At 44.3% G+C, this 72,089-nt stretch overlaps 2 protein-coding genes across 2 annotated transcripts in view; one reads left to right on the forward strand and one right to left on the reverse strand.

Annotated features, from left to right (window-relative positions):
* Positions 1–1,853: 1,853 nt before the first annotated feature.
* GPR173 (G protein-coupled receptor 173) lies at positions 1,854–39,191 on the reverse strand. The gene is made up of 2 exons (XM_075322884.1): positions 38,841–39,191; positions 1,854–3,757 (listed from the first exon to the last, which is right to left on the reverse strand). The coding sequence occupies exon 2, from the start codon at positions 3,568–3,570 to the stop codon at positions 2,452–2,454; it is 1,119 nt and encodes a 372-aa protein (XP_075178999.1). The 5' UTR covers positions 3,571–3,757; positions 38,841–39,191; the 3' UTR covers positions 1,854–2,451.
* A 21,580-nt stretch (positions 39,192–60,771) lies between these two features.
* FOXP3 (forkhead box P3) overlaps positions 60,772–72,089 on the forward strand; it is an 84,766-nt gene continuing 73,448 nt past the window's right edge. The window contains exon 1 of the mRNA XM_075324281.1: positions 60,772–60,892. The gene's annotated coding sequence lies outside the window, so the exon portion shown is untranslated. The remainder of the gene's footprint in view (positions 60,893–72,089) is intronic.

Consider the following 72,089-nt stretch of genomic DNA (forward strand, 5'->3'; position numbering starts at 1 on the left):
GTATGTATATATATATATATATATACAGTGCCTACAAGTAGTATTCAACCCCCTGCAGATTTAGCAGGTTTACACATTCGGAATTAACTTGGCATTGTGACATTTGGACTGTAGATCAGCCTGGAAGTGTGAAATGCAGCAAAAAAGAATGTTATTTCTTTTTTTATTTTTTTTTTAAATTGTGAAAAGTTTATTCAGAGGGTCATTTATTATTCAACCCCTCAAACCACAAGAATTCTGTTTGGTTCCCCTAAAGTATTAAGAAGTATTTCAGGCACAAAGAACAATGAGCTTCACATGTTTGGATTAATTATCTCTTTTTCCAGCCTTTTCTGACTAATTAAGACCCTCCCCAAACTTGTGAACAGCACTCATACTTGGTCAACATGGGAAAGACAAAGGAGCATTCCAAGGCCATCAGAGACAAGATCGTGGAGGGTCATAAGGCTGGCAAGGGGTACAAAACCCTTTCCAAGGAGTTGGGCCTACCTGTCTCCACTGTTGGGAGCATCATCCGGAAGTGGAAGGCTTATGGAACTACTGTTAGCCTTCCACGGCCTGGACAGCCTTTGAAAGTTTCCACCCGTGCCGAGGCCAGGCTTGTCCGAAGAGTCAAGGCTAACCCAAGGACAACAAGGAAGGAGCTCCGGGAAGATCTCATGGCAGTGGGGACATTGGTTTCAGTCAATACCATAAGTAACGTACTCCACCGAAATGGTCTCCGTTCCAGACGAGCCCGTAAGGTACCTTTACTTTCAAACCGTCATGTCAAGGCTCGTCTACAGTTTGCTCATGATCACTTGGAGGACTCTGAGACAGACTGGTTCAAGGTTCTCTGGTCTGATGAGACCAAGATCGAGATCTTTGGTGCCAACCACACACGTGACGTTTGGAGACTGGATGGCACTGCATACGACCCCAAGAATACCATCCCTACAGTCAAGCATGGTGGTGGCAGCATCATGCTGTGGGGCTGTTTCTCAGCCAAGGGGCCTGGCCATCTGGTCCGCATCCATGGGAAGATGGATAGCACGGCCTACCTGGAGATTTTGGCCAAGAACCTCCGCTCCTCCATCAAGGATCTTAAGATGGGTCGTTATTTCATCTTCCAACAAGACAACGACCCAAAGCACACAGCCAAAAAAACCAAGGCCTGGTTCAAGAGGGAAAAAATCAAGGTGTTGCAGTGGCCTAGTCAGTCTCCTGACCTTAACCCAATTGAAAACTTGTGCAAGGAGCTCAAGATTAAAGTCCACATGAGACACCCAAAGAACCTAGATAACTTGGAGAAGATCTGCATGGAGGAGTGGGCCAAGATAACTCCAGAGACCTGTGCCGGCCTGATCAGGTCTTATAAAAGACGATTATTAGCTGTAATTGCAAACAAGGGTTATTCCACAAAATATTAAACCTAGGGGTTGAATAATAATTGACCCACACTTTTATGTTGAAAATTTATTAAAATTTAACTGAGCAACATAACTTGTTGGTTTGTAAGATTTATGCATCTGTTAATAAATCCTGCTCTTGTTTGAAGTTTGCAGGCTCTAACTTATTTGCATCTTATCAAACCTGCTAAATCTGCAGGGGGTTGAATACTACTTGTAGGCACTTTATATATATATATCTATAATTTTTTATTTTTTTTTGTTTTTCAAAAAACCCGTTACTTTTGGATAGGTTTGTTCCCATGATATAAATGTTTCCATGACTTTGATTAATTAGTAGAAAGAAAAACAAATTCCCTTGTGATTTAGTATGATTCATAAGCTGACAGAGGCCACATCAGCAGTGCCTCGCCCTCCGATATGAAGGAGGAGGAGCTGAAAAAGACTCTCCTTGTTGATTGTGTTTACCATATAATTTTTTTTACAAAACCTGTTACCTCTTTGGATAGGTTTGTTCCCCTGATATAAATGTTTCCATGACTTCGATTAATTAGTAGAAAGAAAAACAAATTCCCTTGTGATTTTGTATCAATCAAAAGACATTAATACAAGTGATGGCATTATAACCATGTCAATAAATATGTCCATAAACAAATACATAAATTCCCATCAGCCTCCCCTTTCCCTCCCACCAAACACACATTGCATACCCTCCATTACCACCCCCGTACCCATCCTTCGCCCCTCTCCCTTTATGCACTTAGCTTGAATAAAAAAAGAGACATCCCAGAAATTCTCACGCACCCCGTTGTCCCACCCATCGCCCACCCGCCAAGTCCTTTCGTCAATGACATCTCTATAAAAGGGACATTTCTTTGTTTTTAAAAAAGAAAGCTATGGTCTTTCAATTCGATGTTGGGTTTTTTGTATTTTCACTCTTAGCATGGTCCATCAGAACAATTCCTTCATCATCGGCATGCCGAGTTGGCCTCTTGGATCCACCCCGATCTCCCAATCACTGAGGTTAATGTGAGGTTGGGAGTGCAATGGTTTCCCATTTTTTTTACATCACACAGTAAGGCTCCCTGGGTAACAAGGCTTTCGTCCTCCAGCAGGGGATGTGGAGCTGCAGACAGCTTTTCAGGTCTTTATTGAGTAGGAAACACATTATAGGGTTTACCCCAGCCTGAGTGAAAGTCATCCACACCGCGGTGGACAAGTAGCGATGAGGGATGCTACAGGTTTTGACGAACACCCTCCAGTAACAGGCCACAATATAGGGTGACCAAAGCACCAAAAAGCTCAGGGTTATTCCATAAAACATCCGACCCAACCTCTTCTCACTTTTAAACTCATCCATCCCCAGTAGACGCCTGTTGGCAGTGTGGGTGTTTTGACGTATACCCAGTAAAGTCGGTGGCATTGGCCCCCTTCCAAATCCAGCAATCCAGTTGGCGGCCGCCTGCCCTGTAGCTCCTGGCCCATGGAATGTCCAGTTTTGGCTGATGGCTGGCACCATCTGCACAGGCTTCATTTTGCGATGGCGGTACTCAAAGAGGAGTAGTTTGGCATAGACAATATGAGTGGCAACGATGAGCACCGCCAACATGAGCATAAATCCAAGGGTGTCATTGGCTTTGAAGTATCGATGCTCAAATATGCACTGGTCCTCTTCACGGATGAATTTGTAAGTGCCCACGTCAAAGACTGGTGGAAAGGCCATAGCGACTGAGAGTGTCCAGACCATGCAGATTACTGCAATGCACGTCCAAAGCGTCATTCTCTTGGAATAGAACCGGTGATGGGCAATGGCCATGTAGCGAGTAACACTGATGCAGAAAAGCATGAATGAGGCATGAAAGCAAAAAAGAACGGCCATGAACGCCACAACCTTGCAGCTTAATAGGCTGTAGGCCCAGGCTGAACCGTTGCGGATGGAAAGTAGGACAAATGGAAAACAGGCGGATGATCTGACGGCATCAGCAAGGCAGAGATCCAACAAGAAGTAGTAAGGAGCCTTGTGCAAGGAGCGGTCTTTTAGAACTAGCAGTGAAACCAGTAGGTTGCCTGCCAGACTGGCACATATAATGAAACCCAGTAACACCAGTTTGAGATGGGTAGAGATTGCTGTTGACTGGGTAAGAGAGCCAGACAGCTCCTCAGACTCACTGCCATTAGCCATGTTGGAGGCCGGCTCCAACTAGCCTTTGGTCAGCGCCTCCTTCTCCTTCTGTGCTGCTCCATTTCCAATAAGAATGATTTTTTGGGGGGCCAGGCTTGATAGGTATTTAAGTGGCAGGGTGGGAAACAGAAATGGCAGGGAGGAGGTGCGAGAAGGATTGTATGGGAAGACCGAAACGTGGATATGACTGTACAACGTATGACAGAATGATGGAGGAACAAAATTAGGAACGGGGGGGGCAAGAGAGGAGAAAACAATGGTTATTAAGATATCACAACATTCAAAAACAAAGAAAAACATTGGTTAAATACATTGGTTAGAAAAAATGAAGCAACGAGTCAAAAGTGTGCTGTGTAAGTTACACCAAGACCTACATAATTTGGGATGGTGGACCACCCTCCTCCGCAATGCAATATCTGTCTTATTTTATATTAGGGTGCACACCCTCTAATTTTTCTTTAGGGATGCCCTAGTCAGAGTGACTGTGTGCAAAGCACTACTTTCCCGGAAGTCTCGGGAGGATTTGGTGGCACCCAATAGATTTTCACACTCTTTTAGGGGTCTTCCTTTTCTTCCCGGAGCCTTCCGAATAATCCAGAAAGGTTTGCAATAAGAGTTTGCAAATTTGGATAATGTAGATTGATGCAGAGAGTAGGTTTGAGCTACCATTATTTTCTCCATATTTTATAATCGGGAAATACTTAAAGGGTTCATCCTCAACTTTCATTGATGGCCTGTCCGAGAATGGACTAATCCGGAGGAAGAAAGGCCCTCTTGGACTAGCCCAGCCTCATGTGCTTAGGTGACGATGAAGATTATAAGTACATTCTGTAGTATAGGTCATCAATGTCTTATACGGTGAGGTGCAACATCCGACACCCCCACCGATCAGCTGTTTCGGGAGTGGCCACCAGACGGAACTTCTCAGTTGCAGAACAGTGGTCACAGCTGGATACTGTATATCCGCTCCCTATTAATTCAAATAGGGGGCAAATATTTAGTACCAAACAGTGGCCACGATACAGTTGGAGAACCAGTACTGTGCAGCTCCGCAACACTCCAGAAACAGCTCATCGGCAGAGGAGCCGGGAGTCGCACCCCCACCGATCAGGCATTGATGACCTATCCTGTGGAATGTACTTAGAATCTACAGCATCCCCTAAGCAATTACGGCTGGACTAGTCCAACAGGGCGTTTCTTTCTCCGAATTAGTCCACTCTCGGATCTTCTAAGCACGTCTCCTTGGACATGATTGATAGTTGTCTTAATGATGCTACCATGCTGTGAATTGTATTAAAGGGGTTGTCCACTACTTCGGATAGGTCATCAATGTCTGATTGGCTGGGGTCCGACATGCTGCACCCCCACCGATCAGCTTTCCTCGGCCCCGGTGGTGGCAGGCGACTGGAAATGCTCAGTTCCAGAGCTGCTCCGTCTTCTGCTTCACACCCCATTCTAATCAATAGGAGGTGGATGTATTGCCGCCGCTATCAGAAGATGGAGCAGCTTCGGAACTGAGCATTTCCAGCCATCTGATGCCGCCGCTGGGAATGGGACCAGCTGATCGGCAGGGGTGCGCCATGTCGGAGCCCGGCCAATCAGACATTGAAGATCTATCCTAAGGGGTACTTTGCACGCTGCGACATCGCAAGCTGATGCTGCGATGTCGAGCGCGATAGTCCCCGCCCCCGTCGCAGCAGCGATATCTTGTGATTGCTGGCGTAGCGAACATTATCGCTACGCCAGCTTCACATGTACACACCTGTCCTGCGACGTCGCTCTGGCCGGCAACCCGCCTCCTTCCTAAGGGGCGGCGGGTCGTGCGGCGTCACAGCGACGTCACACGGCAGGCGGCCAATAGCAGCGGAGGGGCGGAGATGAGCAGGATGTAAACATCCTGCCCACCTACGTCCTTCCGCATTGCAGCCGGGACGCAGGTAGGAGATGTTCCTCGCTCCTGCGGCTTCATACACAGCGATGTGCTGCCGCAGGAACGAGGAACTACATCGTACCTGTCGCTGCACCGGCATTATGGAAATGTCGGACACTACACCGATGATACGATAACGACGCTTTTGCGCTCGTTAATCGTATCAAAAAGGATTTGCACACTACGATATCGACTGCGACGCCGGATGTGCGTCACTTTCGATTTGACCCCACCGACATCGCACCTGCGATGTCGTAGTGTGCAAAGCACGCCTAAGGATAGGCCATCAATGTCACAGTAATGGACAATCCCTTTAAGGATGTCAACTACTCCCTTGGATGGCGGTTTAAAGACTAACTAAACAATGGGGAGATTTTTTTTATGTGTTTAAAACCCTTTAATTTTGCCAGCAGCCTATGGCTTTCAGTCACAGAGGTGTGGCTAGCGCGACCTCAGTCACTGCTCAGTACATAGTGAGTGGCAGCTGTAACCGCACCCAGCACTGATTAACAGCTGACTTTGTAGTGTACAAATGATGAGCCGGCTGTTAGCGGTGACTAAAGCCGTGCTGGCCACACCTCTATGACTGAAAGCCGGAGGCTGCCTGGAGAAATAAACTTAATTTCCTCCCTGTAGCCGCCATTCAATTCGGCGGTCAGCCAGCTTTTTATTGCTATTGACCGGCAGATTAACCCCATATCTGCAGGTTAATAGTGTTTTTTTTACATGAGTGGTTCCCTTTAATAGCCGTTTTTGTGAATCACATTTTTTCACCAGCAAATCCGCAGCAGAAAATCACTGTGATTTCACAAAGTGGGAACTTAGCCTTAAGAATTTGAGCTACGACTACTCTGTGATTTCATTGAAACAATTTACGTGAAGGAAATGTGTGACGGATTTGTATCAGGCTGACCGGCTGGGTGAATAAAAGGAGCGGCTCCCCGGATATCCTCAACACTTTATTTTCAGCTCCCGGTAATCTGCTTTTCTTTAAATCCTTTCACCTTCGCTACAGCAATAAGATCACAGCACAATTACAGATATCTACGTCTTACCAGGCTGCTCGTCATGGAAGTTGAAATGCATTCATTTGATGGGTGCAATATTCGTAGACAATTTCAGCAGCATGCAGCGTTCCCAAATACAGGACAGGAGTGCGGACACCAACATGCAGGGGTGCAAAAGGGTTTAGTCTGTCTCCAAACTATGTGCCAAAATGTGCATTCCCATGGGTGCAAGGCATGACGATTGTGAGCAGTGACGTAACTAGAGTCTTATGGGCCCCGGGGCAAATCTTGAGTCTGCCCCCCCCCCCATGCATGGTGATCAGATATATATAGGCCATTGCAGCTTTCTAAATCCAATATAGACATATGAGTTGCCCCCCTCCCCCTCTCCCCCTTCATTGTGTAGTAATGACCCCCTATCCTGTACTAATGTCCCCCATCCTGGGCCACTTCCTGGTAAATATGTCCCCCATCCTGGTGTATAACCCCCATCATAGCTATATCCTGGTATATATGGCCCCAGCCTTGTATATATTTCCCCATCATAGCCCAATCCTGGTATATAGGTCCACATCCTGGCCCCATCATGGTATATAAGTCTCCATCCTGGTACACCCCACCTACTGTCTCCTCCCCAAAATCCTTTAGAATGTAAGCCCGCAAGGGCAGGGTCCTCTTCCCTCTGTACTAGTCTGTCTACTGTAACTTGTATATGTATTCTGTATGTAACCCCCTTCTCATGTACATCACCATGGAATCAATGGTGCTCTATAAATAAATAATAATAATAATAAGTATATATGTTCCCCATCCTGGTATATATGTCTCCATAATAGCCCCATCCTGGTTTATATGTCCCCATCATAGCCACTTACTGGTATATATGTTCCCATCATAGCTCCATCCGGGTATATATGTCCCCATCATAGCCACATCCTGGTGCATGACCCCATCATAGCAATATACTTGTATATATGTCCGCATCCTTGTATATGTGTCCCCATCATGACCCAATCCTGGTATATATGTCCACATCCTGGCCCCATCATGGTATATATGTCTCCATTCTGGTATATATGTCCCTATCATGGCCCCATCCTGGTATATATGTCCCCATCATAGCCCCATCCTGGTATCTATGTCTTTATCATAGCCCCATCCTGGTTTATATGTCCCCATTATAGTATATATGTACACATCGTGGCCCCATCATAGTATATATGTCTCCATCCTGGTATTTATATCCCCATCAGAGCCCCATCCTGGTAAATATGTCCCGATCATAGCCCCAATCTTGTATAAATGTTCCCATCATAGATATGTCCCCATCATAGCCCCATCCTGGTATATATTCCCTCATCATAGCCCCATCCTGGTATATATATGTGTCCATCATAGCCCCATCCTGGTTTATATGTCCCCATCATAGTATATATGTCTCCATCCTGGTATTTATGTCCCCATCACAGCCTTATTCTGGTATAAATGTCCCCATCATAGCCACATCCTGGTGTATGACCCCAACATCCCATATTCTGGGATATATGACCCCATACTAGTATATATGTCCCCTCATGGTCCCAGCCTTAACTGGTGGCCGGCACATCGCAGTGCAGGGAACCCGACAAGTCTCTGTGCCACGTTGTATTTCAGCCATCAGACACATATTCAGCTAAAACAGGAATTGGGGCGGCGGGCCCCCTGCACCAACGGGCCTGGTCGCGATCGAAATCCCTGAGATCGCGAACGTTATGCCCCTGATTTTGAGCCTGTGTTTCCATCAATCTCCATTCTATAGGAATTCCCTGGATCATTTTTTCAGTAGGAATAGAGAATTTTTCAGCATTATTCATACTTTAAAAGAATAAAAATTGAGGTAATGGAAACCTGATGGCTCATTGATAAGTAAATGAAATACATGAGGCTTCAATGGGATCTGGTTGAAAATGGATCTGTCAGAGCTGTCATGGCGCCAGTGAACAGAATCCATTATGCTAATGTGAAGGTGACATTGACTTCACCTGAGTAATTTATTAGTATTACTCCAATTACAGATTGTGAAATGTGAGGTTATGCTGTGCTGGGACGTCACAATACATTATCTGCAATAAATCCGCCAGGTGTGCAGGTAAAATCTCCTATCATATGTAGCAAATACCTGCTTTTCTCCAAATGTAACAGTGCTTAGAAAATTTGCATTGTGTCCGGTCTTAATTTTTAGTGGAGGGTACGATTCGAAATCCGCCCCCTTCATTGTCTGAGATCAGCCCACATCAGCCCTTGGCATTCTCCGTCAGTCCCATAGACAATGCATGGAGAGGAGGTGGATTGTGCTTCATTGCTGGGGGGGGGGGGGGTCCTAATCAGTAATTTCTCCCATGCCCTATCCTTTGGATGGGGTTAACTCTCAATTCCAGAGCTACCCATTTAGGAAAGATGGCCCTAATTTGAGAAATCCGTGCTAGCTCCTGGGTCTTGACTTTTTGATGTCTATGAAAAAGGCTGCTGACTTATTATAGTAGCTAAGCCAGGACTCTTCTCTGTCATGGCAGATGCTAAAATACAAAAGGAGGCTGACTTAGCTACTAGTCATCCACTGTTACGACTGCGTCATGCGCTGATGTGATCTCAGGGATAAGCTAGGATAAGAAGCTCATAGCACATTGTGGATCGCAGATCCACTTTAGGGCTTGCTTGCCATTTACCCTGAGTCGGAGCATATTTAATTCCATCCGATACTGAAGGAGTTAAAGTTCATTTCTATCCTGTGGTGATCTAGCAGGTAGTTGTAACCTTCTGCTATAAACATCTGTTCCTTACTCCTCCCTATGCCGGCTATAGCTCATACCTATGCTGTCAATTTGGAAGGAGCTAGTTTCTGGAGAGAGCTGAGTTGTTGCTTCAGTTGCAACTGAGAAGTTCCCTTCTGCTAAAAATATTTGCTCCTCACTCTTCCCTATGCCGGCTATAGCTCATACCTATGCTGAACTTGTCAAAGGAGCCCATCGTTGCATAGCTGTGGTATCTTTACTATTGCAGCTATGAAGTTTCCTACAAGAATTTTTTTGTTGTGTCCTTACCCACCCGTTTGTCTTACCTTAAAGTTGAGGTGATGAAAACCTGATGGCTCATTATAAGTAAATGAAATACGTGAGGATTCAATATGATCTGGTAGAAAAGGGATCGGCCAGAGCTCCTCACTCTTCCCTATGGCAGCTATAGCTCATACCTATGCTGAACATGTCAAAGGAGCCTGTCGCTGTATAGCTCTGGTGTCTTTACTATTGCAGCTGCGAAGTTTCCTACAGAGGAATCCAAAGATTTTTTTTTTGCTGTGTCCTTACCCACCTGTTTCTCTTACCTTAAAATTGAGGTGATGGAAACCTTATTGCTCATTATAAGTACATGAAATACATGATGTTTCAATAGGATCTGGTAGAAAAAGGATCTATCAGAGCTCCTCACTCTTCCCCATGCTGGCTATAGCTCATTTCCATGTTGACCATATTGAAGGAGCTCATCGCTGCATAGCAGTGGTGGTGTTACTATTGCAGCTGTGAAGTTTCCTATGGAGGAATCCAAGGAGTGTTTTCTGTTGTGACCTTCCCCACCTATTTGTCTTACTTTAAAATTGAAGTGATGGAAACCTGATAGCTCATTATAAATAAATATAATACATGAGGCTTTAATTGGATCTGGTTGAAAAAGGATCTGTCAGAGCTCCTCACTCCTCCCCATATTGACTATAGCTCATTCCCATGCTGACCATATTGAAGGAGCTCATCTCTGCATAGCAATGGTGTTGTTACTATTGCAGCTGTGAAGTTTCCTACAGAGGAATCCAAGGAGTGTTTTTGTTATGTTCTTCCCCACCCTTACATTCCTCGTGTTGTCTCATTGTAGTGGCGAGACTAGCATCTTGTGAGTTCAGGGTCAGCGAGGGCCTAAGCACGTGATTGGTGTACGGGGGGAAGGACCCATGTAGAGTCGTTACACAGTGCAGGGATCAGCCGCAGGTGACTATTAGGAGCTGACCCTACTTCCCTCCCCCTAGCAGAAGGACTTACCATTGTATTGTGTAGCCTTAGGGGTACTTTGCACGCTGCGACATCGCAAGCCGATGCTGCGATGCCGAGCGCGATACTCCCCGCCCCGTCGCAGCTGCGATATCCTTGTGATAGCTGCCGTAGCGAACATTATCGCTACGGCAGCTTCACATGGACTCACCTGTCCTGGGACGTCGCTCTGGCCGGCGACCCGCCTCCTTATTAAGGGGGCGGGTCGTACGGCGTCACTGCGATGTCACACGGCAGGCGGCCAATAGGAGCGGAGGGGCGGAGATGAGCGGGATGTAAACATCCCGCCCACCTTCTCCCTTCCGCATATCCTACGGGAGCCACGGTGACGCCAGTAGGAGATGTTCCTCGCTCCTGCGGCTTCACACACAGCGATGTGTGCTGCTGCTGGAGCGAGGAACAACATCGGACCATCGCGTCAGCGTAATTATGGATTACGCCGACGCTGCACCGATGATACGATTACGACGCTTTTGCGCTCGTTAATCGTATCATCTAGGCTTTACACACTACGATGTCGCCTGCGATGCCGGATGTGCGTCACTTTCAATTTGACCCCACCGACATCGCACCTGCGATGTCGTAGTGTGCAAAGTACCCCTTAGTGTTGCGTCTCTCTTCGGCGCTCCCCCCCACCTTGGCGTAACACTACCAGGTGTTCCCACTGGGTGGCGCTGTGCACTGGGAAACCTCTCATACCTGGCGTGACACCTGTAGTCATAGTGTGACATGCAGATCCCTTCAGACCCAACTCTCATGTGGATCGAAGAAAGTCTCTCCGGTGTCAAAACAAAGACAAAAGTGGAGGAGCCATGATTGGTGCTGGTGTCTTGAGATCGAGGCAACTTTCTTCATTTAAGTATATTAGTAAGATTTTCACTATATACATATTAAAGCAACTTATTTTCAGCTTGACGCTCCGTTAATGGAGTATGTACAATCTTAGAAAGATTGACCACCAAGAAGGAGCATGTTCTGGTTAACTCCAGGAGGACCAAAAGTAGCCATGAAATAATACATAGAAAGAACAGCACCAAAACTATATATACCTCTCAGTCGTTCCATGTCTTGTTCTATGTTACTGCTCATTTTCTCCTGCATTTGGTTTTTGAGAATTATCACATTCTGTATTGTGTATCTGACAATGCTGGTGTAGAAAATAATCGCTTGACCTTTCCTTCTGTACATGTCACATGTATAAGGACAGGCTCAGGATTAGCAATCTCATTTACCATGTGAGACCGTGTACATTTAAATGTGCTTTTTCCCTTTTGGCATTTAAGGGTTAATCCCCTCCCTTGTGCAGTAGCAGACTTGCTCAGCTCCCGTCAGTTCAGCACTTCTGGGCTGCATTTTATCCCTCTGCTTTCTGGAGAGGTTGCTGGTTATTCTATTCAGTTAGGAGCTAGCCAGGGAGCAGAGAGGATGTGTTCTTACTGCTTCTTCTGTCTGCTGTGTTGTTTTTAGTGATTGTTGTAAGTTGTTTATTCTACCTCCTTTTCTTTGTACCCTTACCTGTTCACCTTTTGGTTATTGTACTCATCTCTATTTTGTATACCCCTTTCACATGTAAAGCACCATGGAATAAATGGCGCTATAATAAATAATAATTCCCTGGTGCAGATTTTAGGTGTCTTGAGTTTTTGTTTACCCCTGTCTGTTGTTCTGTATTGTTGGGGTTTTTAGGGTCTCCATCCCGGTCAGTTCCGTGGGTGGTGGGACATAGTCTTCAGGGCCAGGACAAGAGAGAGGACCAAGTTGGAGGATCGAACCTGACTACCTTTAAGTCTACCGTTGGGATAAGGGAGAGCACAGGGACTCCAGTCTTAGGGTCAGTTGAGGAGCCCCTGTACCATTCTTGTCTCCCTGTCACAGTACAAGTCTTTTGAAGGTATTATTTTTGGAATAGTTTTTAGGTTTTAAAGTAGGTTGGGTGCAATTCCCATTCCTCGGCTATTTCTTTTCTGCTCTTGGATATATTTTCTTGTGTAGAATTCTAAATTTGCAATTATGTCGTCAATATACCCATATACATGTATATGAATATTTGATGGGATCTTATCTAAAAAAAATTCCATCTACACATCCAAGATTAATAGTTCATGTATGACCCGTGATTTGTAGACCAGCCACAGGTTTCCTGCCCTTAACTCCACATCTACATATATGCCTACAAGACTGTTGAATATGGGTCAGAATACCCACGGCTGGTCTGGGAGGGCCACATATGGAAGCTTGGACATGTGAAACCAACTTTACAGTCTTTACATGGTTATCCCCCCCGTTCAAAAATTTTGGAAAAATAGATTCCAGTCTCTCCAAGAAGGTAAATGCTACCGAAAAGAGGTTGTCTCATTATTACAACCCCACTCTATATGCCCTATTAGGACTTAATAAATGGGGGACTCCCATTTAAAGTCTCCTCTATGAGCCGATCTTTAAGGGACACTCCAGTTCTGGCAGCTGTTGCAAAACATAGATGGCCATTCATTCATCTGGATGACCGCCATGTAATACTCCATTTTTCCTGCAGTGGCTACTATAGGGGAAAAGCATAGCTGTCTGCAAAGTGCCCGGAACAGGATCCACAGAGATCAGCTGATCACAGCCACATTTAAAGAAGACCTGTCACCAGGTCAAAAGTGACCCGTTTTTGCTGTTAATTTATTCCCTGTTCTCCTAAATATTCTGGTTTTTGGATTTTGTTTTTTAAGATATGGTTCCATAGATATGGGTCTTTTTATTTAGTAATATATAGTAATAAGTTCTAATTGTTACCAAGGGGGCATGGCTTACAAGGGAATTTTGCAGAGCAACCTAAAGACACGCCCAAGAGGATCCTCAGAGCTCCGCCCCATTGATAAAGAGCACACAAATTAGCACTAAAAAATTCTCATATCTCTGAAAGCATATGATAGACTTCGAAAAAACTCAGACTATTAAGGGGAGTAGTGGGAATAAATTGAGGCCAAAAATTAGCCAATTTTGAATTGGATAGGTTTCCTTAAGGTACCATGCGGTTACTGGGATAAATAAAAAGATATACAAAAGGGAAAAAAGCCGTAAAATAATAAAACGGCATTACTCACAAGTTTAATCTTCTGGTTTTCCACATCTTTGTAAAATTAGCTACACTGATGATGTCCTGAATACAAACCTGACCACTGCAGCCGATCACTGGCCTTAGAACTGTGACTGCCGAGGACAACAATTGGCTGTGGCAGTCACGTGGGTCAATGTCTCGTCATGTAGCACCGGAGCGGTGGCACTGAATTGACAACAAATTGCCAAGTAATGTTCCTTTTATTGTTTTATGGCACTTTACCTACTTTTAGGATCTATCACATGGGTTGATTCATAACCAATGCCAAACCATCGCTCAGCCGATATCACGGATGTGTTACAGCCTGTCATGGAGGTGTCATGGCTGGCTGACAATCCAGTGGCAGCGATTGTTAGAAAATCCCAAAGATTGGCAAGACATGTTATTTTACAGTTCTCTGTTTCTGCAACTGCGGACTCTATGACCTGGGAAACTGTCAGTTTTTCCCCTTTGTTGCCAGCCTCTGACTTCCTTTATAAACCTCACCCTCAGGTGGTTTGGATGTGGTTTATAGTTTTTCCTGGCTGTGGTCTGCAGTAGTTGTCTCCTCCTGTTGTTCCATAAACCTCTGTGGTAGCTGCTTCTAAAATAAGTGGTTTTCACTTTTGCTATGTACCTAGGGGTCAGGTGGTAGCATTTGTGTTTCCCCTGTATTGTTTCCTTTTGTCTCCCTTAGCGTTAGTGGTGTTGACAAGTGCTCATACACTCCATTCTTACTTAGGGCCCAGATCAGGGTTTGCCTAGGGTGAGGTATCCAGCTCGGCAACAGGAGTGGAGCCTGTATAGGGTTGGTTAGGGCAGTGAGGGTGAGCGGTAGGTTGTTCTCAGGGGTCACCACTTCCCTTTTTCCCTAGCAATAGGGCATTCCTTTCCCCTTCCCTTTGTATTGTACTGTACGGCCGGTATAGCTTCTATCCCCGACCGTGACAGCCGACAGCTATTTAAAGTGTTGATACAGTCTGATGACTATTGGATCTTTCGGAAAAATTATTATTTATCAATAGGCTAAATGATCCAATCCAAAGGATGTGATCATCATTAGTGATGGGTGAAAAGTAACTTAACGTTTGAAGAATTTGTAACGAATCCCACGTTACTATTCCGGTATTCATCACGAATAACGTACCTAATGCAAGCCAATGGGGAAACCGAGCATTTTTAGGGGGCCAATTTCTACATCCAAAGTAAGTGGAATTGAGCATTTTGATGAGCCCATTTTTTTTATTTGCACAGTGGCCCTTTTCCACCTGGGTCCCCCAGTGGTGCGATTTATGTGTTTGAATAAACCAACTGGACTTTTAAATGGTTTGTGTTCCCATTGCTACGTCGCGGAGCAAAGTGGGTACCCCACCACGTTAAGTGAGTGAAATATCACAATAGTAATTAGGAGAAAAATCCCAATATGAATAATATTTATTTTTGAGACTATTGGAACAATTTTTCCCTTTGATACCCTAGTAAAATATTCATGTCGCAATGGCCAAATCAGAGAAACTTGCTTAAAATTATCAAGACGCACATCCGATGGCGGCCAAAATCGGAGTGACTAAGCCCAGGTTTACGGAGCCAATGAAAGCCTAAGTGGCTTTGCTTTCCTCATTATGTAATTATTTCTCCCGCTGGCTGTAAGTGGATTAAAAGAGCGTGCTATTGTCTCCTCCGAAATCCATGTGCATTGCTTTTATGTATACTGTATGCCTGCTGCATGTGATTTCTTCCCGAATAAATAGGTATTCACCTGCAATGATTGCTGTGGCGAGAATTACACATTTGGAAACGCGGCTTACTGGAGAGATACAATTGTACCAAGATGGGGAAACCACAGCTATGGCCTTTTCTTCTCTATTGTGTGGTCTCCTGCTTATTAAATTACACCTCAGCTCAGTATCTTGGGGCCTATATAATGACAGTAAGGCCGACCATACACATTAGGTACCTGTCAGTCAAACTCACGTTCGGCTGTTCCCGATCCCTCAAAGCACGGGCACCTATTATGCGGAATCGGATGTAAGACACCTCTAGGATTGTCTCATCTTGTTCAATGGGTAAAATTGCAAAGTATTTGTAAAATCAAGCAACTCTACAATTTTTCCCTCCCCGTACTCAAAAATGGCGGGATTTGTTACTGTATAGTTTACGGATTGGTGCTTAGGTCCATTAGGCAAGGAGCGCAGCACTTACAAGCTCTTAGATTTAGAGCCTGTACGCACTGCTCTGAAGCTAAATTCAGTCCCCCTGAGCTCATCCGTAGCTGTAGAGACAGAGCTGAATTGTCACGGGAGTGATAAGTAACTGAAACAGGGGCACCTACACTGGCCCTCAGACTAGGGACCCTGTGCTATCCCTTATCCCAAAGGTATGCTCAATGGTAGTAAGGTCTGGACCACCAGCGTGACCCTAACTCCTGTTCAAACCCTAGTTTAACACCCTTTCTCCCCCATGCCTGGGAGGGCTGGGACCGAAGTAACAAACCCCACAAATAACGCAGACAGGGGAGAACCAAAACACATACACACTGCAATCATGAATTCAGTCCCCCCTGAACTCATCCGTAGCTGTACAGACAGAACTGTATTGTCATGGGAGTGATAGGTAACTGAAGCAAGGGCACCTAGACTGGCCTTCAGACTAGGGACCCTGTGCTATCCCTTATTCCAAAGGTATGCTTAATGGTAGTGAGGTCTGGACCACCAGTGTGACCCTAACTCCTGTTGAAACCCTGGTTTAACACCCTTTCTCCCCCATGCCTGGAGAGGGCTGGGACCGAAATAACAAACCCCACAAATAACGCAGACAGGGGAGAACCAAAACACATACACACTGCAATCATACACAGGGGAGTGACTAATAAGAAAAAATAAGATACAGGGACAAAATAAACTGACAACAGGGATATTTCCACACTACACAAGATCATACAACTGATCGCCGGAAAGTGGATCACACACAAAAGACTGGAATCGCTGGAGCAAGGCTGGAGCTATAGTCAGCGATGAGGAACCGGATCCAGCACCTTATAAAGGGTGGAGGCAGCTGTGAGTGGTCATTAGCATCCTGAGCTCCCAGCAGCAGTTTACAAGCCAAAAGGGATTAACTCCTACTGGACTGATGAGCAGTGACCAAGAAACAGCCGACGTCCGGGTCTGGCTGAGCAACTAAGAGACATCAGGTTGCCTGTCACACTCTGCAGTGAACAGAGTCTGACACGGCCATGATAGCTAGCAGATGCAGAGCAGAACACCGCATGACATGTATTGGAGAACGAGGTGCAAAATACAGCCGACTCGAACTGTCAATCTTCAGGATTCCTGTAACACAAGAGGCAAAACGGAAGGTGGAGGAACGCAAGGTCTGTAACATCCACCAGCTCCGTGATGTCGTCATGGAGGATGGAAGAGGATCCAGCGGCTCCTGTGAAGCTCTAGTGACCTCCATGCCCAAGAGAGTTAAGGCCATGTTGGAAAATAATGGTGGCCACACCAAATATTGAACCTTTGGACACAATTTGTCAATTTTCACTTAGGGGTGTACTCACTTTTGTTGCCAGTGGTTTAGACTTTAATGGCTGTGTTGAGTTATTTAGAGGACACCAAATTTACACTGTTATACAAGCTGCACACCGACACTGTACATTGTATCACAGGGTCATGAAAAGATCTAATAAAAGATTTACTAAATGTGAGGGGTGGACTCACTTATGTGATATACTGTAGATACCATAGAGGATGTCTCCTGCTCAAGCCTTTCTTATTAGTCTGAGTAGGAAATATAACGCTGGTGGGGTGGACCTACTGTACCACGGGCCGGACCTATGGGTATTCACTGGAATCTCTGATGGTGAGGATAGGCTTTTTTCACCAGTGGTCACCAGGTACCACTCCAGGGCAGTCCCCGAGTCTTCAGCAGCTGACCAGAGGGGTCAGAAACACGGGTGTGAGATACAGGTAGACGAAGGCACAAGAAGTAGTCAGATTTTCCGAGGTCAAGATAGGCAGCACAGGGTCAAGATACGTAGCCAAGGTCTGGAGCAGAGAGGTCAGGATGAACGAGTAGGCAAGCCGGGCCAGAAAACAGGAGAGACAATACCAGAAAGCACCTTACAGGACACATATTAGACACTCATCCATTCGTCTGAATGGGAGCCATGTCAGGCTTTAAAGGGAACCTGACAACACCATTCACCTGTAGATATAAGGTTAATCAGCAGGTGAATACAATGCTGTGCTGCAGAATTATTGAATGTGCGGCTACAGGGAGAAAATGAAGTTATCTCCTCCCAGGAGCCCCCAGCTTTCAGTCTTAGGTGCTCAGAGCAATTACAGTCATCGCTCACTATACAGCGAGCAGTGGCTGTAAGCACGCCCCACCCCTTTGATTGACAACTCGCTCTGCACAGATGCACTGCAGGCCTGGCTATCAATCAAAGTGCCGAGCGTACTTACAGTGATGACATGGACTCTGTCAGTGCCTAGCATGAGTTAAGTTTCTTAAAATTCAGCCAGACACGATGATAGTTTGTTTATAAATGGGGGATAAGCCCCTCATTGTTTCTACAAGACTCTTAGGGGTGCTTCACACACAGCGAGCTCGCTGCCGAGATCGCTGCTGAGTCACGCTTTTTGTGACGCAGCAGTGACCTCATTAGCGATCTCGCTGTGTGTGACACTGAGCAGCGATCTGGCCCCTGCTGCGAGATCGCTGCTCGTTACACACAGCCCTGGTCCGTTTTCTTCAAAGCCGCTCTCCTGCTGTGACACACAGATCGCTGTGTGTGACAGCAAGAGAGCGACAAATGAAGCGAGCAGGGAGCAGGAGCCGGCGTCTGACAGCTGAGGTAAGCTGTATCCAAGATAAACATCGGGTAACCAAGGTGGTTACCCGATATTTACCTTAGTTACCAGCCTCTGCAGCTCTCACGCTGCCAGTGCCGGCTCCGGCTCTCTGCACATGTAGCTGCTGTACACATCGGGTTAATTAACCCGATGTGTACAGCAGCTAGGAGAGCAAGGAGCCAGCGCTAAGCAGTGTGCGCGGCTCCCTGCTCTCTGCACATGTAGCTGCATTACACATCGGGTTAATTAACCCGATGTGTACTGTAGCTAGGAGAGCAAGGAGCCAGCGCTCAGTGTGCGCGGCTCCCTGCTCCCTGCTCACACTGGTAACTAATGTAAACATCGGGTAACCATACCCGATGTTTACCTTAGTTACCAGTCTCCGCAGCTTCCAGACGGCGGCTCCGTGCAAGCGCAGCGTCGCTTGCACGTCGCTGCTGGCTGGGGGCTGTTCACTGGTCGCTGGTGAGATCTGCCTGTTTGACAGCTCACCAGCGACCATGTAGCGATGCAGCAGCGATCCTGACCAGGTCAGATCGCTGGTCGGATCGCTGCTGCATCGCTAAGTGTGAAGGTACCCTTACGAGTCTAGTGTTAAAGTTCTTGTTGACTCATGTAATTGCCTTGGTCAGTGAAGGTCAGATACCCAGACAAATCAATTATGCGAACCTCCCATTGTATTACTTTGTGTATTGCTAGATGCGATGTAATTTAGTTGTCTCTCCCTCGTCTCTACCAGAGACCATTTCTACTAGGGATATTTTGTATAGGGCTTGAATTCTAGCCAATAAGAGCCCAGTCTTATCCACCAGTCGTGAAGACCCCCATTGGTCTGAATGGACAGCTCAGGGGTATAAGAAGGAGGACTGTCCAATGCCCAGGTAGACTGTTTCTACATGATACCAATCTAGGATCTGCGGATCCGATTGGCAAGCCATCACAGAACCTGGATTATAATACTACATGGACTTCAGCATCGAATGCAAGGATTCGGCTGAGATATCAAGGACTACCCAAGGAAGGAATCCAGCTTGGGCCAATCCAGTCACCAGACTACAGGTTTTGTGGTCCTCAGCCAGCTTCCTAAATCTGGCGTTATTCCATTCTCGGTGGGTGCCCGCCGAAAGCGGGGTGCTGCTGGTTTGGAGTAAGTAGCCCTGGAAGCTCTGAGGCACGGACATTGTAATCCCTGGTGAGCCAGCGGAAGGGTGAGAAACTGTTGCCGGTTACATTCTGTGGTTTTGCTGGTTATGTGCCATATGCCGTTAATTGTTTGGGGATCCAATAAAGTCTTAATATTGTGGTTCCCGCACCCTGTGTTGTCTGAGTAGTGTTCCGCCCATGGTTAAGGAGGTCAGGCGTTCAGTTGGGATGAGCCCTGGGCCATGCTGTCTTTCTAAAGGCGGCGGGGCCGGCGGACGAGAGCACCCACTGACCCCCGTGTCTCCACACTTACCACTGCCACTCACAATATTGTGAGCACTGACTATAGCCTGTCATGAAGTATAAGGAGATAACTGGGGACTAGGGCTCCTAGACTGGCCCTCAGACAAGGGATCACTAGCTGTCCCTTATCCTAAAGGTACGACTGATGGTGAAGAGGTCTAAACCGCCAACATTGCCCTGCTCTAATACCACCTCAGGGGAGGACCAGGACAGGAGGGGTTAAACCCACACAAATAGACAAACAGGGAACCAAAACTCTAACTCACAGCAATCACACGCAGAGGTATTAGACAATATGTGATCATGAGGAAATAAACAGACGACAAGTGAGTTTCCACAACACACCACACAACACTCAGTAGTTCACCAGCAACCGGATTACAACAGCACATGGACCGGTATCACTTAAAGCTATAGTCAGCACAGGAAATCAGTTAAATCTTAAAAAGGCGGGGAAATACTGTGATCGGTTTCTAATGACATGTGATCCTAAAGGTAACAAGCAGTGTATATATATATATATATATATATATATATATATATATATATATATATATAGCCACTCCGTGCACACTCCCATGACTGAAAGATGCACACCTAATCACTCCTATCTATCTATCTAAAAGAAAAGAAAATTGGACGCAACACACCAAAAGAGCATGCAAAAGTAGATTTGTTATTTATAAGCCCATTGTGGCGACATTTCAGGTTCCAATATATGGACCTTTTTCAAGCAAAACGAATCACATCAACTTTTGTACACTCTTTTGGTATACTGCCTCCAGTTTTTCTTTTTTTATCTGGATGATTTGGTATGTACCAGGAAGGCTTTGCACCCTCATTTCTTTACGGTGCTGCTCTAGTTTTATCTATCTATCTATCTATCTATCTATCTATCTATCTATCTATCTATCTATCTATCTATCTATCTATCTATCTATCCCTCTATCTATCTATCCCTCTATCTATCTATCTATCCCTCTGTCTATCTATCTATCTATCCCTCTATATATCTATCTATCTGTCATGTGATGTTCGGCTCAGCACACAGTTTCTGCAGGCTGGGAGCTCGGACCTGGCTACCATCAAGCCTACCAGCGAGATAAGGGACAGCGCAGAATCTCAAATCTGAGGGCCAGCTTAGGAGCCCCTTTCCTGTCATTACAAACCCTGTGACACTATCTATCTATCTATCTATCTATATATCTATCTATCTATGTATCTGTCTGTCATGCGATGTCCAGCTCTTCACACAGAGGTGCTGCACGCTGATGGGGTCGGACCTGGCTACCATCAAACCTACCTCCAAGATAAGGGACAGGGCAGAGTCTCAAATCTGAGGGCCAGCTTAGGAGCCACTGTCCTATCATTACATATACTGTGGCGCTATCTATCTATCTCGCATGCGATGTTCAGCTCTGCACCAGAGGCTCTGCATGATGGGGGCTCAGACTTGGCTACCATCAAGCCTACCTCTGAGATAAGGGACAGTGAAGGGTGTCAAGTCTGAGGGCCAGCCTAGGAGCCCCTGTCCTGTCATTACATACCCCGTTACACTATCTATCTAGCTATCTGATAAATTATAGCTAGATAAATAGATACAAGATAGGAGATAGATAGACAGATAGTGTCATGGGGTATATAATGGCAGGACAGGGGCCCCTAGGCTGGCCCTCAGACTTGAGACTCTTCGCTGTCCCTTATCTAAGAGGTAGGCTTGATGGTAGCCAGGTCCGAGCCCCCAGCATGCAGAGCCGAACATTGCATGACAGATAGATAGATATATACAGTAGATAGATAGGAGATAGAAGATAGAGATGATAGATAAATAGATAGAGGAATAGATAGATAGATAGATAGAGGGATAGATAGATAGAGGGATAGATAGATAGATAGATAGATAGATAGATAGATAGAGGGATAGATAGATAGATAGATAGATAGAGGGATAGATAGATAGATAGATAGATAGATAGATAGATAGATAGATAGATAGATAGAGGGATAGATAGATAGATAGAGGGATAGATAGAGGGATAGATAGATAGAGGGATAGATAGATAGATAGAGGGATAGATAGATAGAGGGATAGATAGATAGATAGAGGGATAGATAGATAGAGGGATAGATAGAGGGATAGATAGATAGATAGATAGATAGATAGAGGGATAGATAGATAGATAGATAGAGGGATAGATAGATAGATAGATAGATAGATAGATAGATAGATAGAGGGATAGATAGATAGATAGATAGAGGGATAGATAGAGGGATAGATAGATAGAGGGATAGATAGATAGATAGAGGGATAGATAGAGGGATAGATAGATAGAGGGATAGATAGATAGATAGAGGGATAGATAGATAGAGGGATAGATAGATAGATAGATAGAGGGATAGATAGATAGAGGGATAGATAGAGGGATAGATAGATAGATAGATAGATAGATAGATAGATAGATAGAGGGATAGATAGATAGATAGATAGATAGATAGAGGGATAGATAGATAGATAGATAGAGGGATAGATAGATAGATAGATAGAGGGATAGATAGAGGGATAGATAGATAGAGGGATAGATAGATAGATAGAGGGATAGATAGATAGATAGATAGAGGGATAGATAGAGGGATAGATAGAGGGATAGATAGATAGATAGATAGATAGATAGAGGGATAGATAGATAGATAGAGGGATAGATAGATAGATAGATAGATAGATAGATAGAGGGATAGATAGATAGATAGATAGATAGATAGATAGATAGAGGGATAGATAGAGGGATAGATAGATAGAGGGATAGATAGATAGATAGATAGATAGAGGGATAGATAGATAGATAGATAGATAGATAGAGGGATAGATATATAGATAGATAGATAGTATCACAGGGTATGTAATGACAGGACAGGGGCCCATAGGCTGGCCCTCAGACTTGAGACTTTAAAATTACACCATGTAAACCAAAGTTTTATATATATTTCTTAAGGGCGCTTTACATGCTGCGACATCACTAACGATATATTGTTGGGGTCACGTCGTTCGTGACGCACATCCGGCGTCGTTAGCGACATTGCAGCATGTGACAGATAGGAGCGGCGATCAACGATCACAAAAACGTCAAAAAACATTGATCGTTGACACGTCGCTCCTAATCATAATGTCATTGGTGGTGCATGCCGGTGGTTGTTCATCGTTCCTGCGGCACCACACATCGCTGTGTGTGGCACCGCAGGAACGACGAACATCATCCTACCTGTGTCCACCGGAAAGGAGGAAGGAAGGAGGTGGGCAGGATGTTCCAGCCGCTCATCTCCGCCCCTCCGCTTCTATTGGGCTGCCGTTTAGTGACGTCGCTGTGACGCCGAACGCACCTCCCCCTTGAAGAAGGGATTGTTCGCTGGTCACAGCGACGTCGCTGACAAGGTATGTGCGTGTGACGCTGCCGTAGCGATGTTGTTCGCTACGGCAGCGAACACCACATGTCGCACGAACGACGGGGGCGGGTGCTATCGCTCACGACATCACTAGCAATCGTTAGCGATGTCGCAGCGTGTAAAGCACCCTTTAGTCCCTAAACAACATATAACGTTGCCTTATTCCAGTAAGCAGTCAGACTTTTCCTTTCCGATGTCTCATTTGTGCAGTATTGATCGCAGCCCGTTGCTGATTGATTGCTCGGGTTATTGCACCTTTCCACTTTGTATGTAAACAAGTCGCCATCTGATGCAGAATGTTTACAAATCTACTTCCCAAAGTGTCGGTGTCTAATGCGGGCGTCACACGAGGCGATCTATCGTGCGATAGATCGTCAGGGTCACGGTATTCGTGATGCACATCCGGCTTCGTTGGCGACGTCGTCCCGTGTGACACCTTCGAGAGATCGCAAATCGGTGAGAAATCGGGTATCGTGAACTCCTCGTTTATTTTTAAAAAATTGTTTATTTTACTTTGTGCTGGTTGTTCATCGTACCCGGGGCAGCACACATCGCTCCGTGTGACACCCCGGGAACGATGAACACAGCTTACCTGCGTCCCACAGCACCTGCCGGCTATGCGGAAGGAAGGAGGTGGGCGGGATGTTTACGTCCCGCTCATCTCCGCCCCTCCGCTTCTATTGGCCGGCGGCTGTTTGACATCGCTGTGACGCTGAATGTCCCTTCCCCTTCAGGAAGTGAATGTTCGCCGCCCACAGCGACGTCGCTCAGCACGTAAGTACGTGTGACGGGGGTTAAACGACTTTGTGCGACACGGGCAGCGATTTGCCCGTGACGCACAAACGACGGGGGGCGGGTACGATCGCTCGTACGATCGCACGATAGATCGTACCGTGTGAAGCCCGCATAAGATTCTGCGAAAAATCTAAATCATTTTTGCAGTTGGGTTTCATAAAAATTGTTGTACCCTTTGAGTTTTGCAGCTTTGTTTCACTGCCTATTCTACTTTCATGTGGTCATAGATAAGCTGAGAGGAGCTCAGAAAAGACAGATAGGAGAGATAAAAACTCCCCATCAGACCGTCATAATGAGCTCGCTGATGGATCCTCAGTTAACTCATTCTGCAGCCATCAATAGACAGTTCAACACATAGGCTGTAGAAAGCAATATTTTTAATGGAAACCATAATGATTTTTTGCCTCAATTACAAGTTTAAAAAAAATAAAATAAAATTGTCCCTCGTGGGGGACAACTCCGTTAAATCAATTGATCTGTATTGGGACTCTTGGCTATTTATGGGTAGGATGTTGGACATCATGTGGGGTGACGTTTGGAAATGATTAAAATAAGTAAGGCGCGCCCATTTTTGGGAAAGTGCTAATGCAAACCCAACCCCATTTTTCGCCATGGCCATGGATTGTCTACGTAAATTCAGGACAAAGAAACCAAGGAGACCAGGAGCTTTTGACAGGCAAAATACGAAAGTTTTTTTTTATTTTAACAATAATCACAAAATATCACAATAAGATGACAAAGGACATACAGATTAAAATTGTGCTGTAGAGAGGGAAACACCCATGAAAAGTGGGACAGAGAGGTACGCTCATGAATCTATCATAGACATAGGTTTTTTTTGGCCAGACAAGTGTCACACCTGCGTCCCACAGTTCAAACAGACCCAACCAACGCGCGTTTCGCATCGCACATCTTAGCTTCCTCAGGGCGGGTTTAATTCACAACCCCAAAACTGGATCTTATGTATAATGAAGAATGATCCAATTGGTTGTCCCGCAAGTCAATCAAGAGAGATCGCTATTGATTGTTTGATGATTTATAGTCTTGATTGACTTGCGGGACAACCAATTGGATCATTCTTCATTATACATAAGATCCGGTTTTGGGGTTGTGAATTAAACCCGCCCTGAGGAAGCTGAGATGTGCGATGCGAAACGCGCGTTGGTTGAGTCTGTGTGGGACGCAGGTGTGACGCTCTGTAATAATGGGTAAGTTGATGGCTTAAGACTCCGGATATACTTTTTGCACCTTATGGTTCATTAGAGCTTGCCTGGCCAAAAAAACCCTATGTCTATGATAGATTCATGAGCGTACCTCTCTGTCCCACTTTTCATGGGTGTTTCCCTCTCTACAGCACAATTTTAATCTGTATGTCCTTTGTCATCTTATTGTGATATTTTGTGATTATTGTTAAAATAAAAAAAAGTTTTGTATTTTGCCTGTCAAAAGCTCCTGGTCTCCTTGGTTTCTTTATGCTATTATGGAGTGGTAATTTTGTGATATGGTGAATAATGACGGAGATGTGCCTTTTGTTCAAATATTTAATGCGTAAATTCAGGACAGCCCAGGAAAATTGGGACTGTTGAGAGTTATGCGTAAGACAGAGGGGAACGCAATTAGGTATGACCCCAAAATGGTTCTAGAGCCAGTGCTGGAGGCACTATATTACGCAGGGATTGATGCCAACCTGCAGGTTGTTAGTCATTGTTTGAGGGCATTAGCCCATGTGGGTGTTTTCAAGTGTACAGTGAAGGTCCTCCATTGAGTCATTTGGGAAACAGACAGGTCCGGACTACAGTACAGGCGAAGCTGCAAACCGAGATGTGACAAGGAAAGCATAGGTCACCTGTAAAAACGATATAGTATGGCGATCAGGGGCGTAACTTTAATGGGTGCAGGGTTTGCAATCGCACACAGGCCCTAGAGGAGCCCAAAAGGATCCTTTGCCCCCTATAAAAAGACTATTAATATTAAGGATCTATGATAGTTGACGGCCATTTTGGAGATTTTATATTGGGGCCTACAAGTGTCAAGTTACTCCACTAGTGGAGAGTCACTATTATCTCGGAAGTGAGGCAGACCGCCGAAAAGGGATGAAACCAAAAGCCGTCCTATAATTTTGAGGATGTACAAGTAGTTGAGTGCTACCAAATTGAAGCCCTCTGTGTTTCTAAAAAAATTGACTGTCACGCCGAGGTTACCAGACAAAGTGGAAATGGATCCACTGGGCCAAGGTACCGCTCAGTGACCCGGAGGAGCAGAGCTGGGTGGCCACCAAGTCTTCACTATAACCACCGGAGGGGGCAGCAGGTGCACACGCTGGTAAGTGTCCGCCCGGAGGCAACCCCAGGGAATCCCAATACCTCAGGAGCTGGTGCCACAGGACATAGGCCTGGAACCGGGACAGATGAGGCAGAGTCTGGTGTGGTCCACGACTGGCTGGCATTGGTGGTAACAAACAGGCAGTAGGTGTTTCCAGGAGCAGGAGGTAGACAGATGGACACAAGCGGGGAACACCAACACTACTAGACGGAAGCAGAGACAGAGTCACAACTAATACGGAGTGCGGGATAGCACAGGGGACCTGACAACTAGCACAGGCAGGCTAGCTACAGGGACACGTTGAACAGGCACCTCCCAATGGAGAAGGGTGCCTTAAGTACCCAGTACCGGCAAGGGTTAAAGTAGGAACATACTGGTCACGTGGTGCTGGCCATTTAATAAAATGGGAGGGAGCTTAGTGCACATGTGTGGACCTCGGACCCAGACATCAGAGCAGGAAGCATGGAGGAGGAGGCCAGAGCAGGCCATAGGCGCTTTGTTGCGGGGGACCGCAGGGGTACCGACGAGAGTGTGAGAAAGACTTGGAGGCTGCGGGACAGGGAAGAAGGCAAGGGGACCGAAGCGGTGAGTGGGGCGTAACGCCGGAACTCCCAGACTGAGAGCACCAATGGTGTGATAGTGACCCACAGGCCCCTAAGTCAGACACCATGACTGCCATATTCCCAGGTGGTGAACCAGCTTAGGTTGGGTAATTTTTTCTTTTGTTAGCTCCTCTGTCACACTGCTGTAGGAGGTGGTTGCGCCCCCGCCCCCTAATGTCTGATGCTATTTGTCTATGTTGTGAGAATAATGTGTTTTAGGCTCTAAGTATGCTGTTAATGCAGGTCATAAAATTACTGCTGCTAGTGAAGTGGGGGTCTCCAATGTAGCAGTGCCGGAACCATTGTTGGAAGAGTGACAGATGGCCAGTGCATTGGTTAGAGACGGGCCTTGTGATGTGGAGTTCTACAGAAGGTTTCGAGAAGTAAAGAAGTGTCACGGTGTCAGAACCCAGTTAAAGAACCCTGAAGTAAGATCTTAAAGGTCCGGAGCCTACGGCTCACCCCCGCGGTCTTGGGAAATTCGTTTGACTAGACAGCTTTTGTGGCCCAGAAGCAGGCAGTGGTGAGAAGAAGCGTGGGGAAACGGAGACAAAGGTGCCCGGCAGCTTGTGAACGAGATCCACGATAGCGGAGATAGGTTGAATGCGAGTACCCCAAAGAAACAGTAACTGCAAAATCGTCAGGAGTAAGGCCATGTCTGTCATAGTGTCGAAAGAGCAAACTGTTCAAGAGTACTCGGTCTCACGTGTTTGTCTATAGTATCTGCGAAGGGGAGCAGCCATGAAATGATGGACACCAACCCGCAGAAAACATTGTCACACACCCCGCCCAAAGTCCTACACACACACTGACTCCCTGTGGTGAAGGAGTGTGGAGCCTCCGCGGCCCGATGTCCGTACCATCCTTCACTGCGATAACCATAAACTCATACAGGTTGGAAACCATTATACTGCAGACTACCCTTTGGCAACAATACACACAGTGAAATAAACATTATAGGGGATTTTCCACTTTATTAGCCCCCTAAAGAAGTTGGCAATGCAACGCTCACCAACCGGGATGGTGAAGTGGCGAGCTGAAGTGGACCCACCAAACTCTGCCACAGGGAGATTCTGGGCCTACCCTAGCGTGAGGTAGAGGACCGGGACTGTGGCAGCTGACCCCCAGGACAGGGGCGGACACAGGAGCAGACAGGACTGGGTCCCAGGTGCAGACAGGGACCACCAGGGTGGCTCAAGGCAGACAGCACAGGCAGGATGGACAGGCAGAGCCTGTAGCACCAGCAGGGCAGGATGGACAGGCAAAGTCACTAGCAAGGCAGATGGCATGGCCAGGACAGACAGGCAGAGTCACTAGCACCAGCAGGGCAGGACGGACAGGCAAAGTCACTAGCAAGGCAGATGGCATGGCCAGGACAGACAGGCAGAGTCACTAGCACCAGCAGGGCAGGACGGACAGGCAAAGTCACTAGCAAGGCAGATGGCACGGTCAGGACGGACAGGCAGAGTCACTAGTACCAACAAGGCAGGGACAGGCAGCAGGTATGGGCAGGACAGAACTGGAACCAGGTGCCAACAGGCAGGACGGGCTGGTAGCCAAGTACAGGACGGGACAGGACCAACCAGGATGGAATGGACAGTGTGACCTGACAACTGACTAGACAGAACTCCACTGACAAAGTTAATGGTGTTAAACAGGCAACTCCCCTATTAGGCGATTGCCTTAAATACCCTGTGACCCTCAGGGATAAGCTGAGAGGCACTTCCTAGGAATGTCGCATTGGCCTTTTAAGAGGAGGGCAGTGGCACACACACGCCCTAGAGGCATTCCCAGAGGCCCTGTGCAGTGTGCATAGGCCCCATGAGGAAGGAGGAGAGAAGCCCATGTTGATGAGAGGCAGGGACGCCGCATGGAAGAAGCCGGCCGCGGCAGTGAGTGACAGCGCGTCCCTGCAGGAGGAAGAAACCAGGGATGCAGGGTTACAGGCAATATGAGCTAATAACATCATATGAACTGGAATAAGAGAATTGTATTATAGTAATGTCTCCCTCTCTGGTACATCCTAAATATTCCCTGCGTGGCTGGTGCAGGTGTAAAAATTGGGCAGACGCATCTTCCCCAGCTTTAAAGAGAGCCCGTTGTCAAATAAAAAGTAGACAGTTTTTGGCCTCATTTTAATCCCACTGCTTCCCTGAGTATTACGTTTTTGTTTTTTTTCTAATCAGCCATATGGCTCCAGAGATATGGGCCTTTTTATTTAGTGGTCCTTACCTAGGGGGTGGTACTTACAGGGTTACTATGTAGAGCAGCTTAAAGACACGCCCCAGAGGAACCTGTGAGCCACGCCCCCCAGAGTTTGGTAAAAACAAAAAGGCCCATATCTCTGGAGCTGTAAGGTGGATTTAAATAAAGCAAAAAGCGAAATATTCAGGGGAGCAACGGGAATAAAATAAGAGCCATAAAGGCTACTTTTGACCTCTTTACCAGATGGATTTTTAGAAAAGCCTGATCCCTGGGTGGTCATTGCAATACTATACAAATATTTTAATTCATTTTTTGGCATTATTAACGGCCTCCAATGTGATTCAATCTCAGAACAACTTAGTTTTAACTCCTTACGTTCATGGTAGTTAATTTTACTTAGGTAAAAGATTTACAGGGGGTGTGTTGCTATGTTCTATTTATTAGTGGTAATACCCTATTCAAGACCTTCCATGGTCTATGAAGGATATCTGTCACGCTCCCCGGGTCCTCGGCTTCCCTCCCCGGGTCCTCTGCTCCGCTCCCCGGGTTCTCTGCTCCGCTCCCCGGGTCCTCAGCTCCGCTCCCCGGCTCACCTGCCATGCTCCCCGCTCTCCAACCTCCGGTGCCCGTCCTTCCCAGGCCCCCTGGTCTCCGCTCCCGGCGCCCGACGGCTTCCCAGGTCCTGGCCGGCTCCCCTGCGTCCTCCTCTCAGCTTCCTTCCCTGGCTTCTGGCACCCGCGCCGCGCGCACGCGCATTAGGGCGCGCGCGCGGTCACTGACCCTTTCTTAAAGGGCCAGTGTCAAATTACAGGAAATGATGCACATAGGTACAGGGTATATAGGGGGTTAATGTCCAAGGGAGCGGGGCCTGTTCTTCGTGTTTTCCCAAGCTAGGAGTCAGGTCTCCTTGTGTTTTGTGAGATACTTACCTCTCTATCTTCTAGAGCCGATCCTGCATCGCCATCCGGTTCTGCGGTACCTCGAACCCCGAACGCTGTCCATCTGCCATCCTGACAGTCCGTACCATCTCGGATCCCTGCGGTGACCCGTCATCTCGCTCCAACGGTTCCAGACCCCGCCTGACACCATCACGGCTTCCGAACCTGAGCTCCGTCACCCGGACCACCATCAGTGACCTCGTGGTCCCAGGGACTTCTCCATTTTCTCCCAGTGCACGGACTGTCCTGCTACCTACAGTGCTCCGGCTACCGGACTCCTTTCCCTCATCCGGGAGTTCGGCCCAGTGGATCCACCTCCAGGGTCTACCCGTCCATCTGGCCCTAACAATATCTCTCACTTCGGAGGACCCGTTCTGTCCTACATTGGACAGACAGCCCAATGTATGAATGGACACGACATTGTAATTTTACATCTTGCCTGGGGTGGCGCTGCAGGGAAATTGAACCCTTACTAAAGGTTTTAACATACAGTAGTTGCTGTTGATTGCTGGAGATCCCGATGGGGGATAGCTTCTGATCAGTGATGGAACCGTTCTAAAAAGTAGGGACTATCCAAAGAGGAGAACCCTTAATGTGCACCATCATGGATTTAATCTGGTAGATGATTAATTACTGGTGATAAGGATAGGTCTAATGTTACAGTTGGGAATTTAATTTTTTTCCTATAAAGAAAAACAATTGTAGCTTCTCCTACTCACTATACCGTAAAATATGGTCAGTGTTCGGCAATGACATCCATGAGGTCATCGACCTGCATTGGCGATATTTGATCAACAACATGGATCCTAGTAGGATGTGCCTCCATTTTCTAGTTTTTATTTTTTGCCAACACTCGGTCCTCAAAAACAAATAGCATGTGAAAAGGAACCTGGATTATAATGAGTCCGTAAAAAATAACATATATATATAACATACATACCAAAAAACTAACCCATGAAAGAGCCCTTAAAGGGGTTGGCCAATATTTCAGTCATGTTGGTTTTTTTTACTTTAATGCAGGTATTTGGGGCTAAAAATCATTTTTGCAATTTGGTTTCATTAAAGATTTTAACCCTTTCATGGTCATAAATCAGCTGAGAGCAGCCGGAGCATAGTGCAACGTATAGGTTATAGAAGGCAAACTTGGAAAATCTTTGATGAAACCCAATTGATAAAATGATTTTTAGCCCCATATAATTGCATTTAAGTTAAAAAAAAAAAAGTCCCCAAACATGGACAACCCCCTTTAAGGATAGTGGATGACTTTCGATCCAATGTTATATTGGACTTGTTTACTGGTAAATAAAGAAATGTACTATATATGATTATTACGTTTGCACCTCCTTTTTGCTAATTAGTTAGCTCACACATCATTTTGCTTGGTCTTGCCTAGATTAATTATCAAGTTTTACGTATCTGGGTGTTTCTAAAAGAAAATGTACTGATTATGGAAGTGGATGTGTGGGAAGTGAGTATGGATGACCTATTTTTTCTTAAAAGAAGACTAGTCACCATAAGTGTTTATGAACAGTAATTATTATGTGTGACATAAGTATAAGTCACTTCTCCTCAACCCTTGAGAAAAGCTGAATATGGATACAGATCCTTAAATCGAATTTATTAATCTTCATGATTTCTATGGTGGCCCTATTAATCTCATTCACATTTATTTTCCAGGTTCCTGAAACTTAAAAGGTTATTCCCCATCTCCATAAGTGGGTATTGTCGGATAGTGCTTGTAAATGTGAGTATTTTTGCAATTTACTGCTTCTTTAAATTTTGAGTCGTTCTTCTCCTTTCAGTATTGATAGGCCATCCCCAGAGGTGTCTGCCATCAGCTGACTCTCCTTTCACTATTGATAGGCCGTCACCAGAGGCTTCTTCCATCAGCTGACTCTCCTTTCACTATTGATAGGCCCTCCCCAGAGGTTTCTACCATCAGCTGACTCTCCTATCACTATTGATAGGCCATCCCCAGAGGCTTCTGCCATCAGCTGACTCTCCTATCACTATTGATAGGCCATCCCCAGAGGCTTCTGCCATCAGCTGACTCTCCTATCACTATTGATAGGTCATCCCCAGAGGCTTCTGCCATCAGCTGACTCTCCTTTCACTATTGATAGGCCGTCCCCAGAGGTTTCTGCCATCAGCTGACTCTCCTATCACTATTGATAGGCCGTCCCCAGAGGCTTCTGCCATCAGCTGACTCTCCTTTCACTATTGATAGGCCCTTTCCAGAGGTTTCTGCCATCAGCTCAATCTCCTATCACTATTGATAGGCCGTCCCCAGAGGCTTCTGCCATCAGCTAACTCTCCTTTCACTATTGATAGGCCCTCCCCACAGGCTTCTGCCATCAGCTGACTCTCCTTTCACTATTGATAGGCCGCCCCCAGAGGCTTCTGCCATCAGCTGACTCTCTTTTCACTATTGATAGGCCATCCCCGGAGGTTTCTGCCATCAGCTGACTCTCCTATCACTATTGGTAGGCCGTCCCCAGAGGTTTCTGCCATCAGCTCAATATCCTTTCACTATTGATAGGCCATCCCCAGAGGCTTCTGCCATCAGCTGACTCTCCTTTCACTATTGATAGGCCATCCCCAGAGGTTTCTTCCATCAGCTGACTCTCTTTTCACTATTGATAGGCCCTCCCCAGAGGTTTCTTCCATCAGCTGACTCTCTTTTCACTATTGATAGGCCATCCCCAGAGGTTTCTTCCATCAGCTGACTCTCCTATCACTATTGGTAGGCCGTCCCCAGAGGTTTCTGCAATCAGCTGACTCTCTTTTCACTATTGATAGGCCATCCCCAGAGGTTTCTGCCATCAGCTGACTCTCTTATCACTATTGGTAGGCCGTCCCCAGAGGTTTCTGCAATCAGCTGACTCTCTTTTCACTATTGATAGGTCGTCCCCAGAGGTTTCTGCAATCAGCTGACTCTCTTTTCACTATTGATAGGTCGTCCCCAGAGGTTTCTTCCATCAGCTGACTCTCCTATTACTATTGGTAGGCCGTCCCCAGAGGTGTCTGCCATCAGCTGACTCTCCTATCACTATTGATAGGCCATCCCCAGAGGTTTCTGCCATCATATGACTCTCCTATCACTATTGATAGGTCGTCCCCAGAGGTTTCTGCCATCAACTGTCTCTCCTATCACTATTGATAGGCCGTACCCAGAGTGTTTCTGCCATCAGCTGACTTGCCTTTCACTATTGATAGGCCGTGCCCAGAGGTTTCTGCCATCAGCTGACTTGCCTTTCACTATTGATAGGTCATCCCCAGAGGTTTCTGCTATCAGCTGACTCTCCTTTCACTATTGAAAACACATGAATGCTCAGCTGAAGCGAGCATTTATGTATTTTGGCAACGCAAGAGTGATAACGTTTGTCCAAACAACTACGCCTAGTATCCATTTTTACTAGCGGGAAACCAGAACTGTTGAACCATGGAGACAAAGCGCCATGGACTGGTTGGATGAATATTAGACTTCACTGGCGGACACAAACAAAAAAGGGCCCCTGTGCAGTAAGAATATATGGGCCCTTTGCAGCCTAATAGCTAATAAAAATGCAAAAGTACACCTGCTTTGGAGGTAGAAATGGGCCCCATACCTTTTGGGCCCCTGTATGGCTGCACTGGTTGCACCAATGGTATGTCCGCCCCTGAGGGGGCGGGAAACTGTCTGTCAGTAAAGAAGAGGCCCAAGGGTCATGTAAAGGAACTGGAGGGGGGAAAAACAACCTGATCTTTTTTTGGTTATAATAGTTGGTGGAGTAAAAGTTGGCACCATAATGGGAATCATTAGGAAATTATATGTCTATGTCATTCTATTTTTGAGAGAAAGTACACTATAGAGAGGATTGGTCATAGAGAAATACAATTAATAACAAGGAGAGAAATTTAGCAGATGATGTCCGGAGGTCCAATAATTGAAATCTCCCATTGGCCACCCTGTTGAAGAGGACCTGTCAATAAGTCAAATTGGACCAGTTTTTGCTCATATTTTATTCCCACTGTCCCCCTGAGTATTTCGTAATTTTCTTTTTTAAAATCCGCCATACGGTTCCGAAGATATGGGCCTTTTTAATTAGTGCTAATGTTTATGTTCCTCTGGGGCGTGTCTTTAGGCTACTCTGCATAATTACCCTGTAAGCCATGCCCCCTGATAAAACCCATATAAAGTAGTAATAAACAAAAAGGCCGATATCTCTGGAATCGTATGGATGAGTTAAAAAAAGAAAAAAGGAGAACACTCAGGAGAGCTGCTGGGATAAGATCAAACAAAAATTGATCACACTGTGACTCGGTGACAAGTAATTGATCCATCATGCACAGAAGCCAAAACCAAGGGGAAGAGAAGTAAAGACCTTGGTAAAGTCTTGAAATTCCGACCACTGATCCCTTGTCATTATTAATTTGTATTGTAGGCTTGTTTATATGCTTTATTGGGCAATTGAACCCAATGGAAAATCTGTAAAAGGAGCGTATAGGCAATTATCACCAGTTAATAGTACCACTAAGCTGAGATATCATACTGCTATCATCTTATTTGGCAGAGGTCTACTTTTTGATTAACCTGGGCCCAATAATAAAATGGATTCTGTCACCAGGTTTTTACTATCCCATCTGAAAACAACATAATGTAGGGGCAGAGACCCTGATTCCAGCGATGTGTCACTTATTAGGCTGCTTGCTGCAGTGTTGATAAAATCACCTTTTTATCAGCTGCAGATCTAGCAGTTCTCCAAATGCTGAGCTCTGTGTAACCATGCCCACACCAGTGATTGGCAGGTATCTGTGTACACTGTGCATAGGCAGAAAGCTGTCAATCAGTGGTGGGGGCGGAGTTATATAAAGTCCATGAATATGGAGAACTACTTCACAACAGGTTTACTAATCCTCTAGTGATATTTTTTTGCTGATAGAACAGTGATATTTTTCAAAACTACAGCAAGCAGCCCAGTAAGTGACACATCGCTGGAACCAGGGTCTCTGTCCCTCAGATAAGGTGGCATAAACGTAATGACAGATTCCCTTTTAAAGGTGTTTTCCAGTAATAATTATTTTAGGTTCCTTGCATGTTGAAAGTAGTGGACAACCCCTTTAAAGTGTATAAAAAACCAAAACATTATACCCCTTTAACCCAAAAAGTAATAATGGCCTTGTTTCTGTATGAGTGCACTTCCCCTGGCAAGAAGGGGCTTTAATCTCACCCTGACCTTGTAAGTCCAAAAGGTCCCTTTGGCTCCTCATATGAGAAGACCTGTCATTTTACAGAACCATTGAGGACCCAATTGGAGATTTGCAATTGATGCAAAAATGGAAGCAACATTTTCGAAACATCTCGATATGTAATCAAGTATGACCACGTACAGAAATCCGGCACTTACAACCTTATCTGCTATCAATGAAGTCATCAATGGTCTGAGTAAGGTGCTGAATGCACTTGGGCAAATCATAAAGATCCTCTGCTGGCAGCTCCCTGTCCTAGATGTGTTCAATGGGAGACAAGTCCAGAGACGCTGCAGGCCATGGTAGTAGGTTTAGTTTAGGCCATGAAGGCTTCTCACAGTAGCATGAGAAACATATGGCCTGGCATTGTCTTGTTTAAAAACGGCTCCTGGGACACTTTGGCGAAGTGGCCAAACCAATGGGTCCTCCACCAAATCAAAGTAACAGTGAGCTGGTAGTGCGCCTGGAATGAAGGCTAGAGGGGGTTCACCTACTGTATATTTTACCACCATGAACCATAATCCCAGGAGCAGGACCAGTATGACATTCCCTCATGAAGGCCTCATGGTGTTACCCTTGTGGTCTCTAGATCTAGACTGGTGGTTGGAATAGAGCAATGGAGGCCAATCCCCATCAATGATTACACTTTTGTCTTGAACGCATGGAGAAGTGACCAAACCAATGATTCCACCACCAAATCAATGAGCTGGTAATGCACCTGGAATGAAGACTAGATGGGTCCAACTACTGTAGATTTCGCCACCATGAACCATAATCTCGGGAGTAGGACCAATGTGACATTCCTTCATGAAGGCCTCATGGCTTTGTCATTGTGGTCTCTAGATGGAGAACGGTGGCTGGAATGGAGCAATGGAAGCTGGAATGGAGGTCAATCCTCATCAGTGATTCGACTTTTGTTTTGGACGCATGGAGAAGTGGCCAAACCAATGGTTCCACCATCAAATCAATATAACGATGGGCTGTTAGTGCACCTGGAATGAAGACTAGTAGGGTCCAGCTACTGTACATTTTGCCACCACGAATCATTATCACGGGAGTAGGACCAATATGACATTCCCTCATGAAGGCCTCATGGCGTTACCCTTGTGGTCTCTAGATGTAGACCACTGGTTGGAATAGAGCAATGGAGGCTGAAATGGAGGCCAATCCTCATCATTGATTACACTTTTGGCTTGGACGCATTGAGAAGTAGGCAACCCAATGGTTCCACCACCAAATCAATGTAAGGATGGGCTATAGTGCAAGTGGAATGAAGACTAGAGGGGTCCAGCTATGGTACATTTTGAAACCACGAACCATAATCCTGGAGGTAGGACCAATGTGACATTCCCTCATGAAGGCCTCATGGCGTTACCCTTGTGGTACCTAGATGGATACTGGTGGCTGAAATGGAGCAATGGAGGCTTGAATGAAGGTCAAGACTCATCAATAATTCCACTTTTGTCTTGGACACAATGATAGCCAGATATTGATCTGAAGATCACATGGGCAATTCCTTGATGCAACATTACACCAGTCCTACTCCCATGATTATGGTGTGGGGAGGCATATCACAATGCCAAGCCACATGTTGCTCGTGCTATTGTGAGTAGTCTGCATGCTGTACACCTACTCCCATGGCTGCAGCGTCTCCAGACTTGTCTCCAACCGAGAACATCTGGGACATCTTTGGTTGGTGAATATAAAGGAGCTGCCAGCAGCGGATCTTGATGATTTGCACAAGTGCCTTCAGTCCTCAGACGACCTCACTGATACCGTAGTAACCAAAGCTGTAAGTTCTGGGATTTCTGCACATGGCGTGCATACCCCATACTGAAAAAATTGGGATGTTTTAAAAATATTTTTTTCATCATTTGCGCATCAGTAACGTCTATCCATCATGTGATTTCATTAATATAGACCCCGGGTTGGTAATAATAAAAGCAGCAGCTCGTTACACAAAACAAAACAAAAACTACAAAAAATCAATCCCTGAAACAACTCTATTGACCAAAAAATGAAAAATGTTAAAGTTCTTTCAAGGCAAGGAGGAAAAATGAAAAATCGAACGCAAAATGGGTCTCAACTAGAACCCTGAGTGTCAGGCTTTTTTTTCAGGGGTTTCTGTCAGGCAAGACCGAGCGGCCCAAAACTGCTGCTTAGGGACCGACCTGGGGGGCATTTGTCTACCTGCCCACCTGGCCAGCTTGCCCCTGCTGTCAGTGATCTCCATATTAGATCAGCCTAAAAAGTTACCGGCTGATAACAGAGAACGCTAGTTTGTAATCAAAATACAGCGTTAATGGAGAAGCCATACTTCCGATAAAGAGGAATCGAATTTTATATATGATGATATTTGGCAGTAGGGATGAGCAGGCCGTCAGACAGTGCACCCTGCGGCTAGCCTGGCATGTGTTAGGTGGCCTTTTCCCTCTTAGTCTTGGCAAATTTTAGAACAAAGAGCTAACAATCATAGGCCTAAAGGGTTAATGGCATAACTCGGTGGCGTTATAGACTAATACTGCAATCTAGATGATGCTGCATATACCGGCATCAGGGATGGTGCACATAGAGGATTGTATGCTATAATTCACACTGTCCAGCATCCAAAGGCCTCAGTCCGGCATCCTGAGGCCTCAGTCCGGCATCCTGAGGCCTCAGTCCGGCATCCTGAGGCCTCAGTCCGGCATCCTGAGGCCTCAGTCCGGCATCCAGAGGCCTCAGTCCGGCATCCAGAGGCCTCAGTCCGGCATCCTGAGGCCTCAGTCCGGCATCCTGAGGCCTCAGTCCGGCAACCTGAGGCCTCAGTCCGGCATCCAGAGGCCTCCGACCGGCATCCAGAGGCCTCCGTCCAACATCCAGAGGCCTCCGTCCGGTATCCAGAGGCCAATTCTACCTCTTTATTGGCCAGGGAGGCTGCTTCACGTCGCAGGCCTCCCGGTATGGAAAGGGTGAAGTTTGTCCGGTGCAGTACCCAGACTGCCATCTACACAATCAGAAGGATTGTTTTTGGTTATTAGGTGATTACGATCTGGTTCCTATGTAATCCTGCCCGGAGAGACAAATACGGGCGAGACGGAGACAAGACTACAGAATGGCTAATAAAGCAGATGAGAGACATGGCTGGGGATGCACCGGTGGGGGAGGGGGGACGCAGGCATACAAAGCGATGCTGGGATGGGGACAATAGCTGTAAATGCAGGCGATGGAGACGTCACGTCGATCTTACGATATGTAGTCAGATTGATGGGTTAGGCTACGGACGGGCACACGGACGGGAGCAGCCTGTCCCTCCTGACCCCTTTTTTGGTACGGCAGAACATCACGGGGACCATTCCCGTCCTTACCTGTTCGCTTGCTGGGTCCTAATCTTACCCCAGCCAGAGACTGTAGATGGAGGGGCACCGGGAAGCTGTAGATTCGGGGTGCCCGTCTGATTTTTCCTTCCAGGCCACTCCAGCAAAAAGGAACCAGCCATCTTCTACATGGTGGGGAGGGGGAGGCAGGGAGCGAAGGATGGAGATGAAGAAGGGGGGGCTGACGGGGATGGGGAAGAGGTATCCGCCTCTAGTTGCTATGGATACAGGAGCCGGATGACTTGTCGGCTCCGGATGTTCGCAGGGATACAGCCCCATCCCTCCCCTGCACTGGTCTGACATCATTTAGGCACCGAAAGCTTCATTCGGTCCCCGGCATACGAGATGTCTCGCTCCACGGATGGTGCTTGTAGGAAGATGCCTAGATTATGTGCACGGATCCTCCAAGAATCCATCATGTCATCACCTGCCGCACTTTCTCCTTTTTTTGTGATACCAGATACCTTCCTCTCTGCGTAAAAAATCCTACACAAACAAATCCCAAATCCCCACCGAGCGTCGTCGCTCACCTTTTCCGAAAAAATTCAGTCCATGGATGGAAATGACATTTTGGGTTCACCGGCCGGAAGACTATAGTCATTACCATGTGGAGTCTCTTGTGACGGACATGTTACTATGATTGATTTTGGATAGGTCTCCCTAAAAATGGCAATTTTTTCTTAAAACGATCTAAGGGCTTGTTCACACCTGATGTATTTGATGCAGTTTTCTTTCTGCATCTATTTTCGCGCCCCAAAAACCCGCAACGTTTTACAGCAGCCCCCAAATGACTTTGAGGCAAAAAATCTCACCCACATGTTACATATTGTTTCTTTGCTTTTTTATATTGTCAATTTTTTTAGCGTATTTGTGGTGTTTTTACGGTTTGAGATCAATGAGGGTCTTGTGTAAAAAATGCAGCAAAACCGTACTGATATTTTGCATATTTCCTGTAGAAAGAAAAAAAAAACACTGAAAAAATGGTACATCTGAACATAACAAATACAGTGATGGCTGAAAGTGTTGGCACCCTTGAAAGTGTCCCAAAAAATGAAGTATTTCTCCCAGAAAATTATTGCAAAAGGCAGGGTTTTGAATGATATATATATATATATATATATATATATATATATATATATATATATATATATATATATATATATATATATACATATATATATATATACATACATATACTGTGTGTGTATATATATATATATATATATATATATATATAAAACACTTATTTATATATACTATATATATATAAATATATATATACAGTGTATGTATATATATATATATATATATAAAATAAAATATGCTATACCTTTTTTACTTATTATATGTAGGAGGATGGTATACCTTTTTTGTAAAGGGGCAGGGTTCCCACCCCAAAAAAATATATATCTTGTATTACAAATTAGCAAAATTATATAGTTTTTTCATTAAATGTATTTTATTTTTGTTTTTTATTTTTTTTTTCATTTTTATCATGATCTATATTAAAAATACAAATTAGAAATCTTGCAATTTTCACACTGGCCGCTGCAGCTTTTTAAGAATCTAACTTCCTGGTGTTTTTTTTTTTTTTTTCAGTAAATGCTCATGTACATTAGCAGCAATAAACAGACAGATTCTATCTTTTGTATTAAAGCATCTAATGAGTGTGTGCAAAGGTCATTTTGAAGCTGGGTTTCCCTTGGACCTGCAGTATCACTGTCTGACTGTAGGTGGGGTGTGTCTACAGCCAATGGGAAGACACAACACCCTTCTAATTCCCCCCTCCTGTATGCTGGTCTCTGCCAGATATAGCTTTGTATTCCTGCTAGTGTCTGGTTCCCGTTATGTTCTGACTATTGATCCCTGTGTTTTGACCTCTGCCTGCTCTCTGACTACTCTCCTGCCTGCCGTTTTTGTACCTTGCTGAAATCTCCAGTTTTGACCTCTGCCTGATTTCCTGACAACACTCTTGACTTCCGATTTTGTCCTTTTTCTGTATCTCCTGGTTTGACCCTGCCTTCTGCCTAACAAGTACTATTCTTGGACTCAGCCTTCCACAGGTAGCTATCTCCTGGGCCCTGTGTAATTCCAAATCCCTGTATAGGGGTTAAGGGGTTTCAGGGTTTACTGGATCCTGCTGAGTGAGTGGCTTCCCTCTAACCTGTCCGTAACAGCCATTCTGAGACTGTAGTTCCAGGCAGACGTTACAGAACTTCTCAGCTGCAACTAAAGTGACACCTAAACTTCCTCCAAAGACTGGCTCCTTCCAAGTGGACAGCATTGGTATGAGCTACAGCCAGCATAGGAAGGAGAATGGTTTATAGCAGAAGGGAATGGCTGCAGCTAAGGTTACACTGCCTGTTAGATCACAGCAGGATAGAAATGAACCTTAACCCCTTTAGTACTGGATGGAATTAAATACGCTCCAACTCAGGGTAAACGACGAGCGGGCACTAAAGTGGATCTGCGATCCATAATGCACTGTGACCTTCTGATCCTAGATCCCCCCCAGCCAAGATCACATCCGACCGTGACACACTTGTGACAATAGCGATACTCTGTGGATATAGCGTTTAGACCCTGTTTAGCCGGCTTTCTGAAATTAAAAAAATGTCTTCTCTGCTTGCAGTCATAGGGGCGGGGCAGGGAGCGAGTACAGTCACCACTCCCCGCCACATTGATTGACAGCCCGCTCTGCACACACAGTCCTGATCATGTGCTGTCAAGGAATCCACTATGCATGTGCAATATTTCAGCACTAAAATGGGGCAGCACGGGAGAAAACTTAGGCTCCTTTCACACATCCGGTTTTTCCTGTGCGGCACAATCCGGCGCTTTGCAGAAAAAACGCAACCGTTTTTTTTTGCCGCCGGTTGCGATTATTTTTGCATAGACTTTCATTAGTGCCGGATTGTGCCGCATGGGCTTGCGTTCGGTCGAGTTTTTGCCGCATGCGGCAGATTTAGCCGATGCGGCGGCCGGATGGAACGTTGCCTGGCATGTTTTTTTGTCCGGCAAAAAAAACCGCATCGCGCTGCATCCGGCCGATGGGGCGCGATTTGCAATGCATGCCTATGGACGCCGCATGCGGCGTTCTGCGGCAAACACCGCATCTGGCCGCCGCATGCGTTATTTTTCCACTGCGCATGCTCAGTAGTGTGCCGCAAGCGGCAAAAAACGGACGGGCCGCATGTCAAAAACTTATGCAAAGGATGCGGTTTTGTCGCCGCATCCATTGCATAGGTTTTAGAGCCGGATTGGCCGGCTCTGCTAAAACCGGAGGTGTGAAAGCAGCCTTAGGGCGGCTTTGCACGTTGCAACATCGCACGTGCGATGTCGGTGGGGTCAAATCGAAAGTGACGCACATCCGGCGTCACTTTCGACATCGTAGTGTGTAAATTCTAGATGATACGATTAACGAGCGCAGAAGCGTCGTTATCGTATCATCGGTGTAGGCTCCGACTTTTCCAAAATTACGCTGCCGCGACAGGTACGATGTTGTTCCTCGTTCCTGCGGCAGCGCACATCGCTGTGTATGAAGCCGCAGGAGCGAGGAACATCTCCTTACCTGCCGCCGCCGGCTGTACGGAAGGAAGAAGGTAGGCGGGATGTTTACATCCTGCTCATCTCTGCCCCTCCGCGTTGATTGGCCGCCTGCTGTGTGACGTCGCTCTGACGTTGTACGACCCGCCCCCTTAGGAAGAGCAACGTCGCAGGACAGGTGAGTGCATGCGAAGCTGGCGTAGCGATAATGTTCACTACGCCAGGAATCACAAGATATCGCTGCTGCGACGGGGGCGGGGACTATCGCGTGCGACATCGCAGCATCGGCTTGCGATGTCGCAACGTGCAAAGTCCGCCTTAGTGGCCCAAGTGAGAGATGCAAGACTATAGAAAACAAAATTTCAGCTATTGATAGTGGCATAAAAAAATAAAAATGAAACAACTTCACCAATTCTGCAACCTATAAAGTTGATTAATTTCTTATAACACATTCCCTTTAAGGCCCTATGCTATATATTTTTTTTTCTTCTGTCAGATGCAGGGAGAAAAAAATCTTTCTTACCACCAAGTAATTTTTCCCTTTGCAGCAGGTAACATTGTATGTGCTAATTGAACAACGAGGACAAAGAAGCCGCAGATGGGACTGATTCATACACACGGTGTCACGCAGAACGGTGCTAGCAGTACCAGACTTCTTCACCCGTCATTACACTTATTTGTGAAAATCTAAAGCAAATCCAATGTTTTACTTTAAAGTGGATCTGTCATCAGATTGCACGATGAATACATTTCTTAGACTTGATGAGTCCAGTGTCTGAAGATCCATGGTGGAGTGGTTGTAGTTTAAACTCAAACTTTGCACACCTTGAGTGATTGATTGTACTTCAGTGTCCCTCCTCCCTGCTGCTGCTGACGCTCTCCTTACCAGTCTGATTGACAGCTTCTCAGTGTGCCTCCTCCCTCCTGCTGAATCTTCATCCACATGTCTGATTCACAACTCCTCAGGATCCCTCCTTCCTGCTATTGCTAAATCTTCATCCACCAACCTGAGTGACAAATTCTCAGGGTTCCCCCTCCCTGCTGCTGATGAATCTCTCCTTACCAGTCTGATTAACAGCTTCTCAATGGGCCTCCTCTCTGCTGCTGAATCTTCATGAGTCTGATTGCCAACTCCTCAGGGTCCCTCCCCCTGCTGCTGATAAATATTCATCCACCAGCCTGATTGATAAGTTCTCAGGGTACCTCCTCCCTACTGCTGAATCTTCATCCACCAGCCTGATTGACAAGTTCTCAGGGTACCTCCTCCCTGCTGCTGAATCTTCATCCATCAGCCAGATTGACAAATTCTCAGGGTCCCTCCTCCCTGCTGCTGAATCTTCATCCATCAGCCAGATTGACAAATTCTCAGGGTCCCTCCTCCCTGCTGCTGCTGAATGTTCATCCACCAGCCCTACTGATAAATCGTGAGGGGCCCTCCTTCCTGCCGCTGCTTAATGTTCATCTACCAGCCTGATTGACAATTCCTTAGGGTTCCTCCTTCCTGCTGCTGAATCTTCATCCACCAGCCTGATTGAAAAATCCTCAGGGTCCCTCCTCCCTACTGCTGATGACTCACTCCTTACCAGCCTGATTGTCAGATTCTCAGTGTGCCTCCTCCCTGCTGCTGCTGCTGCTGAGCCATCATCCATGAGTCTGATTGACAAATCCTCAGAGTCCCTCTTCCCTGCTGCTAAATCTTCATCCACCAGCCTGATTGGCAAATCCTCAGGGTCATTCCTCCCTGCTACTACTGAATCTTCATCCACCAGCCTGATTGACAACTCCTAAGGGTCCCTCCTCCCTGCTGCTGCTGAATCTACATCCACCAGCCTGATTGAAAAATCCTCAGGGTCCATCCTCCCTAGTACTGATGAATCTCTCCTTGCCAGGATGAATGACAGCTTCTCAGTGTGCCCCCTCTCTGCTGCTTAATCTTCATCCATGACTCTGATTGACAACGCTTAGGGTCCCTCCTCCTTGCTGCTGCTGAACCTTCATCCATCAGCCTGATTAACAAATCCTCAGGGTCCTTACTCCTTTCTGCTGATGAATCTTCATCCACCAGCCTTATGGACAAATCATCAGGGTCCCTCCTCCCTGTTGCTACTGAATCTTCTTTCATAAGCCTGATTGACAAATCCTCAGGGTCCCTCTTCCCTGCTGCTGCTGAATCTTTATCCACCAGCCTCATTGACAAATCCTCAGGGTCCCTCCTCCCTGCTGCTGTTGTATCTTTATCCACCAGCCTGATTGACAAATCCTAAGGGACCCTCCTCCCTGCTGCTGTTGAATCTTTATCCACCAGCCTCATTGACAAATCCTCAGGGTCCCTCCTCCCTGCTGCTGTTGAATCTTTATCCATCAGCCTGATTGACAAATCCTCAGGGCCCCTCCTCCCTGCTGCTGAATCTTTATCCACCTGCCTCATTGACAAATCCTCAGGGTCCCTCCTCCCTGCTGCTGCTCAATCTTTATCCACCAGCCTCATTGACAAATCCTCAGGGCCCCTCCTCCCTGCTGCTGAATCTTTATCCACCTGCCTCATTGACAAATCCTCAGGGTCCCTCCTCCCTGCTGCTGCTCAATCTTTATCCACCAGCCTGATTGACAAATCCTCAGGGCCCCTCCTCCCTGCTGCTGCTGAAATCTCACACTGCTCAGCCCAAGCTGCATCTGTCTATAAGACTGAATACACTTAGGTGCACAAGCTTTCTCTTTAGCTCCACAGCTGTTGGAGCATCCCAGGTTGCCCACATTAGCGGTATAACACATTTGCGCGGGGTAATCCCTTCGGTGTGTGAGATACTTCTAGGGCAATCTATTATCTGTCGTGCTGTGACACCTTCATGAATAAATCAGCATTTAGCATACTCTATACATGTACGTGTAACCTTCAGATGCTGCCGCCCGACACATTCTCACTTGATAAAGTGAGAAGATTGTTATTAACGAAAAATGTGCGAGTCTGGTGCTTCCTGCAGCATTTACTGGTATCACTGGGTGTCCTCGTGTGATCCGCACACTGGATTTACCTGGCTTGTCTTTCCTGTCCCTATCAACTAATACATAAAAAAATATAAATAATTTGTAAATATTTATTTTCACCTAATTTTAGAAAAATCCTTCCAAAAAGTAAAAAAAAAAAATAAAAAAAAAATAAAAAAAAAAATATATATATATATTTATATTTATTGTTTTTAATTTTTTTTCCTGTGTTATATATATACATGTTATATAATAACATATATATATATATATTTATATTTATTTTTTTTTCTGTGTTATATATATATATATATATATATATATACATGTTATATATATATGTTATATATATAATATATATATATGTTATATATATATATTATATATATATATATATATACATGTTATATATATATATGTTATATATATATATACTTGAATATATATTAGCTAGGAGTTTTTATTTTTTTTATTTTTTTTCTACTTCTGTTCGGTTTTTTTGTTGCAAATTATTATAGATTATTCTATTGTATTTTTTAATGTAAACCTTTAGTAGATAATTTTTGAAAGAGACGTCTAATCTAAAAATATATTAAATCTTTGCCATGTCTTATTTGAAAAAGACTTCTGATAAAGCACATGTGGAAATTTCATTGTACAGGAGGGGGAGGAGGTGAGCTGTGATATTACCTACTGTGAATGGTGGATTCTGTGTTATTTACTGTATATAGGTGATATCAGTCATTGTACTGGAGGAGGAGGTGAGCTGTGACATCAGCTATTGTGAATGGCGGATCCTGTGTTATCAGCCATTAAGGAGGTGAGCTGTGATATCACCTATTGTGAATGGTGGGTCCTGTGTTACTTACTGAACATAGAGGTGATAGCAGTCATTTTACAGGAGGATAAGGTGAGCTGTGTATCACCTATTGTGAATGGCGGATCCTGTGTTATCTACTGTATATAGAAGTGTTATCAGTCATTGTATAGGAGGAGAAGGTGAGCTGTGATATCAGCTATTGTGAATTGTGGATTCTATTATTTTATGTATATAGAGGTGTTATCAGTCATTGTACAGGCATGGAGGTGAGCTGTGATATCACCTATTGTGAATGGTGGATCCTGTGTTATATACTGTATGTAGAGGTGTTATCAGTAATTGTACAGGAGGAGGTAAGCTGTGATATCACCTATTGTGAATGGTGGATCCTGTGTTACTTACTGAACATAGAGGTGTTAGCAGTCATTTTACAGGAGAAGGTGAGCTGTGTATCACCTATTGTGTATGGTAGATTATGTGTTATTTACTGTATCTAGAGGTGTTATCAGTCATTGGATAGGAGGAGGTGAGTTGTGACGTCACCTATTGTGAATGGTGGATCCTGTGTTTACTGTATGTAGAGATGTTATCAGTCATTAAACAGGAGGGGGAGGCGGTGAGCTGTGATATCATCTATTGTGTATGGTGGATTCTGTGTTATCTACTGTATATAGAGGAGTTATTAGTCATTGTACAGAAGGAGGAGAAAGTGAGCTGTGACATCACCTATTAATGCTATCAGTCATTGTACAGGAAGGGGAGGAGGTGAGCTATGACATCATCTATTGTGAATGTTGTATCCTGTGTTATCTACTATATATAGAGGTGTTATCAGTCATTGTACAGAAGGAGGAGAAAGTGAGCTGTGACATCACCTATTAGTGCTATCAGTCATTGTACAGGAAGGGGAGGAGGTGAGCTATGACATCACCTATTGTGAATGTTGTATCCTGTGTTATCTACTATATATAGAGGTGTTATCAGTCATTGTACAGAAGGAGGAGAAAGTGAGCTGTGACATCACCTATTAGTGCTATCAGTCATTGTACAGGAAGGGGAGGAGGTGAGCTATGACATCACCTATTGTGAATGTTGGATCCTGTGTTATCTACTATATATATAGAGGTGTTATCATACATTGTACAGAAGGAGGAGAAAGTGAGCTGTGACATCACCTATTAGTGCTATCAGTCATTTTACAGGAAGGGGAGGAGGTGAGCTATGACATCACCTATTGTGAATGTTGGATCCTGTGTTATTTACTATATATAGAGGTGTTATCAGTCATTGTACAGAAGGAGGAGAAAGTGAGCTGTGACATCACCTATTAGTGCTATAAGTCATTGTACAGGAAGGGGAGGAGGTGAGCTATGACATCACCTATTGTGAATGTTGTATCCTGTGTTATCTACTATATATAGAGGTGTTATCAGTCATTGTACAGAAGGAGGAGAAAGTGAGCTGTGACATCACCTATTAGTGCTATCAGTCATTGTACAGGAAGGGGAGGAGGTGAGCTATGACATCACCTATTGTGAATGTTGGATCCTGTGTTATCTACTATTTATAGAAGTGTTATCAGTCATTGTACAGAAGGAGGAGAAAGTGAGCTGTGACATCACCTATTAGTGCTATCAGTCATTGTATAGGAAGGGGAGGAGGTGAGCTATGACATCACCTATTGTGAATGTTGTATCCTGTGTTATCTACTATATATAGAGGTGTTATTAGTCATTGTACAGAAGGAGGAGAAAGTGAGCTGTGACATCACCTATTAGTGCTATCAGTCATTGTACAGGAAGGGGAGGAGGTGAGCTATGACATCATCTATTATGAATGTTGGATCCTGTGTTATCTACTATATATATATATACAGTGCCTACAAGTAGTATTCAACCCCCTGCAGATTTAGCAGGTTTACACATTCGGAATTAACTTGGCATTGTGACATTTGGACTGTAGATCAGCCTGGAAGTGTGAAATGCAGCAAAAAAGAATGTTATTTGTTTTCTTGGTTTTTTTTTAAATTGTGAAAAGTTTATTCAGAGGGTCATTTATTATTCAACCCCTCAAACCACAAGAATTCTGTTTGGTTCCCCTAAAGTATTAAGAAGTATTTCAGGCACAAAGAACAATGAGCTTCACATGTTTGGATTAATTATCTCTTTTTCCAGCCTTTTCTGACTAATTAAGACCTTCCCCAAATTTGTGAACAGCACTCATACATGGTCAACATGGGAAAGACAAAGGAGCATTCCAAGGCCATCAGAGACAAGATCGTGGAGGGTCACAAGGCTGGCAAGGGGTACAAAACCCTTTCCAAGGAGTTGGGCCTACCTGTGTCCACTGTTGGGAGCATCATCCGGAAGTGGAAGGCTTATGGAACTACTGTTAGCCTTCCACGGCCTGGACAGCCTTTGAAAGTTTCCACCCGCGCCGAGGCCAGGCTTGTCCGAAGAGTCAAGGCTAACCCAAGGACAACAAGGAAGGAGCTCCGGGAAGATCTCATGGCAGTGGGGACATTGGTTTCAGTCAATACCATAAGTAACGTACTCCACCGCAATGGTCTCCGTTCCAGACGAGCCCGTAAGGTACCTTTACTTTCAAAGCGTCATGTCAAGGCTTGTCTACAGTTTGCTCATGATCACTTGGAGGACTCTGAGACAGACTGGTTCAAGGTTCTCTGGTCTGATGAGACCAAGATCGAAATCTTTGGTGCCAACCACACACGTGACGTTTGGAGACTGGATGGCACTGCATATGACCCCAAGAATACCATCCCTACAGTCAAGCATGGTGGTGGCAGCATCATGCTGTGGGGCTGTTTCTCAGCCAAGGGGCCTGGCCATCTGGTCCACATCCATGGGAAGATGGATAGCACGGCTTACCTGGAGATTTTGGCCAAGAACCTCCTCTCCTCCATCAAGGATCTTAAGATGGGTTGTCATTTCATCTTCCAACAAGACAACGACCCAAAGCACACAGCCAGGAATACCAAGGCCTGGTTCAAGAGGGAAAAAATCAAGGTGTTGCAGTGGCCTAGTCAGTCTCCTGACCTTAGCCCAATTGAAAACTTGTGGAAGGAGCTCAAGATTAAAGTCCACATGAGACACCCAAAGAACCTAGATAACTTGGAGAAGATCTGCATGGGGGAGTGGGCCAAGATAACTCCAGAGACCTGTGCCGGCCTGATCAGGTCTTATAAAAGACGATTATTAGCTGTAATTGCAAACAAGGGTTATTCCACAAAATATTAAACCTAGGGGTTGAATAATAATTGACCCACACTTTTATGTTGAAAATGTATTAAAATTTAACTGAGCAACATAACTTGTTGGTTTGTAAGATTTATGCATCTGGTAATAAATCCTGCTCTTGTTTGAAGTTTGCAGGCTCTAACTTATTTGCATCTTATCAAACCTGCTAAATCTGCAGGGGGTTGAAGACTACTTGTAGGCACTGTATAGAGGTGTTATCACTCATTGTACAGAAGGAGCAGAAAGTGAGCTGTGACATCACCTATTAGTGCTATCAGTCATTGTACAGGAAGGGGAGGAGGTGAGCTATGACATCACCTATTGTGAATGTTGGATCCTGTGTTATCTACTATATATAATAATAATAATAATTTTATTCATTTATATAGCGCTATTAATTCCACAGCGCTTTACATACATTGGCAACACTGTCCCCATTGGGGCTCACAATCTCGAGTCCCTATCAGTATGTCTTTGGAGTGTGGGAGGAAACCGGAGTACCCGGAGGAAACCCACGCAAACACGGGGAGAACATACAAACTCCTTGCAGATAGTGTCCTTGGTGGGATTTGAACCCAGGACCCCATATAGAGGTGTTATCAGTCATTGTACAGAAGGAGGAGAAAGTGAGCTGTGGCATCACCTATTAGTGCTATCAGTCATTGTACAGGAAGGGGAGGAGGTGAGCTATGACATCATCTATTGTGAATGTTGGATCCTGTATTATCTTCTATATATAGAGGTGTTGTCAGTCTTTGTACAGGAGGAGAAGCTTTGATATCAACTATTGTCATCGACTGTGTACAGAGGTTAACCTATCATCCTAATCCTGCCTCTGATGATAAGGAAACTGCTGTAAACTATTTCTGAATGGACAGAAATTATGAGTCTAATAAACCCCCAGGGGACTGCAAAGAAATTAAAAATTTGCTGACACATTGTAAATCAGACGTAAGCGCTAAATGGTTTTTATTTATGAATTTGAGATCACAAATGTAATATATTTAGGTTTATTAGCTTCATGCCTTTCCCCCCTGGTCTTTCCCACCTCACACAATGGTCTGGTCTCCACAGTGGCCACAATATATAGGTTACTGTGCCATTTGCTGGGCAGAGCGGTGACATTCCACGGCCACTCATAAAATAATGTTCTTCTGTTTTCCTAAAACACTCCAATCCTCATTTTAATTATCGGGGCGCTGAACTTTGTTCTCCACTTATGTTTACGTATTTTACACTTCTTTTATGAGTGGCCGAATTGACCTGCAAACACTGACATTTATATAAGAAAATACTTGGAATTCTTGAGATTCTAAACCCCAACTTAATGTCTTCAACATTGTCCCTGATTGGCTGGAACAGGCGCATCCGGAATATTAACTCAGAGTAAAAGGGGTCACATTTAAGGCCTTTTGTTCATCCCATATCCCAGAAACAAAATACAAAAAGTGATCATAAAATACCCAAAAAATTGTCCAAATAAACCCATTGACTCATTACACAAAAAAACAAGACCTTAAACGGCTATGTCAACAGAAAAAAGTTATGGCCTCTTGTCTTTTGGCGTAACCCCCTCCCTTCCCCCCCGCCACAACTTCCCTATTCTTACAATCAGAGGAGAACATCAGTCCCAAAAGATTTAATTGGTATTCATCATATAATATCATCAGGGAGGCATCTGATTAGCTCCAAATTTATTCTGCAGCCAAACAACGACCCAAAACATCCATCCAATGTCATTAAGAACTATCTAAAGTGTAAAGAAGAACAAGGAGTCTTGGAAGTGAAGATCCAACCCCTGCAGAGCTCTGAAAGTGATTATCTGGCCCCCGCAGAGCTCTGTAAGTGAAGATCCAAGCCCCGCAGAGCCCTGGAAGTTATGAGCCGTCACCCGTATAGACCTGGAAGTGATGATCCTGCCCCCACAGAGCCCTGAAAGTGATGATCCTGCCCCCACAGAGCCCTAGAAGTGATGATCCAACCCCTGCAGAGCCCTGAAAGTGATTATCCAGCCCTTGAAGAGCCCTGGAAGTGATGATCCTGCCCCCTCAGAGCTCTGGCAGTGATGATTCAGACCCCACAGAGCCCTGAAAGTGATGATCCTGCCTCTGCAGAGCCCTGAAAGTGATGATCCAACCCCCACAGAGCCCTGGAAGGGATGATCCAGCCCTTGCAGAGCCCTGGAAGTGATGATCCAGCCCTTGCAGAGCCCTGGAAGTGATGATCCAGCCCTTGCAGAGCCCTAGAAGTGATGATCCTGCCCCCTCAGTGCCCTGGCAGTGATGATCCAGTCCCCTCAGAGCCCTAGCAGTGAGGATCCAGTCCCCACAGAGCCCTGAAAGTGATGATCCTGCCTCTGCAGAGCCCTGAAAGTGATGATCCAACCCCCTCAGAGCTCTGGCAGTGATGATCTGGTCCCCACAGAGCCCTAGAAGGGATGATCCAGCCTCCAGAGAGCCCTGATCTCACATCATCCATTCTGCCTAGGTTCAAGAGACAGAAGGATCCGCACAAGCCTCATACACAGAAGATATGGGGTGAGCTCTCCAATATGTTTGGAACAATATCCTGCCAAGATCGTTCAAAAACTTTGTGCAAGTGAATAGAGAAGAACTGATGAAGGTAAATGGTGGTCACCAAATAATGATTTTAATTAGATTTCTTTTTTTCTATATTCACTTTGCATTTTGTTAATTAATAAAAATAAACTATTAGCACTTCAATTTTAAGTGGAAGTTTGTATTCTGCTGATAGTTACATTGGGCAGTGGTGGTATCATGGGGTGTCATGTCTGCGGGTTCAATCTTTTATTGGAGTGGATTTACTTTCAGTTGATGCTAAAAGGGTTAAGGACTCTTGCCCTTCAGGTTGAGATTACTTATAGCCTTATCACAGTCACAGCATCTTATTATCACACCTTTCTGCTATATTTACCCACGCCTGGCTTTACTCCATGGTCCGTGATAGAATTCCTATACTGACCACTTTGAAGGAGCCAGTCTCTGGAGAAGCTGAGGTGTCGTTTTAGTTGCAGCAGAGAAGTTTCCTGCTGGAGAAACTCTGGATTGCTATTTGTTGTGCCTTTTCATCTTTTCCCATCTAAGTGTCTTACTTTCCTTGTGTTTTCTTACTGTAGTATAAGTTCTTGTAAAAATTCTGTTTGGTGACCGGTTCATGCAGCTGTATTTGAATCCACCATTATATTGATGGCTGGACCATATATAACAAGATAACCCCCCAATTTACCATTTGTCCATTCCCTATTTCCTCATAGATTGTAAGCTTACGAGCAGGGCCCTCACTCCTCTTGGTATCTGTTGAATTTTGTATTGTCTCATATTGTCAGTACATGTCGCCTCTAAATTGTAAAGTGCTGCAGAATATGTTGGCACTTTATAAATAAATATAATAATAATTATTATTATTATTATTGTAGTAGTGGGACTAGTGTCTTGCTGCCCTACTCACTAGTCAGGGTAAGTTCAGGCACGTGATGCCGCACGGGGGAAGGAACCGTCTTGGGATGTTAGGGAGTGCAGTGATCAGCCACAAGTGAGTGTGAGGTGGTGACCTCTCTCCCTATTGCCAGGGCTTAGGCACGTGATCGGACACGGGTGGAAGGACCCGTCTAGGGACGTTAGGGATCGGACACAGGTGAGTGTGAGGTCGTGACCCCTCTCCCTATTGCCAGGGCCTAGATATGGGATCAGGCATGGGAGAATGACCCGTCGAGGAACTTTAGGGAGCGTAGGGATTGGAGACAGGTGAGTGTGAGGTAGTGACCCCTCTCCCTATTGCCAGGGCTTAGGCACATGATCGGGCACAGGGGGAAGGACCTGTGTAGGGATCGGACACAGGTGAGTGTGAGGTGGTGACCCCTCTCCCTATTGCTAGGGCCTAGATACGGGATCAGGCATGGGAGAATGACCCATCTAGGAACTTTAGGGTGCGCAGGGATTGGAGACAGGTGAGTGTGAGGTGGTGACCCCTCTCCCTTATCACCAGGGCCTTCCTCAAACATTTCCCCTGATTTTCCCTCTGTGTTGCGCCGCTGGACGTTCTCTCATCCCCTTATGACAGGTGTAAGTTTGTTCTCCAGTCCTCCTTGATATTTAGTAGCACCCATAAAGTTAATGGGGTATTCTCAAGTTTGGAAGGATAACTTTCCAATTGTTTGTGGTGTGACAATTGAGACCTCCACCGATCCTCTTAAGAGCCATTTGTGAATGCAGCGGTGGTCAATCATGCACATTGTCACTTCATTCATTCTCATGGGAGTGCCACATACCAGCCCAGCGGATAGATCAACCCCCGCTCCGTACACACAGGCCTCTTCAGAGACCCAGCGAATCGGGAAGTTATGCCATATCCCATGGATATAGGATAATTTCCAAAATTGAGAATTCCCCATTTATCAGTTTTGGACATAGCTGTTACTATTTACGACAAACTTCAAAAGTCAGGGAGGAATCCAGGGCACTACTTGACACAATCAAATCACCCGCTTTAAAGTCCATCCCACACAGGCAGAAAATCGGTGCTGCTCCGGGGTGCACATCCAGGAGAAAGACAATATTACATATGAAATTGCAGAGAAATGTCACTCACCGGGTTGTTGCTGTGCAAGGGTGATGTTTTTTTCAAACGTGGAGGTTACATGTGTGGGGGCCGGCGGGGAGGGAGTACTCGCCAGACATGTCAGACGACGGCCGTTTCGCACCTACAATGTGCTTCAGCTGGTCTCTCAGACCAGCTGAAGCACATTGTAGGTGCGAAACGGCCGTCGTCTGACATGTCCGGCGAGTACTCCCTCCCCGCCGGCCCCCACACATGTAACATCCACATTTGAAATAAACATCACCCTTGCACAGCAACAACCCGGTGAGTGCCATTTCTCTGCAATTTCATATGTTACTATTTACGACTTACCTTATTGTAAAGATGACAATCGAAAGGAGGCAACAAAATCAGTAACATGCAAAATAAAAAAATCAAAATAATGATATACGGTAAATCAATAGCAAGAAAACAGCGCACAAGGGTTTTTTCAAGAAAGAAACAATACAGAGTTGTGATGAAACTTCTCGTCAGGAAATTTTATTTCCTTTTTTAACTTGTGAAAGCCACTGGGTGACAAAATGATGAATATAAGTAAAATGCTGCAAAGAAACAAAATAAATTAACAGAAAATGTAATCTTAAGACTCGCGCAGATCCGCTAGGAGTTGCCCTTACAATATTTAGCACTTTTGGTCTCAGTATCTATTGATTTTATATATGTTTTCTGGGTATTAATTTCTTTGGCTTTTTATACAGAGTGAAGCCCCTAATGTACCCCACTTAGCATGATGCCCCTACAGTGCCCCCTACACATTATGATGTCCCACAAAGACAATATGATAACCCAAGGTGCCACGTGTGCATGGCATAATCTTCCTTAGGGGTACTTTGCACGCTGCGACATTGCTAGCTGATGCTAGCGATGTGCGGCGCGATAGTCCCCGCCCCCGTCGCAGCTGCAATATTTTGTGATAGCTGCCGCAGCGAACATTATCACTATGGCAGCTTCACATGCACTTACCTGACCTGCGACGTTGCTCTGGCCGGCGACCCGCCTCCTTCCTAAGGGGGCGGGTCGTGCGGCATCACAGCGACGTCACGCGGCAGGCGGCCAATAGAAGCGGAGTAGCGGAGATGAGAGGGACGTAAACATCCCGCCCACCTCCTTCCTTCCGCATAGCCGGTGGAGGCAGGTAAGGAGATGTTCCTCGCTCCTGCGGCTTCACACACAGCGATGTGTGCTGCCGCAGGAACGAGGAACAACATCGTATCACCTATCGGTCCGATATTATGAAAATGTCCGACACTACACAGATCGCCGATTTACGGCGCTTTTGCGATCGTTTTTCGGCGCATCTAGGCTGTACACGTTGCAACGTCGTTACTGGCGCCAGATGTGTGTCACTTTCTATTTGACCCCGACGATATCGCAGTAGCAATGTCGCAACGTGCAAAGTACCCCTTAGTGCCTCCGCCCATACCCAAAATATAATGCCCCAAAGGTGCCTCTTCCCCACAGCACGGTGCCACTCCACCCTCTACTCTCAATGATGAATAACAAAAGTAATACTTATCCCCATTCCCATGATGAAAGAAGCAAATTTGCAGTTCAATCCTAGTTTGTGCTGTGCGCAGCAGGTGGGAGGCTCATACATATCACACATTATCTACCGGGGTTCTGCCAGGTATAAGGGAACTCCCTCGAGTGCCGCAACACATAGGGTACACACGATACAACGATGAGCCCTGGCGCTAGGGAGTGGGGAGCAGGGTCATCCCCTGCCACTAACCAGAGGCTGATCACTGCATTTACAAATGTCCATATACATGTCTTTCCCCTCTTCGCCGATCACGTGCCTAGGCCCTAGCTTGCCTTGAACTCACCCTGGCTAGTGAGAAGCCTGGCGAGAGCACTAGTCCCACCACTACTATAAACAACACAAGGGAAGGAAGAGAGACAAGGGGAAAATAGATACAAAGGGAAAACACTCCAAGATCCTCCAATGCAGCTAAACACAACAACTGCAACTGTCAGAACTCCTCAGCTTCTTCCACAGAGTGGCTCCTTCCAAAGTGGTCAGCATAACAATGATGATTTTAAAACCGGTGTCAGATGGTAAGACGTGACTTTTCATAGTGAAGGGGAGTGGTCACAAAAGAGCTGCACCTGGGATTAAGGCTGCAAAGGACAGCCAGATAGGAAAGAGTCCTTAACCCCTACAGCACTAAACACAAATAGATTTCACTGAAATAAAAGTAGTGGATCTGCAAGCAATAAGGCATTCTGACTTTCTCATCTCAAAAGGTCTCACCAGAGTGGGACACACTCATGACAATATCAGGCAGATGGCTGAGACTGAAAGGTGGAACAGAGAGCTAATGGCTCTCTGCTCCACCATAGTGTTCAACTATATCTGTGTTGTGTGTCATGACTATAGCTTGGCTCTGACGGGATTAAGTCAGGTGGGAGGGGTTTGTCCGGTTGTGCCTCATTCCGCCGCTTTATTATTGTGTGGATACCTTCGGAACGCTGCCGGTAATAGCTCTGTTCTGCAGCGTGCGCTCTGGTTTGTGTGTTTTTTTCTGATCTGTCCCGCTACCCAACCTACCTCTCCCTGACCTCTGTTCTCCTATTTCTGTCTTCCCATCCTGTCTACCTGACCCCGATCCTGTTCCGTGCCTCGGCCTCCAACCCTTCCTTTGTACTTACCTGATCTCCCGCCCTCCGACCTCGGTTACGTTCCCTGACTACGGCTCCCCTTCGGCTCCTGGCATGACTCTTTTGGCTTTCGACCCCCATTGTTACCATTTGACTACGGCTTGCTAACCCCCTTGGTTAGACGTGACATCCCGGTTTTGACTTTAGCTTGTTTGACGATGCTGATGCTTGTGCTAGTAACCTCTTGTGGGCTTTTTTGTCTTACTGCACTTAGAAGCTTGATCCTCTCTAAGTCTTTGCACCTCCAAGTGGAAGCTTGACATTGTGAGGATGTGGTTGGAACCAGGACATGTCACCGACCCCGGGACAGTGAGACAGTTTCTCCAATCTGGTATTGTCCCCTTGGTGGAAAGGCATGTCTGTGTATCCAGGAACTAACAGTGGAGACTGGGTAAACACCAGAACAGGACTATTCATTTCAATAGCTCATCCAGCCCTCTTCTCGATCATGGTCAATGTATGGACTTTGAAATTAATAATGTTCCTCAATCTTTTAAAACAAACATATATAATAAAATCAAAATAAACAGTAGCTGTTCTTTAAAATGTCACGAGATGAAGGTGGAATTCCCCTTTAGGTTTTTTATATTGACTACATTTGCTTCTCTTCTACTGATCCATATCACCCGACGAGACAGAAAAGTACAAAAACAAAGAGTTGTGTGATATACGCAGCTCAAAAATAGCTCCAGACAATGGTTTCCACTAATGTCTGTAGCTCTTAGGTGTTTTCTCTTGAATGTGGATCATAGGTACCTTTGCGTAAAAGATTAGGTTGGACTGGCCCAAGATAGGACTCTACTGGTGACAAATACCAATGGGCTCATAATTAACAATGTCTATATGGTCTTTTACCGGCGACTGTGTTAAATTATAAGAGACTACAGCAAGTCTTGGGGGCTGTTCCACAAATATACTGAACAAAAATATAAACCCAACACTTTTGTTTTTGCTCCCATTTTTCACGAGCTGAACTGAAAGATCTAAGACATTTTCAATGGGCACAAAAGATCTTTTTCTCTCACATATTGTTCCAAAATTTGACTAAATCTCTGTTAGTGATCACTTCTCATAATCCATCCACCTCACAGGCGTGACATATCAAGATTATGATTAGACAGCATGATTATTGCACAGGTGCGTCTTAGGCTGGCCACTTTGAAAGAGCCAAGCTCTGGAGAAGCTGAGGTGTTGTTTCTGTTGCAGCGGAGAAGCTTCCTGCTTGCGTAGCTGTGGAGAACGTTTTGTTGTGTCTTTCTCTTGTTTGTCTTACCTTCCTTGTGTTGTTTTATTGTAGTGGCTAGACTAGCGTCTCGCTGGCCTTTGCAATAGTTAAGGTGAGTTCAGGGCCAGCAAGGGTTTAGGCATGTGATGGCGCACAGGGGGATGGACCCGTCTAGGGACATTAGGAAGTGCAGAGATCAGCCTTAAGAGAGAGATAGGCGATGACCCCACTCCTCTCTCCCTACTGCCATTGTTTCCCTGGTGTATCCTTTGTGTTGCATCACTTGTTGGGGGCCCTCCCATCCCCGGTGTCACAGCCACAGATGCCAATAGGTAGAAAGCCAATCTCATGGCTCCCAACCAACTAACACTGGACTGGGTCCTGTGAATCCACTTGTAGCATCTCTAGTAGGTACCTCATAACTCAATACCTACTAACCCTTCAAGGAGCCTTGAACATAACTAAGGATATTTTCCAAACTAGAGTTCCCCCTAAAAGAAAAAAATAAAGTATTAGCAGACAATGCAGTTTGAGGGTCTTTGCCCTTCATCAGTACAGACAAAGGTACTGGTTGGATAGGTGAGGCAGTTTTTTATTCTTCTGTAAGAGATCTAATTTGTATAACTTTTCGCCGAGAGCATTTTTGGCCACCATTTGGCGGTGTCCTCAAGGAGACTTGGTACCACTTGAGACCTACTATACGGTCTTTAACATTGAATAAGTTGGAAACAAAACAGAATGAGGCTTTTAAAGTGAAAAACATTGAGAAAAGCAAAATCTATAGTTACATGATTCTCCTACAAGGTGGATGAAGCAGATTCAGTGTCCCTCTGTCGGGCAGAATGGTTAGATATGACGTCAGTTCTTGGCTTCAAGATGAAAGGGTACTCTTGAGATAAAAGACTGAGCCTGTACCTGAAGGTCTGTAAGAGCCCAGATGTACCAGACGCACCCTGCCCGCTCATGCAGTATACTGTACGACCTACATCCCCGGCCGAGAAGTCAGGCATCGTGGACATTCTAGAACATCATGGACGCCGGGACTTGCATGACCCTAAATAAAGAGGTGAGGACACAGGAAGGAAAACACCAAACCAGGATTTAAGGAAATATTTATTGTAAAGGAGACCTCTTCTGTCAGTGAGCAGCCTCAATAACATTCTTCTTGGTGGCTTAAAGGGACATCCGAAACAGACCTATGGGACAGCTGTGCCTGCCTTTCAAGCTCACAGTTGCTCTCGGAAGCCACCAGCATTGCGTATTTAACTCATCCACTGCCTACGGGCCTAGATTTTTGCGTCTTTTAATCCTATAGTACGGCAGGGAAAAAAAATCCAAAAACTCTTAAAATAACTCAAGAACCAAATAAAAGTTAATGTATATTATTGGTGGGTTGTTTATTGTTATCCTTATCCTTCTTCTCCTAGAAACTGTTGTTGGTGGAAATGCCAACAAAGATGGTGGCAACCATATTGATGACTCTCATGGATCCAAAGAGTGGTGTGAACTATTACGTAAATAGGATGGTGGCAATCATATTGATAACTCTCATGGATCTAGAGAGTGGTGTGAACTATTACGTAAGTAGGATGGTGGTAACCATATTGATGACTCTCATGGATCCAAAGAGTGGTGTGAACTATTACGCAAGTAGGATGGTGGTAACCATATTGATGACTCTCATGGATCCAAAGAGTGGTGTGAATTATTACGCAAGTAGGATGGTGGTAACCATATTTATGATTCTCATGGATCCAAAGAGTGTTGTGAATTATTACGCAAGTAGGATAGTGGTAAACATATTTATGACTCTCATGGATCCAAAGAGTGGTGTGAACTATTACATAAGTAGAACTAGACCCTACGTTTCGGTCAATGCTTATTCCAGTCTGTGATCCATTTTATAGTCCTTTCATAGAGCATCATTCCAAAAATATTTTTTATTTTCTTTTTAGAAAGTTACCATAAAAATTTCACTAAATTTTAATGAGAACTTTTAATCTTATGGTCTATAAATCAGGAGAACATATTCCAACCTGATACCAAGCTGTAGGAAATTTTTGGATATTTTTTTTTAAGATTTTATACACTTGTTTTTCCCAATAGATTGTGGAATTGTTTTTTTTAATCTTACGGTGTATAAATCAGTAGAACATATTCCAAACTCATACCAAGCTGTAAGAAATTTTTGCTTTTTTTTTAAAGATTTTATAGACTTGTATTTCCCAACAGATTGTTGAATATTTTTGAATCTTATGGTGTATAAATCAGTAGAGTATATTTCAACCTAACTCCAAGCCGGAAGAAATTTTTGGATTATTTTTTTAAGATTTTATAGACTTCTTTTTCCTGACAGATTGTTGAATATTTTTTAATCTTACAGTGTATAAATCAGTAGAGTATATTCCATCCTGATACCAAGACGTAAGAAATGTTTGGATTATTTTTTAAGATTTTATAGACTTGTTTTTCACGACAGATTGTTGAATAATTTTAAATATACAGTGTATAAATCAGTAGAACATCTTCCGACCTGATACCAAGATGTAAGAAATTTTTGGATTATTTTTTAAGATTTTATAGACTTGTTTTTCCCAACAGATTGTTGAACATTTTAAAATGTTATGGTGTATAAATCAGTAGAACATCTTCCGACCTGATACCAAGATGTAAGAAATTTTTGGATGAATTTTTTAAGATTTTTTTTTTTCCCAACAGATTGTTGAAGTCAAGCCTGGAATATTGATGTCTGTGTAATGAGTTGAACTTGGAAAGCATGCCACAAGTTCTTCCTCACTCCCCCCAGTCCTAGAAGTTGGCACCAAGACAAAAACTATTTTTGCTCTAAGCAAGTTATATTGTCTTGCCAAACATGTCGTCTATATACTGCAATAAAAACCAAAAACTGACCAGAACCTCCGAACAGAAAAAAGTAAGTGTGAACAGGTGCTAGCTGCTATGACTGAATAATGTACAGACTTAAAATTCTAGATCTCAGTTGTTTTGTATAAAAAGTCTGGGTTTTCTTAAACTTTTCTTTAAACTTAAACATAAAAAATCATAAATCTCCGCAACTATATACTATCAAGACTATTTTCACACTCTATAACAATTGACAATTCCTATGTTTTTGTTGGACCATCCAACTCTGATTTGTCTGCTCAAAAGAAACGGCCAAGTTCTAAAAATTGGAAAAACCCAAAATAATCCAAAAAAAGAAACGAAAAATATATCTAACCTTTTCTTGACTCTCAAGTACCAAAAATTCTGTTTCTAACTGATAAGTCTTTCCCTCTCCTCCCCTCATGCAATGATATTTTTTTAACCTTTCTAAAATTTCTAAAAAAAAATGCAAAAAAAAAAATCAACTCTGAGAAATTGTTTTTTTTTTTTTTTTGTAAGCTGGTAAAATGTCCAATATCCGGAAGGTCAGAGGCACAGCCAATGATGAAGATGACACCACGTTTCCTTGCGGTATAAGTAGGGACTGTTCGGGCTTTTTTCTTTTCAAAACCTTCTGACCGTCACTAGGAAGAAAGAGGTAAAGGGATAAGGAGGGACAGAAAGAAAGGTATAGCGATTGTTGTCTTCATTTATACCTAAACAGTTACAGTGTACAAATAATTGGAATTTTTTTTATTTTACATCTAAATTTAAATTCAAATTTTTTTAAATTTGAACACGACAGGAGTTTAATGTTATTACATCTGTTAATTATCATCCAGTTGTCAGTTTTATCCACTGTTTATGTATTTTTTTATTTCTGTTTTAAGGTATGCTTTTTTTTATTTGTTTCTGCTATTGTTATAGTTTTAAAGTTAAGTGTGAAATTTTAAAATGCTTACTTATTAATTAGATTTCTTAGGGTTTGTTGTTTTTTTTTTTACAATTTTAAGTTTTTTTTGTGTTCTAGCACATGGAGGGACAGGAATGTATATGAATAAATAGACAGATACATAAATAGATGGACGGATGAATGGATGGGTAGGTGGATGGATGGATTATTGGGCAGGTGGATGGATGGCTGAATAGATAGATAGAGGGTTTGATAGAAGGTTAGATAGCTAGCTAGATAGATAGATAGATAGATAGATTAGTAGGTGGATGGATGGATGGAGTATTGGGCAGATGAATAGATAGATAGATGATAGATAAATAGATAGAAGGATAGATAGATAGATAAATAGACAGATAAAGTGGTAGATGGATGGATGGGTAGATAGATAGATAGATGAGTAGGTTGATGGATGGATTGTTAGGCAAATGGATCGATGGATGGATGGGTAGGTGGATGGATAGTTACATGGATGGATGGATGGATGAGCAGATGGATGGATGGGTAGGTGGATGGATAGTTACATGGATGGATGGATGGATGAGCAGATGGATGGATGGGTAGGTGGATGGATAGTTACATGGATGGATGGATGGATGAGCAGATGGATGGATGGATGGATGGATGGATAGATGGACAGATGGATAGATAGATAAATAGATAGATAGATAAAGGGATAGATGGATGGATAGATGGATAGATAGATAGAGGGATGGATAGATGGATGGATGGATGGATTTATGGTAGATAGATGGATAGATAGATAGAGATAGATGAGTAGGTTGATGGATGGATTATTGAGCAGGTGGATCGATGGATGGGTAAGTGGAGGGATTGATAGTTAGATAGATGGATGGATAGTTAGATAGATAGATAGATAGATAGAGGGATAGATAGATAGATAGATAGAGGGATAGATAAATGGATAGATAGAGGGCTAGATAGAGAGATAGATAGATAGATAGATAGATAGATAGATAGATAGATAGATAGATAGATAGATAGAGGGATAGATAGGTAGATAGATAGATAGATAGATAGAGGGATAGATAGATAGATGGATAGATAGATAGATAGATAGATAGATAGAGGGATAGATAGATAGATAGATAGATAGATAGATAGATAGATAGAGGGATAGATAGATAGATAGAGGGATAGATAGATAGATTGATAGGTGGCTTGGGCAGATAAAGAGATGGATAGATTAAATAATGAACTCCCATTTAAAAAAGTGAAAAATGGTGCATAATGTTTCGGCTCTATCAATGAGCTCTTCACCATTTTACATTTTTGCATTGGGAATGCCAATTTTTATTATCTATCTATCCCTCTATCTATCTATCCCTCTATCTATCCCTCTATCTATCCCTCTATCTATCTATCTATCTATCTATCTATCTATCTATCTATCTATCTATCTATCCCTCTATCTATCTATCTATCTATCTATCTATCTATCTATCTATCCCTCTATCTATCTATCCCTCTATCTATCTATCTATCTATCTAGCTATCCCTCTATCTATCTATCTATCTATCTATCTATCCCTCTATCTATCTATCTATCCGTCTATCTATCCCTCTATCTATCTATCTATCTATCTATCTATCTATCTATCCCTCTATCTATCTATCCCTCTATCTATCTATCTATCTATCTAGCTATCCCTCTATCTGTCTATCTATCTATCCATCCCTCTATCTATCTATCTATTATCTATCTATCCCTCTATATATCTATCTATCCCTCTATCTATCTATCTATCTATCCCTCTATCTATCTATCTATCTATTATCTATCTATCTCTCTATCTATCTATCTATCCCTCTATATATCTATCTATCCCTCTATCTATCTATCTATCTATCTATTATCTATCTATCCCTCTATATATCTATCTATCCCTCTATCTATCTATCTATCTATCTATCTATCTATCTATCTATCTATCCATCTATCCCTCTATCTATCTATCTATCCATCTATCCCTCTATCTATCTATCTATCTATCTATCTATCTATCTATCTATCTATCTATCTATCCATCTATCCCTCTATCTATCTATCTATCTATCTATCTATGTATCTATCTATCTATCTATCTATCCCTCTATCTATCTATCTATCTATCTATCTATCTTTTCTCTCATATTTATCCTATTTCTTATTCTATATACACAGTGGCCCGGCCTTTGTTTTTTGCATCTGCACTCTATTTCTTGGTGCGGGTTACATTTTCGGGTGGCATTTTGACTAGATAGATAATATTTTTTAAAGAAAATGTTTGACATTTTTCACCATTCTCAGCCCTTTTTAGCATCTGAAAAAAAAAGACCAATGATATCAGTAGCTTCCCCCCCTTTCCCACTTTACGTGGTGTAATTGCTTATGCCGGGGTCTTCCTCTTCACATGCCGGGGCCACCTCCCTGGCAACCCCTTTTCGTCCAGAAAGACAAACACATCTGTCAGCCCATAAATTATACGAAAATCAAAGAAACGCAAGAGGAAGATTAATGAAGGCTTTCTTATTAATGGGACTTAATCTAGTAAACATAGAGACCATATATTCAGGGAGGACACAGGCTGTATGGAAATGAAATCCCAATTCCCTTTCGGATGAATCAATTGGGGTCTCAGCCTTTCATTATGGCACAGATTCACTTTAATCTACTGGGGGTCCGGCTCCTTTATCCTCCAGCTGATTGGTATAATCGGGTGGGAGGATGGATTCTTTCTTTTCATTCGGATTCCCTTGGCCGTACAGACAGATGACTCTTTTATTCTCCTTAACCAAATCTAGTTAATCTTCAGGGAGGCCTCCATAATGGCCTCCATAATGGCGCGCCTTCTGATGGGACCTGGTCACCTCTGCCTTATTCTCCCTGTCCGTACATCATTGTCCTCCTTGACGCATTGTGACATAAATTACTGAATATACATATTAAATTACAAATGTAAAAGAGACTATGTTACCATCTTGGAGGCATCATATGAAAAAATCAGATCTACTCTATCCGGGGTGTAAAAGGGTCTCCAATAAATACGTGTACTCCTTTAGAGTTGGATTGACTTACCTTGAAGGGATGAGCTGAGGAGGTAGTATTATTGGAAAAATAGGCAAAGTGGCTCCCTACCGGAAGGAAAGAACCTTAAACTTTCACTAATACCCTGAAACAGATGATGGGTGTCTTAGTCAAGTTGCAAGGCTTCTTAAAAGGGTTGTCCACTACTTTTACATTGTTGGCCTAACTTTAGGATAGGTCATCAATGTCAGATTGGCCAGGGTTCGACACCCCGCACCTCCACCGATCAGCTGTTCTCGGTCCCTGTGGTGGGAGCAGGTGGCCGGAAAGGCTCAGTTCCAGAGGTACTCTGTCTTCTGATGGTGGCCATGACCAAGTACTGCACCTCTGCCTCATGTTAATCTGAATAGGCTACTATCGGAAGACGGAGCAGCTCCAGAACTGAGCAATTCCAGCTGCCTGTGCCGCTGCCGGTTCGGGGATAAGCTGAGGATGGAGTATTATTGGAAAAATAGGCAAATTGGCTCTCTACCGGAAGGAAAGAACCTTAATCCGGGATTAATACCCCAAAACGGATGATGTGTGTCTAGTCAAGTTGCAAGGCTTTTTAAAGGGATTGTTCACTACTTTCACATTGATGGCCTATCCTGAGGCCATCACATTGATGGCCTATCCATCAATGCCAAATTGGTCAGGGTCCGACACCCCGAACCTCTGACGATCAGCTGTTCTTGGTCCCGGCGGTGGCAGCAAGTGGCCAGAAAGACTCAGTTCTGGAGGTGCTCCGTCTTCTGATAGTGGCTGTGACCAAGTACTGCACATCCGCCTCATATTGATCTGTATAGGTTACTATCAGAAGATTTGAGCAGCTCCGGAACTGAGCTGATTGGTGGGAGTGCAGGATGTCGGACCCCGGCAGATCTGACATTGATGACCTATCCTAAGGATAGCCATCAGTGTAACAGTAGTGGATAACCTCTTTAAGAAGCCTTGGAAATTGACTAAGACACCCACAATCTGTTTCGGGGTATTAGTGCCAAATTAAGGTTCTTTCCTTCTGGTAGGAAGCCAATTTGCCTATTTTTCCAATAATACGTCAACCTCTTTAAAGGGTCAGACATCATGGTACTTCGTATAACTGGGTACCCTAGGATAATTTTCTCGTGTACCCATCTTTGTGGCAACTTCATTAAAAATTGGACAACCAGTTTTGAAACTTGAATGATATTTTTAATACGTTCCCATATTATCATATTTTCACAAACAAAGGAATCCTCCTACCACGGTCGGTTAGACCTTCTAATTTATTGACAGCTCAAGGTCAAATTTTTTTTTTTGAACTTGAATTTTTGGACTAGTTTGGATCATCAAGTCGCCACTCACCCCCAAAACATTGGACCCAACCAATAGTCATGTTAATTTAGCCACCTCCAAAAATGATTAACCCGTTGCGTTGGTTTGTGAAAAGGTGGCGGTCAGTGACGTCAACAGGAAAGTACCCGCCACTGATTGACGCGCATCAACACAACCCGCAACCGGGTGTAAATGACCGCAGTGACGCCAAAGGCAGAAAGTACAGCATTTGCTTTTCTGAGAAAGAGACCCGAAACCACCGTAGATGGCCCACACCCATTTACCAGCAGCAAGTGCTTATCCGAGAATTTATAACCACAGACTGATGAGGGCGAAAAAAAAATCCCCCCCCCCAAAAAAATCTTATAATTCTGCCTTCTTGTCTGGAAGCCTCGTGTTTGCTTTCATGTTGTAGGGCCTAGAAGACATCCGACTAATTACTGATTGCGGTGATACGGCTCAATTGCTATTTTTACAAGTAGGAGATGTTATTAGAATAAGGGGATATTAGCGGAAAGCTCTTATAATATTAATTTCAGGTAACTCGCGTGTCTACAAATTATCCTCAGCTGTTCACTGCCGGCACAAGTCCCTGATCACAGCTTTTTTCCATGTGTAATGAGACATATTTGCATTTTAATCTGTTAATGAACATACTTATTAATTAGGAGACGCCACACTCCAAATTTCACCCTGCGACACGATAGGGGACGTGATGGAGTCACAGGCCCCCTGCTGTTATATCTGGAAACTGTCTATTATCTATTCATCTCTCTCTATCTATCTATCTATCTATCCCTCCATCTATCCCTCTATCTATCTCTCTCTCTATCTATCTATATATCTATCCCTCTATCTATCCATCTATCTATCTATCTATCTATCTATCTATCTATCCCTCTATCTATCTATCCCTCTATTTATCTATCTTTCTATCTATCTATCTATCTATCTATCTATCTATCTATCTATCCCTCTATCTATCTATCCCTCTATCTATCCCTCTATCTATCTATCTATCCATCCCTCCTATCTATCTATCTATCCCTCTATCTATCTATCTATCTATCCCTCTATCTATCCCTCTATCTATCTATCTATCTATCCATCCCTCCTATCTATCTATCTATCCCTCTATCTATCTATCTATCCCTCTATCTATCTATCTATCTATCTATCTATCCCTCTATCTATCTATCTATCTATCTATCTATCTATCTATCTATCCCTCTATCTATCTATCTATCTATCTATCCCTCCATCTATCCCTCTATCTATCTCTCTCTCTATCTATCTATATATCTATCCCTCTATCTATCCATCTATCTATCTATCTATCTATCTATCTATCCCTCTATCTATCTATCTATCCCTCTATCTATCTATCCCTCTATCTATCTATCTATCTATCTATCTATCTGTCTATCTATCCTTCTATCTATCTATCTATCTATCTATCTATCTATCTATCTATCTATCCTTCTATCTATCTATCTATCTATCTATCTATCCCTCTATCTATCTATCCCTCTATCTATCTATCTATCTATCTATCTATCTATCCCTCTATCTATCTATCTATCTATCTATCTATCTATCTATCTATCTATCTATCCTTCTATCTATCTATCTATCTATCTATCCCTCTATCTATCCCTCTATCTATCTATCTATCCCTCTATCTATCTATCTATCTATCTATCTATCTATCTATCTATCTATCTATCTATCCTTCTATCTATCTATCTATCTATCTTTCTATCTATCTATCTATCCTTCTATCTATCTATCTATCTATCTATCTATCTATCTATCTATCTATCCTTCTATCTATCTATCTATCTATCCTTCTATCTATCTATCTATCTTTCTATCTATCTATCTATCCTTCTATCTATCTACCATTTATCTTTTTGGCGTCTGTCTATCATTTGTCTACGTATCTATCTTTGTCTTATAAACCTTTATTTCTTTTCTTTCTTTCTCTCTCTTTCGCTTTCCTTTTTTCCTTCATTTCTCTCATTCTCTTTATTTCAATCTCCGTCCTTCCTTCTTTCCCTCTTTCCTTTCTTTCTTTATCAATAATCCACTCTTTTTTCCTTTCCTTCCTTCAATCTCTCCTTTCTTTCTTTCTTTCTTTCTTTCTTTCTTTCTCTTTCTTTTCTTTTCTTTCTTTCTGTCTTTCTTTCCTTCTTTCTTTATTTTTCTTTCTCTCATTATCTCATTTTTTCCTCTGCCTTCCTTCCTTCTTCCCTTCCTTTCTTCTTCTTTCTTTCGTTTTTTGTTGCTTTCTGAATCATTCACTCTCTTTTCCTTCCTTCTTGCTTTCTTTCTCAATCATTCACTCTTTTTTCCTTCCATCTTTCTTTCTTTCTTTCTTTCTTTCTTTTTTTTTCCTTCCATCTTTCTCTCTCTTTCTTTCTTTCTTTCTTTCTTTCTTTCTTTCTTTCTTTCTTTCTTTCTTTCTTTCTTTCTTTCTTTCTTTCCTTCCTTCCTTCCTTTCTCTCATTCTCTTTTTTTTTTCCCTTTGCCTTCTTTCCTTTCTTCCCTTCTTTCGTTTTTGCTTACTTATTCAACACCAAATATACAGTGCCTACAAGTAGTATTCAACCCCCTGCAGATTTAGCAGGTTTACACATTCGGAATTAACTTGGCATTGTGACATTTGGACTGTAGATCAGCCTGGAAGTGTGAAATGCAGCAAAAAAGAATGTTATTTCTTTTTTTTTTTTTAAATTGTGAAAAGTTTATTCAGAGGGTCATTTATTATTCAGCCCCTCAATCCACAAGAATTCTGTTTGGTTCCCCTAAAGTATTAAGAAGTATTTCAGGCACAAAGAACAATGAGCTTCACATGTTTGGATTAAATATCTCTTTTTTCAGCCTTTTCTGACTAATTAAGACCCTCCCCAAACTTGTGAACAGCACTGATACTTGGTCAACATGGGAAAGACAAAGGAGCATTCCAAGGCCATCAGAGACAAGATCGTGGAGGGTCACAAGGCTGGCAAGGGGTACAAAACCCTTTCCAAGGAGTTGGGCCTACCTGTCTCCACTGTTGGGAGCATCATCCAGAAGTGGAAGGCTTATGGAACTACTGTTAGCCTTCCACGGCCTGGACAGCCTTTGAAAGTTTCCACCCGTGCCGAGGCCAGGCTTGTCCGAAGAGTCAAGGCTAACCCAAGGACAACAAGGAAGGAGCTCCGGGAAGATCTCATGGCAGTGGGGACATTGGTTTCAGTCAATACCATAAGTAATGTACTCCACCGCAATGGTCTCCGTTCCAGACGAGCCCGTAAGGTACCTTTTACTTTCAAAGCGTCATGTCAAGGCTCGTCTACAGTTTGCTCATGATCACTTGGAGGACTCTGAGACAGACTGGTTCAAGGTTCTCTGGTCTGATGAGACCAAGATCGAGATCTTTGGTGCCAACCACACACGTGACGTTTGGAGACTGTATGGCACTGCATACGACCCCAAGAATACCATCCCTACAGTCAAGCATGGTGGTGGCAGCATCATGCTGTGGGGCTGTTTCTAAGCCAAGGGGCCTGGCCATCTGGTCCGCATCCATGGGAAGATGGATAGCACGGCCTACCTGGAGATTTTGGCCAAGAACCTCCGCTCCTCCATCAAGGATCTTAAGATGGGTCGTCATTTCATCTTCCAACAAGACAACAACCCAAAGCACACAGCCAAGAAAACCAAGGCCTGGTTCAAGAGGGAAAAAATCAAGGTGTTGCAGTGGCCTAGTCAGTCTCCTGACCTTAACCCAATTGAAAACTTGTGGAAGGAGCTCAAGATTAAAGTCCACATGAGACACCCAAAGAACCTAGATAACTTGGAGAAGATCTGCATGGAGGAGTGGGCCAAGATAACTCCAGAGACCTGTGCCGGCCTGATCAGGTCTTATAAAAGACGATTATTAGCTGTAATTGCAAAAAAGGGTTATTCCACAAAATATTAAACCTAGGGGTTGAATAATAATTGACCCACACTTTTATGTTGAAAATGTATTAAAATTTAACTGAGCAACATAACTTGTTGGTTTGGAAGATTTATGCATCTGTTAATAAATCCTGCTCTTGTTTGAAGTTTGCAGGCTCTAACTTATTTGCATCTTATCAAACCTGCTAAATCTGCAGGGGGTTGAATACTACTTGTAGGCACTGTATTAGGTAACACACAAGCCATCAGATATAGCATATTTATAGGCCGCTGTATCCCACCATCCCATATTTATTATATCCATTGGAAATATACCTATTTTATCAATATAAAGCCCTGGTGTAGTGGAGTTTTTTTCAGGGCCATAGCTATCAGGGCCCAGAGGTGGCAGCTGCTCCTTGGTACCTGATTGGGGCTAATAGACCCCTCTGCTACCAGTATTATGAAAATGTGGCATAAAAAACACTGTGTGCAGGAGATTTCAATAAATCCCATCCACTTTGCTGAATACAGAAGAGGCCCCAATTCTGACGCAGAGAGCAGATCAGACCGTTCTTCTGACGCTTAGTAGTTTATATAAACAATTATTTTTAAAAACACTGCTGGTGTAAAAGCTCTTGAGAAAACAACCAGACAGCTGCCAAATTATGGTTGTGGTTTTTGCAGCTAATTAAGTTGTGGCTTTTCAAAGTGTCACAAAATATTTGCACAATTTTATTTGCTCGGTGATTCTACTGCTTTACTTCAACAGAACAGCTCATCCAGACTGCCAAGATCATGCTGATTGACAGCTGACTACCTGCAGTTAGGCAGCGGGGAGCTGGCTGTCAATTAGCATGATATCCGCACTTACGCTCCGTCAACAGAACAGCTCATTCGGACTGCCAGTGTCATGCTGATTGACAGTTGGCTCCCCGCAATTAGGCAACAGGGAGCTGGCTGTCAATCAGCATGATGTAGGCAGTCAAGCTCCGTCAACAGAGTAGCTCATCTTGACTGACAACGTCATACTGATTGACAGGTGGCTCCACGCAGATAGGCAGCGGGGAGCTGGCTGTCAGTCGCATGACGTCGGCAGTCACGCTCCATCAACAGAGAAGCTCATCTGGACTGCCAACATCAAGCTGATTGACAGCTGGTTCCCCGCAAGTTAGGCAGTAGGTAACTGGCTGTCAATCAGCATGGCATTAGCAGTCACTCTCCATCAAAAGAGCAGCTCATCTTGACTATCATCGTCTTGCTGATTGACAGATGGCTCCCCGCAGTGAGGCAGCAGAGATCTGGCTGTCAATCAGCATGATGTCGGCAGTCATGTTCCGTCAACAGAGCAGCTCATCCAGACTGCCAACGTCAAGTTTACTGATAATTGGCTCTCCGCAGTTAGGCAGCAGGGAGCTGGCTGTCAATCAGCAAGATGTCGGCAGTCACGCTCCATCAACAGAGCATCTTATCTAGACTGCCAGTGTCATACTGATTGACAACTGGCTCTGCGCAGTTAGGGAGTGGGGAGCTGCCTGTCAATCAACATGATGTCGGCAGTCATGCTCCATCACCAGAGCAGAAGAGAAGTAGCTGCTCTGTCAACATGATGTCAGCAGAAGCCACAGAATAGGAATGTACAGTATATAATAAACCCCAGCTTGGAGTCTCATTTACTAGTGTGTTAAGGAATTGCACTTTTAGCAATTATCTAAAATATAAATAATCTAAAAGACTCTAAATTGGAGTGATACATTAACACAAGACTACGTTAAGGTTGTTGATGATGATGATACAGTGCCCTCAGATCTCAATGGAAAAAAAAGTCTGATCCGAGCGGTTCACAGAATAGATGGTGATTTCCCAGGTAGTGTCAGGCGCTGGTGCACGGCCCACACTCCGCTCAGCACACAGTGACATTGGAAGAGCTGGCCCTGGCCCCGGCGTCTGACATATAACACGGGTATCTGATTTCTTGCTGTGTTT

The sequence above is a fragment of the Anomaloglossus baeobatrachus genome, chromosome 9 (assembly GCF_048569485.1).
Source record: "Anomaloglossus baeobatrachus isolate aAnoBae1 chromosome 9, aAnoBae1.hap1, whole genome shotgun sequence".
Classification (NCBI taxonomy): Eukaryota; Metazoa; Chordata; class Amphibia; order Anura; family Aromobatidae; genus Anomaloglossus; species Anomaloglossus baeobatrachus.

Bases quoted from the DNA above. Each gene is read 5' to 3' on its own strand.
- GPR173 (XM_075322884.1), bottom strand. From the start codon at position 3,570: ATGGCTAATGGCAGTGAGTCTGAGGAGCTGTCTGGCTCTCTTACCCAG.